A 72,089-nucleotide genomic window follows, 5' to 3' on the forward strand; every position below is an offset into this window, starting at 1 on the left:
AATGTCATGATAAGGTCTTCATTGACTGGATTAGTAACTTTTTTCTAGCTATCATCACTAGCAATTGTGTTCACCCTTAAGTTCTGGACCTGTGTAAACCTTCAATAGTTACTAGCAACTTGACTCCTCTACTACTCCAAGTGAAATACAACATACACAGACCTGTGCCAATGATGATGCAGCAACTTCTGAATGATGTTACATCATTTTCCCCATGATTGCAATAATTTTTATGACACCATAAGTTTGATCAACTGCAAACAATCAATGAAGGAAGTTGAGTAATATTTCAGAGAAGTATAGTACATTCAATAAGTAATAAGCAGTGTTTTTTTTTATTTTCTTCAGTCAAAACTTACAGATAACAAGTTACAGAATACTGTAACTATGCTCTCATTCTTTCTACATACAAAATGATAGGGAGATTATTATATTGCTGAGAGTCTAAATAATGTTTCGAGCATTTTTGCAAGTTTTCATGCCAATAAAAGGGAGTTTTTGGTATTACAACAAACACTGCAGTGAAAAAGGAGACATCACCACTACATTTTATTATATGGAGATATTAACACCAGTCTCATATATGATAATATACTTCCTACCATTGTCTATTAATAATGTGCTGTACAATAATCTTCAAACATAAAAGAAATGAAAGTAAATATTTTAACTATTTCATCTCCTGTAAATTTCATATTTTGGAGAAGCCCTCTTGTTACATATAACAATTGAATATCTGCAGGTAACAGTAAACAATCATTTTCCAACATCACTTCTCTGGTTTCTTATTGTTTATATCACAAGTTTCTTTCATTAGCTATGGAAAGGGAATAAACATGCAGTGAAAATAAAGTTATAAATTAATAATTATAAAAACACACTAAAAAATAGATGAGTTAAAAATAAAGTTTTTTAAACAGATGATAATGTGCATTTTCTCTTCTTTGAACATTTGTTTTAATAATTGTTAATATAAATGTATAAATCCACATAATTTAAAATTGTCTATACGTTTTACTTTATATAACAATTGTATTGATTTGAAAAAGTCACACTGTTACAAACCACATGGTCTTCAACAAAAGTTTCTGTAAAACTTACTAATTTCATTTTCTTAAACTTCAGAAGTATGCTTTATCTATTTGCCCAGTAAAGATTCATATTGCAGCTTATTTACATGTTGTTATTGAAATCCCTGAGCATATTTGTCAATTATTATTAATTATAATAATTTGACAAATATGATGATAATGCTAAATTTTTTTATTTCTATTATTAATATAATTAATGTTTAACTTTTTCATATTTAGCAAAATTTTTTTAATATACAGTCGACCCCCCTATAATTACGATTCCTATAAAACTACGAAAAAATATACGTATTTTGGAAATGTTGAGTCGGATTAGTGTAGAATCGATTAATTTTATGGAAGAAAACCTTTCAATCAGCCGTAGTCCGTAAACTTGACACATGTCGGGCTGTGATTGGAATGACTTGTAAGAAATTGGATTCCTAATAAATTGGAACGTATCTATATCTTATAGGGGGGTCGACTGTACAATATGGATTTGAGAATTGATCATCATAGTTTCTGTATGCTATAGGGAATAAACTTAGGATGAAAGTGAGTCAGTCACATCTGTACAGAAGTTTCTAAATAGTTCCCTGAAATATTATGTAGAGGAAAAATGTTCTTAAACTTAGTTTTCAAGGTGCAAGTTCAGCCACCTATATTTCAGCCAATAACAACTAATGAGGTAGAAAATAAAATTATTCTGATAGACACTCATCATAAAGAATAGATTGATTTCATAGATACATGGATAAATGGTTTTTAAGAAAAATTGCAATGGTAGATGAAATCTTTTCTGTGGTGCAGACATGTTTTCTAAAGCCTAAAAATACTATTTGAAAAGCCTTTGTCAATTTTTCAACTTGCAATTTATAAATCATACCACTGCATTTCAGCAACCCTACTTTCAAACAGGCACAAAATTATCTGTATTTTAAGATCAATGATCTCACAGATAATGTAATTGAGTGTTTCTTTAATTTTTTATCATCTATTCATATATTTCATCTGAACAAAATTATTACTCTAAATGGTAAAATTTGTAACTGAATAATTTGAATCAATTAATACACACATACTTTTTTCACAAGTTTTATTTCACTTTCATTGCCTTTAAACAAAATTCCTGTCAAAATGACTTTATAAGTTCCTCATTGAAGATTGCAAAAACATCTTGGCAACTTTATACATCTTAAAGTGGACAAAAATGCCAATAATAAAATCTTATTTTGAAATTCCCCTACACCAATTTAAATCCACAAGCTGAAATATCAGTGGATTGTATGTTATCCATATTGACAGCCACCGTCTAATCGGTTTAGTTATATCTTAGTTGTACGGTGCATCACTGTGTCGATAATGGCAGGATTCCACCAACTTAACAAAAAAATATACAAAAAAAGGTCAACTTAGCCCAAAAATTAAAAACTTTAACATGTCAGGTGCAACAATCTTTGGAAATTAAAAATTACAATAACAAACCAGAAAACAAAATCACAGACTTCCAGTCTATGAAGGTAATTGAGTGATCACACTTTACAAGTGGGGGGAAAAATTGGCTTAAACAAAACAAAAAAATGAAAAAAACGCGAGAACAAGAGGTATAAACTGGAGGCAACGGACGATCTTTAAATGCGGCACGAGGCCCTCTTTGGGACAATCAGTAAAACTCTTCTTTGATGCGGCCCCCATCGCCTTCTGAAATAAATCGCTTCCGTCCCCTGAAACAAATTTTATTAACAAAAATTAACATATTCATGATAGCAGATGTAAAATACTTTTATAAAGTTAAAAATTAAATTTTAATTCTAAGTAATTATGCTCAGAAAAGATTGGATTATCTAATTTAAAAGATTTTAAATACCATATTCCTTCAACTTTACAGTGCAACATCAATTTTTGAAATTTAATTTGATAAATGTAACAACACATTAATATAGAATAGATCTATCATGACATTTATTTTTGTGTTTTTTCTGCAAATATAATGATACAATATTAAAATAAATAATTATTGCATCATGAATGAATTTTAAATTACTGATTACATCAGTTACAGTGAACTTTGAGTACAGCTTAGCCAAAATCATTATCATTGATACATAATCCATCTATTGGGTTGTTCGGAAAGTAATTTCGTTTTTTTACCATTAGATGGATTAGTTGTATTTTTTCCGCCATTTTCATTCTAAACCATATTATCATTATATATTTTGACAGCTAGAATTTTAAGGCTTAATTGTAAAAAATTTTGTTTGATTTTGTGCAATTGTTTATTTTTTGTGTCCCATCAAATATGGAAGATCGAAAGCAGCATTTTCGGCATATTTTGCTCTTTTATTACCGAAAAGGTAAGAATGCTGTTCAAGCGAGAAAAAAATTGTGTGACGTGTATGGAGAAGATGTATTGACAGAACGACAGTGCCAAAACTGGTTTACAAAATTTCGTTCTGGCAATTTCAATATTGAAGATGCACCACGTTCTGGATGGCCAGTTGAAGCCAATGAAAACAAAATAAAGGTACTGATTGAAGCAAACTGCCGAATAACAACACGTGAAATCACTAAGAGATTAAATTTGTCAAATTGAACTGTTTATGATTACTTGAAACAAATTGGTTTTGTTTCAAAGCTTGATATATGGGTTCCACATGTTCTTAAAGAGAGATGCTCTCTTTGGTGGGATTTTAAGGAAATTTTTTTTTGGGAGCTTTTACCAGACAATTTAACAATTGATTCGAAAGTGTATTTGTTTACTCAATGACCATTGAGTAAACAAATTGTGTAATATCGTCAAACAGAAAAGGTGGCCAGAATTGATCAACAAAATAGGTGTAGTGTTTTACCACAATAATGTCAAATTTCACACAAGTTTGGTAACTCGTCAGAAACTATTATAATTTAGATGGGACATGCTATTACGCAAACCATATTCGCCAGATTGAGCACATTCAGATTATTACTTGTTCCGGTCTATACAAATTTTTTCTTAACTGTAAGACATTTATTTGAAATGACAATGTCAAAAATCACTTGGATCAGTTTTTTGTAAGCAACGATCAAAACTTTTATGAATGTGAAATCATGCTACTATCAGAAACGATGTCAACAGATATTTGACCAAAATGGTCGATATATAATTCAATAAAATATTTATTTATTATAAAAATATTATGCTTTTTTCCACAGGAAAAAAACGAAATTACTTTCCAAATAACCCAATATTATGTAGCTGTAGCATGATGGCTGTATGTCTATTTTTAATGCTGCTATAAAATACACTATCTGGCCAAAAGTATCCAGACACCCAGTAGTACGGACTTGGAGAGTCCTCAGGCATATATTAATATGATGTTGGTCCTCCTTTTGCATCGATGACAGCCTGTACATGTCTGGGGAGACTTTCCACTAGTTTTTGACAGGTGGCCATTGGAATTGACTTCCAGGCGTCCATTACGGCTGAAGTGAGTGCTGGCAGTGAGGATGGTCGATGTGGCTGACTACGTAATCTGCGTCCTAATTCGTCCCGAAGGTGTTCTATGGGATTTAGATCGGGGCTCTGAGAAGGCCAGTCCAGTTTTTGAACACCCATTTCATCAAACCATGCCTGCGCAAGTCTCGATGTGTGAATGGAGCAGTTATCCTGATTTACAATCAGTTATCCCTCGCTTTACAATCTGGCAGTCCATCGGACTGCCAGATTGTAAAGCAAGATTCATCACTCCAAAGAACACTTTTCCACAGGTCCACAGTCCAATGACGGTGAGCTTTGCACTATTGCAATCGACGCTTTGCATTCTGGGGAGTGATGTTCGGCTTGTGAGCGGCTGCACAACCATGGAATCCCAGGTTTTTTAACTCTCGACAAACAGTCCTGGTGCTAATACTAATGCCTGATGACCTTTGGAACTCCTGAATGATTTCAACCAACGAGGACATGCGACTTTGTTTCACTATCCTTTTCAGGGTTCTAAGGCTGCGTTCACTCATTTTCTTCGGCCTGCCACATCGTTTTTTCCACTTTCACTGCCTTGACGTTTCCACTTCACAATTACATCACTCACAGTAGATTTTGGCTTCTGTATAATGTCTGAAGTTTCACGAACTGATTTCCCACAAAGGTGGATCCCACTATAATGCCACAATCAAACTCACTAAGCTCTTTTGACTTACTCATTGTCTCATAAATGCATAAATATGACCTGACAAAACACTACCAACACGTTCGTATGCTTCAGTTACGCATCAATGACCATCACCTGCCAGACCCACTTCTTTAGGAGTGTCCGGATACTTTTGGACAGATAGTGTATGTTACATTTGCAAAGATGATGCAAATGTAACATATTTTATACTTTTCTAACTCATTTTCCTAATTCATTTTGGAAATTGAAAAATATAGTAAATATAGTAAATATACATCCACAACTGCTGTAAAAGATTGGGCTATAATTTGGATATAATGATTGTAATTAGAAATGAATTTGACACTAGAGGGAGGCATTAGGCACCATTTCATATTTAATTAAAAATTATAATTATTAATTTTAATAATTTAGATTAAACTGGAAGAAAAGAATCGGCCCGAAGCAGGACTTGAACCCACAACTCCTGCTTACTGTGCGGATGTGTTGCCCATTACGCTACCCGGACCTCCAGTCCTGGTAGCGTAACTGGCAATTCATTTCTAAATATAGTGATAAAAAATGTTGCTACTATAAAAGTTATTAAAACAAATCTTTTTAAGAAGCTGAAAAAAAATCATGCTAAATGTTAAAATTACTCACATATTCCGATAAATATATTGGTAATTATTATAATTTGAGTTTATAAATACATATAATCAATGAATGAATATCAGCAAGTTTTAAATATTCTGCAAATGACATTTGTCATAAGTACTGACACATTAAAGTTAAACAACCATTACCATTTCACCCACTACAGTGGGTTTAATTGTGTAGATGAATTGAGCATGATGACACATCCCTTGCAGATCTTAAATATATGCATATGCATGTTTTAATAAAAAATTAAAAGTAAAAATTTCATGAGATACCTGTGTTTTAATAAAAGTTCATTGTTCACATTCAATATCACATTCAGTAAAATATTCCATTTAATGTTAATCTTTTTTCTATTGAAAAAATAAGACCATTATGTGTATGTCAATTAAACCTATTTATGTATTTATGCCTATTTTAAAGCAATCAGAAAATTTAATATACCATCACAAATTCAAGTGCTAAATTTGTATTTTAACAAAATGCCTTCTATTCCAAAATTTATATTTACTTAGTGGATATTATTATTCATTAGCCCATGATTACATGTACATAAAAAAATTGTGAAAAACTAGTAGTAGAAGCAAACATTTTTCACCAAACTGACTTACTTAGCTGTGCTTCCATGCTACATGCTATCCATGTAAAAATTTTGGTCAAAAAATTTTTTTCTGCTTATCACAGGTCCACAAAAACCTGTTATGGAAAATTTCCAACTTATGCATGCAATTGTGTACAATTTTTCTTTGTTGTCACACAGTTGCATGCATAACATCCAATTTTCGTTTGATGTCATTTTTGATGTCACGTCACCAAAAATGACATCATGGAGATCTATCACAAGTACCACAAGAGATGATAATCATCCATGACATTATGCTTAACTAGATATGTATGATGTAATCAAATGCATGGTCTGAAAGTTGCCACAACTTTGAATGCTTGACTCCATAACATGTCCTGTGGGGCACTATGACTTTCAACAATTTAAATGTTTTCACAGCTTTATTTCATGCCAGAAAATCAGAGAAAAACATTTTCTTGTTTTTCTAAGAAACACCTCAGACTTCCTGTCATTTATTCCCAGTTGAACTTTGTTTAACCAATGTTATCATGAAATTTGAAGGTCTCCTTATGAGAGAGGGGTCAAGGATACTGGTTCTATAAACAAAACAGTATCTCAAACTGATCAATGTAAAACATTGAAATTTGACACTTGTAGAGAAGACATCACACAGTTTTGCAGAAATAACAAATTCAAGGAGTGGCAATTACATGCAGCATAATTAATGTAAATTGGCATAAAACCATCATCTTAAGTACGTGATCATGTGGAAAAAAAACTGCATATAATTATGGGTTCCTTAATTTTCTTGTAATGATTTAACAATATCTTAAACAATACTTTTCTTACAATACAATTTAGCTTCAAAATAACATCTTTTAAATATAATCTTATTACGATTTTTAAAGATTATTTAACTAACCTTGATGGTATATTCTTGACAAGTTCCTGAGGTAGAAAACCACAGTTATGGCACTTATTTACAAACTTTTCAAGTATTACATATGCTGGTGGAACATCAATGCAGATGTCAGCCATCTCATTATAGACCCGTTCAAAACCCTATTGTTAGAAATGCAAGTAATATGATAAAATAGAAAAAGCATTTAATATAGAGAAAAATCTGATTCTACAAAATATTTTTAAAACAAATCATAAAAAAAGAAAACTTGTATATCATTGAAATAATAATAAATTTCCATTCTAATATATTATTATCATTATTATCTTATTATTTATTTTTTGATACTTTTTGCTCTGTAGACACTAAAAACCTTTTTTGGTGAGGGACAAGACCCAACATATCTGAGACTATCACCCAAAAATTCCTGAAGTTTTTCAAATTGAATTTCAATCCCAAGTCCAGTCCCTCAGAGCCTAGATTGATGCATTAACTCCCCTGGCCATCCAGCCATTCACTAATATTGTATTATTGGGAACTTGAATAAGTTCTCGCTGGTTTTTCATGAAAATTAATGTTTATTTTAAAAAAGTCATAAAAAACATGTCACTGAAAATATTGTTCATTGCTAGCCACTACTTTCTCCCATCATTCTGGCAGCATTTGAATTCCACGTCGGAAAAATGACATATCTTTTGAGGCTATCCAAGAATTGACCCATTTTTTTGGCATCTTCATAAGAATGGAAGTGCTGCTCAGCCAGGCCATGTGCCATTGATTGGAATAAGTGATAATAGGAAGGGGCAATGTCTGGTGAATAAGGCGGGTGGGGGTAGGACTTCCCATTTAAGTGTTTCCAAGCAGGTTTTCACTGGTTGTGCAATGTATGGCCGAGCATTGTCATGTTGCAAAATCACTTTGTCATGTCTCTGTGCTCTTGTGTGAGAACCAAGCATTGAAGGAAAAACAGCCATTATAGCGGCTGTTTTTCCTTCAATGCTTGGCTCAAACGCATCAATTGTAGTCGATAGCAATCTCCTGTGATGGTTTCATTCAGTTTGAGCAGCTCATAAAAACTAAAACTACACCAGCTGATCCCACCAAATGCAGAGCAGAAGCTTCAAACCATGGATATTCGGCTTTGCCAATGATGTTGATGCATGACCCCATGATTTTCTTTGCTTATTGTAAGGTATCCACTATACAATAAGGGTTATTGTAGTGTATCCACTTTTCACCACCAGTCACGATACAATGCAAAAAACCTTTCCTTTTTTGCCGTTGAAACAGCTGTTCACACATGAAAAGATGCCGTTCAATGTCTCTTGGCTTCAACTCATACGGCACCCAATGTCCTTGCTTTTGAATCATTCTTAATACTTTCAAACATTTCAAAACTGATGAGTGATCAACTCCTAATGATTCTGCAAGTTCAGCTAGCATCTGACATGAGTCTTCATGAAGTAATGCCTCCAATTCTTTATCTTCAAACTTTTTCATTGTGCCAGAGCATTCTTTATCTTCAACATCAAAATCATTATTTTTGAAGCATCTAAACCAATCTATGCATGCTGTTTATGATAGAGCCTTAGGTCTCAACAAGAATTCTGTGTGCTTCAGCTGCAGATTTTTTTGAAAAAAATAGTGAAATAAAATTCCCTGCAAATACTCTTTTCTTGGTATGAAACTCAACATGCTTAATACAATGGAAAAAAAAGTTCTTTATACTTTGGTGAAATGACATATACCAAATTTCAAGGTTGCTTATCATACTTCCTTACAGATGCGTCACCATCAAAAACTACACACATGCAGTACTGGTAACACCATCTGTTGGAAAACAGCAAGAACTTATTCAAGATCCCAATACATATTATTTATTGATTCTACAGATAAAAAATATAGTTAATAATAATTTTATTAAATATATTATTGTGATTAGATCTATTTACAAATCAATACAAGTTAATGTATAATAAATCAGTGTTGTTAAATTATAGAAAACACTACCTGAAAAAACATTTTAAACTTACTGAACAAAATTTTTTCAATGTATATGGTGAATTCTGTGTGTACAACACTAGCTCATTAAAATTTAGTATAGCCTGAATTTTAATGAAGGCCATGATTCTCTCATGCACTGTACCATAAAGATGTTAATCCAAGCCTTTTCAGCTGAGCTCGCAATTGGGAATTAAGTACATGGTTAGGAAGTGATTTTGGTTGTCTTCTAATCATTCCATGTGTGATCAATAGGAGACAAGTCTGGGCAAGTCATGTAAGGATAACAGGAAAAGCCTGCCTTGTGGAATTGTGGAGCATGGGCATCATTTTGCTGAAAATGTGCAATGTTTATGTTTGCCAACAACTGAAGTAATTAGATTTATCATATTGTCTACATAATATATGAACTTTCACTGAATCCCTCATAACATAAGAGAAGATTGAAGAATTCTGGGCTACGACCTAAAAACTATAGACAGTGTTTCACAATATGTACCTTTCTACTTTCAATTTTTATTACTGAATAAAAAACTAAAATTAAATGATGAAATGACTTAATAGATTTAAAAACAAATAAATTAATGTAAAAAAATTTTTAAATGCTAATTGATACAACTAATGTATTATATCATAGTCACTTGACTATTTGTTTACCATAATAGAATAAATATTTCAATTATTAAAAAATGTTAAGAAATTTGTGAGGGGGGAGTGTGTATTATTCCCAATCAAGGCCACACTATTACCTATTTTCAAAAAAATATTTTTCTTCATTTAGTGTGTTATATTTTGGCTTCTTTATGGTCCGAGCACAACATAATATATCAGTCATCATAGGTGCTCTTCATCTGTTGATGTAAAAGCTAGTATTTATGTTTTTATGTTCCTATAACAACACTTAATACTTAATTTAAGCATTGACACACACAAACTTTTATAATGCAGTCTTTTAATTCAAAATTTACTAACATTTTTGGCCATTTTGATGAAGGCCTTTCAAAATGGCCGAAAATGTTAGTAAATTTTGAATTAAAAGGCTGCATTATAAAGGTTTTTGTGTGTTGGTGTTGGTTCCTATAACATTATGTAATTACAATTTAAACATAAAATTAATATTTTTAAATCTTAAGATGGCCATTATTATTGAAATATGACTGAAATACTATGACCATTTAAACTTTAATGAAATATATTCATTAATTATAATTTATAATTGCAAATTAAATTTCATTCAATTCTTTTAACTTTGTTCCAAAGTCAATTATATTAAAAAAGATTAAATGTAACCTACATTTTTCATTTGATCTGGAGAAATGATAATACTTGAAGACAAAAAAGTTAACAATTTGCACATTAAATCCATGGCACGTTCTCCCATATCTTCTATCACCATGACAACTGCCTGCCAGAACAAAGTAAATATTGATATCATAAGTTTCTATAGTTTTAGAGCTAAATTAAGAACTATTTGCCAGCATTTTCATTGAAAACTTTTATTCCTTTAAAATTTAAAAAAAAAAAAAAAATCTTGATTTAAATTATATTATTGAGACAATATTGAAAAATAACTATTATTAAAAATTTAATTTCAGTATTAAAAATGAAATTAATTTGATCACACATTCAATAACAAATATCACAATACAAAACAAAGAAAATACAGTAATTTGAAATACTGGTTAATAGGATTCTTTCAGACTTAAATATTAACATTTCCAAATGTTTAAGTCAAATTTGTGAGTTTCTTACAGATTTGATTATATTTAATCTGTAATGTCATAAAGGAAGGGATTTTTAGATTGAAGTAAATACATATATTTCTTTTAAACTTAATTGTTTCTTAATGAAATATTTACTTTTACCTTTAGTGCAGTGCACATTATATTCAGCTATTGCACATTGTGTGCATTGACATGCTTATACTGTAGATTATATTACACTTATTAATGCAGTCCAATGCATAACAATGGCTCATCATGAAACTATTATTCTTGAGAAATTATTGATAGAACTTGAAACAGAAGATCAATTAAATATTGATTACCCAAGGCCAGATGTACAGCTAAACAATGAAAATGAGGATATAGGAATGATTCAGCTGATGAAAAAGTGGAAAATTTTCATCAGATGCAGCTCCTAAAATATCTAACTTAACTCAACTTTGTGACAGAAAGCAATCTACCATAAGGATATTCTTTTTAAAATTAATTTGCAATAAATTAATCATTATAAAATACAAAAAATTATTCGATATTTTTTTAGAAAGAGTCTATAGCTGTTCCCTTTCTATACAAAAACAAAATGCTGAACAAATCTTTTGCATTCTACAAAATTTTAAAAATTTTATAGTGATAATATAGTTTAATTAATAATTTTGTAAATTGTATTTTAATTTATTCATTTTCACTTAAATAATAAAATTTATCTTCAATAGAATATACTTGAAAGAAATGAATATAATTCTTCAGAATATTTTATTGTTCATATATATTTGACCTAAAATTCAACTGTGTCACTAGATTTTTCCACAAATTTAATATCATAACATTGTGGATAAGAAAAATTATCTAAATAAAATTAACTTTAGAGATTTTACATACAAGAATGAGTTCTCTAATTTAATTAAAATTGAAATTATAAGCATTATATAGACTGAAAACAAGATTTATGGAAAACAAAACCTTTAGCAATAAAACTTATAACTGATCAGATATTACCTGTGATCAAAAAGTATCAGGAATGGTTCAATAAAACACAAGATTTGGATTTATTCATCGACATTTATTTCCTCTCTTCAAAGTAATCCCCTCTCACTACAATGTACTCTTATGCCAACATTTTTTCCAATCCTCAAAACATGCTTTAAAGTCATTTTTGTGAAACCTCTTCAGGACTTTCCATAAAACAAAATTTTCTGCATCAATCAATTCAAAATGGTGACCATAAAACTGAAATTTTAGTCAAAGAAACAGGAAAGTCATATGGTGCCATATCAGGTGAATATAGAGCTTGCAGAACTGTATTTGTTAAATTTGTGGCCAAAAATTCACAAGCAACAAGAGCACTGTGAGAAGATGCATTATCATGATGTAAAATGCAAGAGTTTTCTCACCAGAAATCAGATCATTTTCTACAAATTGCTTCAGGAAAATGACACAAAACACTCAAATAATATTCTTTGTTGACAGTTTGGCCAGTTGGAAGGAATTTGTGATGCACATCATCACGACAATCTAAGAAAACAGTCAACCTAACTTGGTTTTTGACTGACTGTGACATAGGTTTTTAGGTCTTTCAAGTACCATTCACTTGATTGTTGATCTGCTTTGGTGTTAAATGCTTACAATCACTTGTAATGATGAGTTTTAAGAACAATTCACCTTGAGAAAGAATTTTCTTGGCCACTCAAACATGTTATTTTTGGAAAAATTCAAGTATTGTGAAAAAAGTTTGGAAAAATCTCTGACAAGTATTGGTTTCAGTTGAAGTGGATGATCTACCAGAGCATGGTTTCATCTTTGATGCATTTTCTGCCTTCCTTGAACATCTTGTACCACTTAACTCTTGTTTTTGATAGATTGTTGTCACAAATTCTTTTGGCACCATTTTCAATGTTTTTGTAGCAGTAATTCTGTTGCAAAAACAAAATTAATGCATGTTGTTTGCTCAATTACACTCAATATTTTGAAAAATCACTGGTGCAAAAATTCTTTACAGACAAAACAAGTGTTTGTTTGCAAATGAAAACAGACTATGACAAACAGATTGCTGCCAGCTGTCAATGAAAGTCATACAAAATGATAAAGAGAACAACAATAATGCCTTTTGCACACAAAGTTTAAATGAACCATTCCCAATACTTTTTGATCACAGTAGTATATCATTTAAAAATTTCATTGATATTCAAAATGAGAATGTAAGATTAATTTAAAATACATATTTTAAAAATTTAAATTAATATTTATGAAAAAATACAGTAAACAAAAATCTCAAGAATTACCTCATATACAAGTTCATGATGAAAATGTGGAACCTCTAATTCCTGCAGACAACGTGTTGCTTCTGCTATATCTCCAGATGAGAGATATTCTTGAAGAAGCAGTTGTATCTAAAATTTATAGTTTGAAAAGTTAGATATGAAATTAACTAAATTAACAATTTCAAACTTCATTAATAAAACTGAATTTTGAATAGGTGCTTGCATAGTGTACATAAAAATTATGAATCATTAGTAGTAATAACTAACTTAACAACAACAACAAGTCAAAAATACTTCATTTGTCAATTTTATTTAAATACTTAAGCACATGAAGTAAATATTCTGAATCTCTTTAAAAAGAGGAATGAATATATTTAGTATAAGACATTTTAAGTTATCTATTTCTTTCTGCACAGAAATATAATGTGTTGTTGAAGTTGCTAACTGTAATTACTTATGAATATATCAATGATTGCAGCCAAGACAAGTTTATTATTATTTAGAAATAGTTATTTTTGTAACAAAGAATTTAAAGTAAGTATTAACTTTTTTTATTGCAATTTATAGTCTGTTTTTGATAAACATGATTTTTTAATCTTTTTCTTTGGCATTAGAAGAACTAAATATGAGTTTTTTTATTTTTATTATAAAAAAAAACAGTAATGCCTTTTTATTGTGCACCTCTTTTTTAAATTTTTAGTCATTAATGGTCAAACAGTTGTAATTCCCAATTAAGACAAAAAAACAAAAATCAAATACTATTATAGAAGATACTAGACATACTGCCCTCTACAATTTTTTGTTTTAATTTTAGATTATCCATTAAGAAGGGCATTAGTAGTTCCATGTTAGAGTCATTAAGAATTGCACATTTAAACAATTCATGAAACGGACTTTATTGTTAAACAAATATTCATAATTTATGCAGTCTTTTTTTGCTATGATAAATCATTAATGCTGTTGCTTTGTAATAAGTGTTAATTTTGACAATAGGCTTACTTTTAAACACTATATTGACAATATTATAAAGGTTTTTGTTGTATTCAGAGAGTTAACCCTCCTGATATTGCATTTTCTTATTTAGGTTCTTCAATATTTACAAGACAGGGTTCTGCATTTTGTAGAGTACTACTTATAAATTTTTTAATGGTCTTATTCCCCCATTATATATATATATATATATATAAAATTACTTGTTTTGACTGACTGACCATCGCACAGAGCAAACCGCTGAACCTAAAAAGGTAAAATTTGGTACACAGGGTATGTCATAAAAATGCACACTAAGAAGGAATTTTTCAAAATCCCCCCATGTGGGAGAGGGAAAGGATTAAGGCTTAACCTGAAGAATGGCTTCTACTCTGCTATTTAGATGTGATTTTTTTTTTTTGATAGTAATAACTTAATTTCCAAATGTACGATATTTACCAAATCATCCAAATAATTTGCCCGAGCAATGCTGGGCTCATTTGCTAGTTTTAACGTATGTGTAGTGTATCACTGTTTGACTATATATAATATTTTGATATTTCATTATTTTATATTTTTTTTAATAGATTTTTAGACTAAACATATTTTTTCCATTTATCATGATTTAATTCACATAATTATAGCATCATATACACCCATTTAACTAGATTAAGTATTACATGTCAATCAATTTTATACATTCAACTAAGACTGCTAGGTCCATTGAACATCATTTATTGCAAGGCATTCTTACTTTTAAGAAATATTGTAAGAAGTATTTTTTATATCATGGAACTATGCAATAACCAAGTTTGTATCTTAACTACTATTTTTATACATATACAAGTACATACTTTTTAGCTTTTGAATTACTTGTTTAATTTTTTGTATTTTTTTTATTCCTTTTAATGGGGATTTCACTATGGAGCAGTTATCAAAAATTCATACTGAACACTACTATAATTGAATTTTTATAGACTTACTATCCCAGAGAATCATCTTTGATTTATCAACTCTTGTTAAAAACAGAGGACCTATTATATCTTGACTACTGTAAATACAAACAATATTGTAATCAAGCTCCATGTGTATTATAATTTGTTTTTCTGTTACAGTTGTGTTGTTATATTTTGGGGTTTTTACTTCTGTTTTGTTTTGGGGCAATTTTATTGTTATTTTAGGAGGCTCATTTTGCCTAATCTACATCATCTTGCAAATAAATAAGTAAATAAACTTCTTACAAGATAGTACAAACATGTAGATTCCTCTATATTGTGATCAATAGGGATGGTTCCTCTATATTGTGATGCACTTTTTGAAACTAATAGGCAGTGCTAGTATTACGGATAGTGCTAGTATAGTCTTATGGATAGGAAGCTTCCTGTTTCATCTATTGTACTGTATATACTGTTTAAAAATTGCTTTTTTAGTTATTTAGGTTTTTTAAAATCCCAGTTAATTGTTGTTTGTCTCAGTGCAAATGATAAATAGTTTACAGTAATAATACTCTACAAATGTAAATATATTTTAATGAAAAATTGAATGGAAGGTTATTACATCACACCCAGTATTATAACAGCAAATCATTTTAAACTTTTGAAATCTTAACAGTTCAACAGTTTTGAGCACTAAGAACACAATGCTGAAAAATAATGAACTTTCATAGGCTGAAATTTGAAATATATATGAAGTACGAGAAATACTGGAAAATTTCAGAAAAATAGCTACAATAATTAATCATTCTAAAACTGCTGTGGCCAATATATAGGCAAAACAAGAAAAGTACGGAAAATGAAGAGAAGTGGATGGAAGAAAAAATTAAGTGACAGATATAAACAAAAGGTTTTTCCTCACTACACAACAAGTAAATTAGCAGCTATCTATTATGACAGGTAGCTGCTAATTTACCAAAATCTGTGTCCCTCAGATAATATGATGATGTATTCATGATTACAACAACAATGTATAAAATACAGCAAAATGAAAGTGATACCTAATTTGACACATGTTCACAAGCAACAAAGACTTCAATGGGATAAATCTGTCATGAGATGGACCAAGGAGTAGGAAACAGTTGTTTTCTGATTAAAAAAAAAGTAAAATTTAAATGGACCAGATAATTATGGATATTATTGGCATGATGTGAAAAAGTAAGCCAAAATTAGAATAAGTATCAGTTAGGAGGTGGTACTGTAATGGTTTGGTATGTTTTTGGATTCAATAGGAAAACTGATATTGCCATTTTTGATGAAAAAAATGGATTCTTCAAAATATCAAAATGTTAAAAAATAATTTAATTGCATTTGGACCTTTAATTGGTGAAAATAATTGAATATTTCAACAAGAATGCTCCACTCCAAGCATCAAAATCAACTAAGAACTGGTTTATTAATGAAAACATAAAAAGTGTATTAGACTGGCCTTCTAGATGTCCAGATCTTTTAGCCCAACAGAAAATTTATAGAGTAGAATAACAAAAATAGTTTATAGTCAAAACAAGCATTATTCTCAAGTAAACCAGTTAAAATTAGCAATTATGGATGCTTCAGAAAATACTGAAGTGAAACAATTGCAAAAATCAATTCAAACTATGCCCGATAGTGTGTTTGATGTTATTTAAATGAAAGGGGGTGCAACTAAATATTAAATGATGCAAACTTTTCCAAAAATATAATGTTCTTATAATTATGTTACATTTAAAAATGCAGTTAATTTCAAAAACAGTGTAAAAAGTCTTAATTAACATCAAACATTAATGATTTTAACATTATTTTGTGTTTATTATTATGTATCTAAAATCTCAAAAGAATATAACAAATTGAAGTTGAGTAATTAAAACTAAATTGTTGTCCTCATAATTCTGTTACAAGATTGGAAACAAAAGTCAACAACTGTAAAAGCATCAGTTTATACTTATGAGATATTATTTTAAGCTTGTGTATCTTTCTAAAAGTTCTGTCTAAAAGTACCTTTCTAAAAGTTCATTGAAATATGATATTGTATATTGAATTGATATTAGAATTCTCTCTTTATTACTCTAAGTATCTGTATTTTGTACCATAAGGTATATCTAGATCTCGTAATTAAGTAAATACATATAGTATTAACTATCTTTAATGAAAAAAATATATAAATACCAAACACATTTTAATCATTTAAAAAATTTAATTTTAAAATTTTTTAAAAGATGCTTTTTAACCTATATTCTGGTATTCTTGACATATCTGAGGTTGCAACCTAATGACCTTGACCGGTGGACCCGAGATATCTCATTTCAGCATTGGAACATTTTTGAAACTAGATGTCACTAGTCGTTATAATTTTTATATTAAAACTAACTTCCAAAATATAATTTGTTTTTACATTTATTAATATATCTATTTTGTTTGTGCAAAATAAAAAAAAATAATTTTGGATGATACAATAGCCATGATTATTTTTTCATAATTTTCGTTAAGCTTAACATTGACAAAAATTCAACATGGTGTGACATGCAATGGAGAAAAATTTTAACATGGGATAGGTTAAATGTCTAAAATATTCTTTTAAATCAAATATAAATTTTATCACTTTTCACATAATTATTATACATAAAACAACACTATGAAATTTTAAAATTACCTGTCGAATTAGATATTTCACTGGACGCATTCCACCACCTACACCCCAAACATTATCCAAACGAACCAATCCATGTTTCATGCTAAGTAAAGTATCTGCATGTTCTAAAGCAGCTCTGAAAACAAATTTATTTCAATGTATAAATGAGTTATGTCAATTTTTGGTAACTTTATATAAATTATCAAAATTTTATTATTATATAAATATCAACTAATTTAATTTTGTATATGTATATATATAAACAAATAATCTACCATTATACAATTAGTTATCATATTTTGTGGCATAAAAGAAGGAAAAAGTTTATTTTACTTAATCAAAGGATTGAAGCTTTTTATAGTATATTTTTCTCTTCTACCAATACAACTGCCAATTTGGCTATTAATGAGGACTTATCATATCACAAAGGTGACCAGATTAGAACTTTTTTATTCTTTAAAAATGTACATTTTTGAGTTAATTAATTAAATTAATTAATTAAAGAATAAAGAAGTTCTAATCTGATCAACTTTTTAACTGTCATATGATAAGTCCTCATTAATAGCCAAATTGGTAGCTATATTAATAGAAGAGAAAAATGGAAAAAAATTTCTTAAATACTGTCCTGTGTATATAGGTTAAGTTATGATATTCTGTAGACTATTAAATTCCCCAAATGATTTTCAGTGAGTTACAGTTAATCTCTACCTAGCCCAACTCTTGAATAAAAATAGCATGTTTAATTACACAACATTAGTATTATTATTATTTGCTATAGATAAGCAGATTTTGCATGTTAAATATTTTAATGGTAAACTTTAATTACAATGACTTCTTTTAAATGCCTCTTTTTTCTCTGACAAATAAAAATGTGCATTCTAATTTTACTTTCTTAAATCAGAGTACAGTAAAAAAAGAATTAGGGCAGGTTCCAAAAGGCAAAGTTTGGATTAAATTAAATACACTAAATATTATTTCCTAATATTCTAAGCTAAATGGGAGTGCGTCTTATATGCCATAAAATACAGTCACTTCCCTGAATAACAAACCATTTCGCATTTATATAAATATGGGAGAACTCAGGCTAGTATTTTTGTAATTTCGACAATCCTAATTATTTAATTTTTATTTAAAAAAAAAAAGAGAATATATTTAAGACCAAATTAATAAATTTAATGAAGGAAATTCACAAGATTTTCCCACTGATAACAATTCCTTCATGGGTGACACATTCTGATAAAAACTACTCATCGAAGGAAGTCTCACAAAAATTGGGAACTGGACTAACCACCAGTTCCTTCCATAACCTTATCAAATTTGGGCATCAAAATAACAGGGAAAATAATCCCAAATAATAATAGAGGGAAAAGAAAGTTGGAGCATTCACTGCCTATTTTTGAAGTGTGTGCTCATCCCTGCACTGACCTTCCTGATTTCCTGTCATCTCCACCAGACCTTAGCTACTCTGAGCTACAAACAATTGTTGTGGCTATTACATATTCCGGACTTTTGGATTCAAGACTCATTATAACCAAGCCTTTCCCTCTTCAGGATGTCCAAGCAATTGTCGAACATTACAGATCCAGATATTTAACAACCAGCATATGCAGTTGTAAACACACACTCATATAGGCGTGCAGAAAGTTTTAGACTCTCCCTCTCTCTATTTTTCTTTGTAATTTTTAGTTTCTTAAAAAATAAATATTTGTTGTTTTTATGGTTAAATGCACAGTGGAGTGCATTATTCCTGGCATGCTCTCTCTTGACTCCCTCCTCTGTCCCGGGCCCATTCATTCCCTCATACGCGACTGCTTACATGATAATTATTCAGAAGGTTCCTATGCACCTAGTCACAGGTGGTGTCAGTCCTGACTTGGGCATTGCCGACTTAGCTGTCACAGTGCCAATGTAATGATCACAAATATCTATATAAAAAAAAGTATTCACTTATTGCTTTGACTTTTTCAATTACCTGGCATGTTCACATTCAACTTTTCCTTTATAACCTTGAACGAATTTCGGTGGAAGACAATCATCAGCAACAGCACGTGCTATAAAATTTCCAAGAACCTAATAAAAATAGTTAGTTTAGTAAACAATTTGCTTTTTTAAAAATTAACTACATTTTAGAAATAGATTGGTAAATATTATATTATCTACTCATGAATTTCAGTATCTCAGCAATTCATGAGTAGATAATATATGCACTGTCTCAGCATCTCTCTTTCCCATGAATTGCCATGCTCAAAATCAATATATCACAGGAGATGAGAAAAAGTGTCTTTACACCAGTTTGAAGAAAAGGAAACAATAGATAAACCCTGAGAAGACAACACCTCAACCCAGGGTCAAACTGCACTTTCAACAGAATGCTCTCCATCTGTTAAAATTGTGATGACGTATATTTCAAACTTCTTCCAAGGAATAGGATAATCACAGCTAATCTCTATTGTCAGCAACTGTAATATCTAATAATGTCTAACTTAGGCCATTTGACAGAAATCACTATTAGGTAATCCTCCAATATGACAATACGTGCCCACACACAGTAAATCCTACAAAGTCCACATTTCAAGAGTTTGGATGGGAGATCTGTTCCACCAACATAATCTAATATGGCAAAGTCTGGAGACTATCAGTTCTGGGATCTCTCCAACAAACTACAAGGTGTTTCCTTTGGCAATAACAGAGCTTTAACTTCTTTCTCTCCAAAACACTTCAGTTCTACTACAAAGGAACTGAAAAACTGTCTGAACAATAAGAGGCTGAAAATAGTGAAGGAGACTATGCAATAGAATGATTAACTGAAAGTAAACTAGTGCAAATATGCTACAAACTTATGTTACAACCCAATACATATATACATATACAGTGGTACCTCAGGACACGAACGCCCCAGCATACAAAATTTTCAGGATATGACATGAAATTCGAACATATTTTTGCTCCACGATACGAACAAAAACTCACCATACGACGTTACATTAGTTCGCAGCACCATTTTTTATTCACTTCTGTTCATTGGTCTCAGTCCACGTGTTTGCTTCGTCGTGGGAGGATCTCGCTCGATAAAGGAAATCTTGAGCTATTATCAGAAAGTGACTGATTTTATTGAAAAGAAACACCGTGAAAAGGTTCACAATGGCCGCATTGCTGCTCGGAGTAATGACATTTGCCTAAGTCATTTTAGAAATATTTTAAAAAGTAGGCAAAGCCAAACCTCTTTGGATAGATATTTTACCAAGCAACCTATATCCAGTGAAAGTGCTAATAGAAGTGAAGGAAAGAAAGCAACAAGCAGTGGATAAAAATAAAAATAAAAAAATAAAATAAAACAACACTAATTTTTTAAAATCTTTTCTAAGTTATTTTTAAGTTATTGTTACATTATGTTATGTAAGTTAAGTTTTAGTATCATTTCACTTCTCCCTGTCTTCTGCCACCAATTTACATCTCCACCGTCCTCTATCCTCAAAGATAAAGTGCAAATAAACCTACATTTTTTTAAAAATCAATTATTATTCTATTACGATTATTTATACATTTACAACTACAAAACGCATTTTTCAGTGTTTTCCTTACTATAGTTTTTTTTTTTTTAATGTATTACTTATCTTTAATTTGAGTGTGTTTTTCGTGTTGGAACGAATTATTTGGTTTTACATGTAATCGTATGGGGAAAAATGATTCACCTTACGACATTTTCATGATATGATCTCAGTGTCAAAATGGATTAATTTCGTATCCTGAGGTACCACTGTATATGGGTCGTCTGGATAAGAAAATACAAAGTAGAAAATATTAAAAATAATTTCAATAGGATATATAAATTTTCAATTTCAACACAGATTCATAATTAAGCCTGAAAAAATAAAGACAGATTTGCAAAAACATCTGTTTCTGCTGTAAAAATGCACTTAACCTTAAAAAATATTTGTACAAGAAATATAAGTGTTACTAATTGTTTTATATAAATTATTAATCTCACATTTTATTGTTTTTATTCATTTCTTCTAGAATTTTCTAAAATAAACTTCAATATTTTTCAGAATCCAAAAATTTAGATAAAACATTATAATCCTCATAATGAAATTTTACTGTAAAAAAGTGTGAATTACTCAATTCAGGTCTAATTTTTATAATTTGTATACTTTATTGTACGGAGTTTCTTTTTTATGTAAGTATAAAATGTTCTGTTTTGTAATAATTACAACTTAGTAAAATAGATTCATATCACAATAAGTTGTTAATAAAAATGTGTTATGACCTGTTTACATAAAAAAAATTTGACTGAATTCTCTCCATAAAATTAATGTCAATCAGTCATCAAATCTAAAATCATATAAACTGACACCAAGTACTAATTCTTTAAATATAAACTAAATAAAATGCAACATATAAAATAACAAGACAGCCTATATGTTATCTATGAATAAAATACATATTTAACAATCATGGCAATTTAATAAATTATTCATTAAATTATTATATATATTAATACATGTGTTTAACTTACTGTTGGAGCATCTGGAGTATCTAATACTAAATCAGAAAGACTCTTTAATAATGTGTCAAATCCTTTTGCTATATTTTCTTGAGACAGAATCTGGCCATATAAATCAGAGAGAAGAATTGATGTCATTTCACAATGAGAAGGTTTCCGATCCATAGCAAGTTGAATTACTGTCACAACCAATTTTGGCTTTTGACGACCAAGATTTAATTCATTCAAAGATATCTAAATATAATAAGTTAAATTTATTTTTATAGTGCATATGTTACAAACACACAAATTATATTTTTTAAATAATTTTTTCAAATTAGCAAAGAGATATTAAAAATGTAGATTTTAAATTACTATAGTTACATTATAAATATTAAAGCAATAGATTAAATTAAAGATAATACAAGTAGTGTTAGAAATTAAATATATTTCTGACAAATAAGAAAAAACACTAAATAAATTTTTTATTTTTAAATTAATAAATATGGTGTTATTTTATTCACTTATTCTTTTATCAAAATGTTTTAAACTCTGCTTTAACTCTAGAATTAAACAGAATTTTAGACTTATATACTTAAAGCATACTGAAAACTTGTGCTAAGCCTTGCAATAGAACATTTATAACAGTTTTACATCTTTTTGTGTATTTCTTATGTAATTATTTATATTTAAATCTAATTCAGAATGTTTTTAGTAAATCTTTTAATGTATTTATTAAACTTGTACTTTATCATCTACAGTATTGTGAATTAGGAGTGTAGTGCAAGTAAGTGTATTTTAAGTGAGTTTCTTTTTATACGATATTATTTTATTTTAATTAACGATATTTTTAATGTTCAGGAAGATGTCAAAGAGGGATAATATAAACTTCAATCCAAAATGCATTTGTTATGTTTTTCTGTATGTGAGAAAGAATAATTTGATCAGTTTTAACTTGATATTAGAGTAACTGGTGACCAAGTATGCTAGCTTGACTTATAGAGGATACAACAAAATATACAACAGTTCCCCACAAGTGTTTAAACAAATACTTTTGTGAAATTTTTTATTTTTGATATATCTTTTATTCATTTTTTTCTATTTCAGTTATTTTAAAAGTAAGATTACCATTACTTCCTGGGTATCACCATTTTCAAAGTATTCTTGCAAAATTGGATCAATATTTCTTTCAAATTCTTCTTCAGTTAATTCAGGAACAATGGACTCAAATTCACAGCTTCCCTAGAAATTAAATAACTAGGTCTTAAACATGAATATAAAAATATTAAAAATGTAAATATTGAAAAACAAGATGTAAAGAATAATAAATAAAATTATAATTACAGTACAGTAGACCCCCCTATAACGCTTAGATACGTTCCACGCTAACCGAAAATTACGTTGTAGGAACGATTAAATACATGAGCCAATCGCAGCCCGATAGGTGGGAACTTTACGGACTAAGGCTGTTCGAAAGGTTTTCTTCTATAAAATTAACCNGTGTTTAACTTACTGTTGGAGCATCTGGAGTATCTAATACTAAATCAGAAAGACTCTTTAATAATGTGTCAAATCCTTTTGCTATATTTTCTTGAGACAGAATCTGGCCATATAAATCAGAGAGAAGAATTGATGTCATTTCACAATGAGAAGGTTTCCGATCCATAGCAAGTTGAATTACTGTCACAACCAATTTTGGCTTTTGACGACCAAGATTTAATTCATTCAAAGATATCTAAATATAATAAGTTAAATTTATTTTTATAGTGCATATGTTACAAACACACAAATTATATTTTTTAAATAATTTTTTCAAATTAGCAAAGAGATATTAAAAATGTAGATTTTAAATTACTATAGTTACATTATAAATATTAAAGCAATAGATTAAATTAAAGATAATACAAGTAGTGTTAGAAATTAAATATATTTCTGACAAATAAGAAAAAACACTAAATAAATTTTTTATTTTTAAATTAATAAATATGGTGTTATTTTATTCACTTATTCTTTTATCAAAATGTTTTAAACTCTGCTTTAACTCTAGAATTAAACAGAATTTTAGACTTATATACTTAAAGCATACTGAAAACTTGTGCTAAGCCTTGCAATAGATACACCCATTTAACTAGATTAAGTATTACATGTCAATCAATTTTATACATTCAACTAAGACTGCTAGGTCCATTGAACATCATTTATTGCAAGGCATTCTTACTTTTAAGAAATATTGTAAGAAGTATTTTTTATATCATGGAACTATGCAATAACCAAGTTTGTATCTTAACTACTATTTTTATACATATACAAGTACATACTTTTTAGCTTTTGAATTACTTGTTTAATTTTTTGTATTTTTTTTATTCCTTTTAATGGGGATTTCACTATGGAGCAGTTATCAAAAATTCATACTGAACACTACTATAATTGAATTTTTATAGACTTACTATCCCAGAGAATCATCTTTGATTTATCAACTCTTGTTAAAAACAGAGGACCTATTATATCTTGACTACTGTAAATACAAACAATATTGTAATCAAGCTCCATGTGTATTATAATTTGTTTTTCTGTTACAGTTGTGTTGTTATATTTTGGGGTTTTTACTTCTGTTTTGTTTTGGGGCAATTTTATTGTTATTTTAGGAGGCTCATTTTGCCTAATCTACATCATCTTGCAAATAAATAAGTAAATAAACTTCTTACAAGATAGTACAAACATGTAGATTCCTCTATATTGTGATCAATAGGGATGGTTCCTCTATATTGTGATGCACTTTTTGAAACTAATAGGCAGTGCTAGTATTACGGATAGTGCTAGTATAGTCTTATGGATAGGAAGCTTCCTGTTTCATCTATTGTACTGTATATACTGTTTAAAAATTGCTTTTTTAGTTATTTAGGTTTTTTAAAATCCCAGTTAATTGTTGTTTGTCTCAGTGCAAATGATAAATAGTTTACAGTAATAATACTCTACAAATGTAAATATATTTTAATGAAAAATTGAATGGAAGGTTATTACATCACACCCAGTATTATAACAGCAAATCATTTTAAACTTTTGAAATCTTAACAGTTCAACAGTTTTGAGCACTAAGAACACAATGCTGAAAAATAATGAACTTTCATAGGCTGAAATTTGAAATATATATGAAGTACGAGAAATACTGGAAAGTTTCAGAAAAATAGCTACAATAATTAATCATTCTAAAACTGCTGTGGCCAATATATAGGCAAAACAAGAAAAGTACGGAAAATGAAGAGAAGTGGATGGAAGAAAAAATTAAGTGACAGATATAAACAAAAGGTTTTTCCTCACTACACAACAAGTAAATTAGCAGCTATCTATTATGACAGGTAGCTGCTAATTTACCAAAATCTGTGTCCCTCAGATAATATGATGATGTATTCATGATTACAACAACAATGTATAAAATACAGCAAAATGAAAGTGATACCTAATTTGACACATGTTCACAAGCAACAAAGACTTCAATGGGATAAATCTGTCATGAGATGGACCAAGGAGTAGGAAACAGTTGTTTTCTGATTAAAAAAAAAGTAAAATTTAAATGGACCAGATAATTATGGATATTATTGGCATGATGTGAAAAAGTAAGCCAAAATTAGAATAAGTATCAGTTAGGAGGTGGTACTGTAATGGTTTGGTATGTTTTTGGATTCAATAGGAAAACTGATATTGCCATTTTTGATGAAAAAAATGGATTCTTCAAAATATCAAAATGTTAAAAAATAATTTAATTGCATTTGGACCTTTAATTGGTGAAAATAATTGAATATTTCAACAAGAATGCTCCACTCCAAGCATCAAAATCAACTAAGAACTGGTTTATTAATGAAAACATAAAAAGTGTATTAGACTGGCCTTCTAGATGTCCAGATCTTTTAGCCCAACAGAAAATTTATAGAGTAGAATAACAAAAATAGTTTATAGTCAAAACAAGCATTATTCTCAAGTAAACCAGTTAAAATTAGCAATTATGGATGCTTCAGAAAATACTGAAGTGAAACAATTGCAAAAATCAATTCAAACTATGCCCGATAGTGTGTTTGATGTTATTTAAATGAAAGGGGGTGCAACTAAATATTAAATGATGCAAACTTTTCCAAAAATATAATGTTCTTATAATTATGTTACATTTAAAAATGCAGTTAATTTCAAAAACAGTGTAAAAAGTCTTAATTAACATCAAACATTAATGATTTTAACATTATTTTGTGTTTATTATTATGTATCTAAAATCTCAAAAGAATATAACAAATTGAAGTTGAGTAATTAAAACTAAATTGTTGTCCTCATAATTCTGTTACAAGATTGGAAACAAAAGTCAACAACTGTAAAAGCATCAGTTTATACTTATGAGATATTATTTTAAGCTTGTGTATCTTTCTAAAAGTTCTGTCTAAAAGTACCTTTCTAAAAGTTCATTGAAATATGATATTGTATATTGAATTGATATTAGAATTCTCTCTTTATTACTCTAAGTATCTGTATTTTGTACCATAAGGTATATCTAGATCTCGTAATTAAGTAAATACATATAGTATTAACTATCTTTAATGAAAAAAATATATAAATACCAAACACATTTTAATCATTTAAAAAATTTATATTTTAAAATTTTTTAAAAGATGCTTTTTAACCTATATTCTGGTATTCTTGACATATCTGAGGTTGCAACCTAATGACCTTGACCGGTGGACCCGAGATATCTCATTTCAGCATTGGAACATTTTTGAAACTAGATGTCACTAGTCGTTATAATTTTTATATTAAAACTAACTTCCAAAATATAATTTGTTTTTACATTTATTAATATATCTATTTTGTTTGTGCAAAATAAAAAAAAATAATTTTGGATGATACAATAGCCATGATTATTTTTTCATAATTTTCGTTAAGCTTAACATTGACAAAAATTCAACATGGTGTGACATGCAATGGAGAAAAATTTTAACATGGGATAGGTTAAATGTCTAAAATATTCTTTTAAATCAAATATAAATTTTATCACTTTTCACATAATTATTATACATAAAACAACACTATGAAATTTTAAAATTACCTGTCGAATTAGATATTTCACTGGACGCATTCCACCACCTACACCCCAAACATTATCCAAACGAACCAATCCATGTTTCATGCTAAGTAAAGTATCTGCATGTTCTAAAGCAGCTCTGAAAACAAATTTATTTCAATGTATAAATGAGTTATGTCAATTTTTGGTAACTTTATATAAATTATCAAAATTTTATTATTATATAAATATCAACTAATTTAATTTTGTATATGTATATATATAAACAAATAATCTACCATTATACAATTAGTTATCATATTTTGTGGCATAAAAGAAGGAAAAAAGTTTATTTTACTTAATCAAAGGATTGAAGCTTTTTATAGTATATTTTTCTCTTCTACCAATACAACTGCCAATTTGGCTATTAATGAGGACTTATCATATCACAAAGGTGACCAGATTAGAACTTTTTTATTCTTTAAAAATGTACATTTTTGAGTTAATTAATTAAATTAATTAATTAAAGAATAAAGAAGTTCTAATCTGATCAACTTTTTAACTGTCATATGATAAGTCCTCATTAATAGCCAAATTGGTAGCTATATTAATAGAAGAGAAAAATGGAAAAAAATTTCTTAAATACTGTCCTGTGTATATAGGTTAAGTTATGATATTCTGTAGACTATTAAATTCCCCAAATGATTTTCAGTGAGTTACAGTTAATCTCTACCTAGCCCAACTCTTGAATAAAAATAGCATGTTTAATTACACAACATTAGTATTATTATTATTTGCTATAGATAAGCAGATTTTGCATGTTAAATATTTTAATGGTAAACTTTAATTACAATGACTTCTTTTAAATGCCTCTTTTTTCTCTGACAAATAAAAATGTGCATTCTAATTTTACTTTCTTAAATCAGAGTACAGTAAAAAAAGAATTAGGGCAGGTTCCAAAAGGCAAAGTTTGGATTAAATTAAATACACTAAATATTATTTCCTAATATTCTAAGCTAAATGGGAGTGCGTCTTATATGCCATAAAATACAGTCACTTCCCTGAATAACAAACCATTTCGCATTTATATAAATATGGGAGAACTCAGGCTAGTATTTTTGTAATTTCGACAATCCTAATTATTTAATTTTTATTTAAAAAAAAAAAAAGAGAATATATTTAAGACCAAATTAATAAATTTAATGAAGGAAATTCACAAGATTTTCCCACTGATAACAATTCCTTCATGGGTGACACATTCTGATAAAAACTACTCATCGAAGGAAGTCTCACAAAAATTGGGAACTGGACTAACCACCAGTTCCTTCCATAACCTTATCAAATTTGGGCATCAAAATAACAGGGAAAATAATCCCAAATAATAATAGAGGGAAAAGAAAGTTGGAGCATTCACTGCCTATTTTTGAAGTGTGTGCTCATCCCTGCACTGACCTTCCTGATTTCCTGTCATCTCCACCAGACCTTAGCTACTCTGAGCTACAAACAATTGTTGTGGCTATTACATATTCCGGACTTTTGGATTCAAGACTCATTATAACCAAGCCTTTCCCTCTTCAGGATGTCCAAGCAATTGTCGAACATTACAGATCCAGATATTTAACAACCAGCATATGCAGTTGTAAACACACACTCATATAGGCGTGCAGAAAGTTTTAGACTCTCCCTCTCTCTATTTTTCTTTGTAATTTTTAGTTTCTTAAAAAATAAATATTTGTTGTTTTTATGGTTAAATGCACAGTGGAGTGCATTATTCCTGGCATGCTCTCTCTTGACTCCCTCCTCTGTCCCGGGCCCATTCATTCCCTCATACGCGACTGCTTACATGATAATTATTCAGAAGGTTCCTATGCACCTAGTCACAGGTGGTGTCAGTCCTGACTTGGGCATTGCCGACTTAGCTGTCACAGTGCCAATGTAATGATCACAAATATCTATATAAAAAAAAGTATTCACTTATTGCTTTGACTTTTTCAATTACCTGGCATGTTCACATTCAACTTTTCCTTTATAACCTTGAACGAATTTCGGTGGAAGACAATCATCAGCAACAGCACGTGCTATAAAATTTCCAAGAACCTAATAAAAATAGTTAGTTTAGTAAACAATTTGCTTTTTTAAAAATTAACTACATTTTAGAAATAGATTGGTAAATATTATATTATCTACTCATGAATTTCAGTATCTCAGCAATTCATGAGTAGATAATATATGCACTGTCTCAGCATCTCTCTTTCCCATGAATTGCCATGCTCAAAATCAATATATCACAGGAGATGAGAAAAAGTGTCTTTACACCAGTTTGAAGAAAAGGAAACAATAGATAAACCCTGAGAAGACAACACCTCAACCCAGGGTCAAACTGCACTTTCAACAGAATGCTCTCCATCTGTTAAAATTGTGATGACGTATATTTCAAACTTCTTCCAAGGAATAGGATAATCACAGCTAATCTCTATTGTCAGCAACTGTAATATCTAATAATGTCTAACTTAGGCCATTTGACAGAAATCACTATTAGGTAATCCTCCAATATGACAATACGTGCCCACACACAGTAAATCCTACAAAGTCCACATTTCAAGAGTTTGGATGGGAGATCTGTTCCACCAACATAATCTAATATGGCAAAGTCTGGAGACTATCAGTTCTGGGATCTCTCCAACAAACTACAAGGTGTTTCCTTTGGCAATANAACTCAATTTAGCCGCTCCGTAGCGTGGCGCAGGGTCGGAGGTAAGTAGTTCGGCTGCTCATCCACTATTGGTCCAGACTCTATCAATCTTCTCGCGAAACGACGTTATAGGAGGTACGTTATACGAAAGTTTCTACAATTTTTTCGCTACGTTATAGGAATTGTCGTTATAGGAACGTACGTTATAGGGGGGTCGACTGTATGTATTAATAGAAAATACATAATGCTATCCTCTTTCTTCAAAAATATTTTATAATTTATTATTTAACCCTTTGTTATCTGATAATAGTAACTAATAAATTAACTAATTAAAGTCTTAATGTGTGATTGTCTTTCTACAGAAATATTTGACAGCATTATTACATTTTTGTTTGTCATATAAATAATAAAATGAACTGATAAATAATAATATAAAAATGCAATGAATTAATACAATTCATAAGTTCAACTATTTTGAATAAATTTCACATGATTTAAAAATATTTTCAAAATTTATGCAGATTTCTTTAGATAAAAGTTTAATGCTATTTAAAAAATAGAAAAAAAAAGGTCTTCACTACAAAAATTTTTGTTTTTAGAAAATTAAACAAAAGTACAAAAGTTCTTTTTAAAAAAGATATAATAGATTTTCTACATACAAAAATCTTTATTCAAGTAACCTGAAGAAGGCTTTGAAAATAGCTAAAACATTAATTTATAGTAAGTTAGTAAGATGTTTTCATATTCTAATTCTTTGCTCCAATCTTTAGTAAGTGTTTTATGTAATTTGTAAGTAATTTGTAAGTAATTCTGATTTTTCTAAATTGTTAAGTTGGCTGGAAATTTATGCTATTTTTTGTATAGCAAAATAAAATACAAAATGTTCACATTCTAAACTATTTCAATTATAACTTACTATTAGAAAAGTGTTAAATAGAAAAAAAAATTGTATCTTCAAAAATTTTGGTAATTTTGATTTGAAATATGCTTTTGAATTGTTTCCAATTTCAACTTTATTCTCATTTAAAAATTTTTGTGGAAATTAATAGCAAAATAAAAATTAAAAGGAACAATACAATATTAGAAAATGTAAAAGGAATTTACTAATTGATTCATTAAGTGAATTCATGCTGTGTTCAATAATGCAAAATGTAAATAGTTATTCTAATGAAAAAAAATGATAACTTATAATATATAAATTGCTTTTCTGTAACTATGTAATTCCATCTAATTTCTATTTATCTTAATAATAATTTAGCTATCTGAATAAGAGATTTGTATAATGTCAACTATTATCATTTTTTCTCTATATTATTTTTATGTTTTATTGAATAATATAATATATACAAACTCTCTAGACAACATCATATGATAAAATAACAAATACAAAATAATGAAAATGATAAAAGTTTAAAAAGCTATTCAATGATTGGAAATTACTTTAATTTAAAAACATAAAAAATACAAGAAAAACTTTCAGCCTTTTCCAATTTCAATGATGGTTAAACCATTCAAACAATACTTAAATCAAGAAAAGATTATTTTAATTCTTACACTTTATCTTATAATTATAAGTCATCTATCAAATGCATTTTGCCAAAGCAACATGCTGTGATAGCAAAATGCTTCAGCCTACTCAGTGATAAAATAATTCACTCTACATATAGTGTATTTATAGTTTACTCGTTATAGGAACGTACGTTATAGGGGGGTCGACTGTATGTATTAATAGAAAATACATAATGCTATCCTCTTTCTTCAAAAATATTTTATAATTTATTATTTAACCCTTTGTTATCTGATAATAGTAACTAATAAATTAACTAATTAAAGTCTTAATGTGTGATTGTCTTTCTACAGAAATATTTGACAGCATTATTACATTTTTGTTTGTCATATAAATAATAAAATGAACTGATAAATAATAATATAAAAATGCAATGAATTAATACAATTCATAAGTTCAACTATTTTGAATAAATTTCACATGATTTAAAAATATTTTCAAAATTTATGCAGATTTCTTTAGATAAAAGTTTAATGCTATTTAAAAAATAGAAAAAAAAAGGTCTTCACTACAAAAATTTTTGTTTTTAGAAAATTAAACAAAAGTACAAAAGTTCTTTTTAAAAAAGATATAATAGATTTTCTACATACAAAAATCTTTATTCAAGTAACCTGAAGAAGGCTTTGAAAATAGCTAAAACATTAATTTATAGTAAGTTAGTAAGATGTTTTCATATTCTAATTCTTTGCTCCAATCTTTAGTAAGTGTTTTATGTAATTTGTAAGTAATTTGTAAGTAATTCTGATTTTTCTAAATTGTTAAGTTGGCTGGAAATTTATGCTATTTTTTGTATAGCAAAATAAAATACAAAATGTTCACATTCTAAACTATTTCAATTATAACTTACTATTAGAAAAGTGTTAAATAGAAAAAAAAATTGTATCTTCAAAAATTTTGGTAATTTTGATTTGAAATATGCTTTTGAATTGTTTCCAATTTCAACTTTATTCTCATTTAAAAATTTTTGTGGAAATTAATAGCAAAATAAAAATTAAAAGGAACAATACAATATTAGAAAATGTAAAAGGAATTTACTAATTGATTCATTAAGTGAATTCATGCTGTGTTCAATAATGCAAAATGTAAATAGTTATTCTAATGAAAAAAAATGATAACTTATAATATATAAATTGCTTTTCTGTAACTATGTAATTTAACTTACTGTTGGAGCATCTGGAGTATCTAATACTAAATCAGAAAGACTCTTTAATAATGTGTCAAATCCTTTTGCTATATTTTCTTGAGACAGAATCTGGCCATATAAATCAGAGAGAAGAATTGATGTCATTTCACAATGAGAAGGTTTCCGATCCATAGCAAGTTGAATTACTGTCACAACCAATTTTGGCTTTTGACGACCAAGATTTAATTCATTCAAAGATATCTAAATATAATAAGTTAAATTTATTTTTATAGTGCATATGTTACAAACACACAAATTATATTTTTTAAATAATTTTTTCAAATTAGCAAAGAGATATTAAAAATGTAGATTTTAAATTACTATAGTTACATTATAAATATTAAAGCAATAGATTAAATTAAAGATAATACAAGTAGTGTTAGAAATTAAATATATTTCTGACAAATAAGAAAAAACACTAAATAAATTTTTTATTTTTAAATTAATAAATATGGTGTTATTTTATTCACTTATTCTTTTATCAAAATGTTTTAAACTCTGCTTTAACTCTAGAATTAAACAGAATTTTAGACTTATATACTTAAAGCATACTGAAAACTTGTGCTAAGCCTTGCAATAGAACATTTATAACAGTTTTACATCTTTTTGTGTATTTCTTATGTAATTATTTATATTTAAATCTAATTCAGAATGTTTTTAGTAAATCTTTTAATGTATTTATTAAACTTGTACTTTATCATCTACAGTATTGTGAATTAGGNAAATCATATTTTTAATTTATTTCATTTAATATATATGCTCTTCACCTCAAATTAATAGTGTCTTGCCCCTGTACATCATACTTTTTCTGTTAGCAATGAAGTCCTGCCAGTCATCTATGTAAATGTTCTGGAGGAAAGTTTTTGAACTGAAATAACATGACTTCCAGCATGTAATTATAAATTATATAATGTTTGTTTTTCTAATAGATAAAAACATCATATTGAATTGATGTGATAATAAGGTGTGTTGCAAAAGTGTAAGGCCACTCCAACATTTTGGAATAATAAATTTTTATCACATTTTTTGTTTAAAAGAATTACTTATTCTGTTTACAATCAAAAATAATGTGTTGCAAAAATAAACAGCCAGTTGCATTTTTGAACAATTTATCAAAAAAATTTACTATTACCTATAATTTAATAATTATAAAGAGATGGATGGCAACACACCAAAATTGCAAATAGAGGCATAACTGAATTTATATCATCATTAACTGTTGTGATATTTCTATCTATTGTTAATTGCTTAATTTTAACTTAAAGTGCCTTGAGTGTAGCTGAATCAGGCATTACATTAGGCTGGAAGCTTTGCTACAGCTATTGCAAAGTAACTGAAGTGATCTCATTGCATTGTAGCCAATTATAATAACCTTAATGTGCAATATAGAAAGAGAAAACAAATAAGATGACCTTCTAAGTTGACAGAAAGCAAAAATCAGCAATTATTTGGGAAATATCAACAATAGGAACATCATTGGATGAAATAGCACAAAGGCCTGATGCTAATGTTCCCAAATGGTAATTCTGTGGATATCAACAAAACATCAAGTGTATAAAAACAGAAAAGTAGCATCATATCTAAAACAACAACACCAACAAAAAGACTGATAGAGGCTAAAGATAAGATGTCATGGCCTTCAAAATGGTGTAAAGTTATTTGAACTGATAAAAAAAAAAAGTTCAATTTGGATGGTCCCAATGGTTGGCAATTTTATTGGCACAATCATAGGAGAGAGGCATTTTTGTTCACCAAGTGTCAGCAAGGAGGGGGACTCATGATCAGGGCAAGTTTTGGATGGTCTGGAAAAATCAATTTAAGTCATAAATGGCTGAATAACAACAATAGGGTATCAAAATCTCTTGAATGTACTGTACACCTTCTGTCATTTGGAGTAAAAAATGTTTGTCCATTCTAGCAACAATTACAACTAGATAATACACCAATCTATATTGCAAACTTCACTTATCAATGATTACTGAATAATGGCATTCAGGTCATGAATTGTCCTCCCTATTCCCATGATTTGAATCCCATAGAATATCTATAGATTCTAATAGCTAAGAATATGTATGCAGTACAAAATAATACCACAATATTGAACAATTCAAATCTGCAATTGTAATTGCATAGGAAAAAAATCTTGTTAACTCAATGAAAGATAGAGTTTACAGGGTTATTTTGAAAAATGGTGGTATCACTTTCTATTAAATGTTACTGGCCTTATATTTTTGCAACACCATTATTTTTTTAATAAAAAATTTATGTTTTCATTTTTATTTGTGAAAGAATTACGTATTCTATTTGCATCTACATTTATTCTTGTCACTAATTTTTTGTTTAAGTGTAATAAAAATTTATTATTCCAAAAAATTGAGGTGGCCTTATATTTTTGTAACACACATTACCTTATGATGCATAGTGCTGTATTTTTTCTTTTTTTAATTTAATATTATGTTATGATATAAAATTGTTTCAATATTTTTCTAAATTATCAGTATAATTTTATTATCAATTGTTTTTAAAATTACTGATAAAAATCCTCTATCAAACAAACTGAGAAATTAAACACATGATTTCACTAAAAATAAAAACTTTATATATGATAATAATTTTAAGTAAAAATTCTAATTAAGATAATTTTGTCAAATTTTATGAAATATTTTATTTTACAAGACAAAATTTTAATAAATTGGAAAGAAGCATAAATAATTATCAAAGTAACACAGTTATCTCAATAACTAGAAATAAATACAGTGGTGCCTCGTATAACATACGCCTCGAATAACAAACACTGCGAACAACGGATTTTCTGTTTGGCCGTTACGTGACTCGAGCAATGGACTGGCTGCGAACAATGGACTTTCTATTCAGCAGTTACATGAGGTGAATGATGGTCTTTCTGCGAACAAGTGCGAATGATGTTTCCACACTTTTGCTGTTGCCAATGACAATCTGCTATTTTTATAATATATTAGTATTATTAGAATATATTATTAGTATATCTGAAGTACAGAGCTCCCGTTGGGATTCGGCTTGCTCCCTTGTTTATTACGTACATCACCTCAGTGCAGGGTATTTACATTTATTCAAGTGTTGTGCAAATCATGGCTTCTAAAAAAACAGAAAGGTGATTTCAATTGAAACAAAGCAAGAAATCATCAGAAGGAGTGAAAGTTGACAAAAACTTCCTTGTCGAATGGGGAGAGGTTCAGGAGTTTACCAACACTCATTATCCAAACAGAGCTGAGGCCAACAGGATCAATGATCTCTACAATGACACCCTTGCCCGTCATTTCCGACAGGTGTTGAAGAAGAGAGAGAAACAGACCACCTTGGACATGTTTTTCAAGAAGCCAGCTGCCAAAAAACAAAGGATGGAACAAGAGGAGTTGACCCTGCAAGCTCTGGTAGCCTCTCCTGAATCTGACTCCGATTAAAAAACAATAAAAAGGGACCTGCTGCAATGTGTAAAAAATCTGTATCTGTATGAATGTGTGAAGAAAGTGTTCCTCCACCTCCTCCTCACAACATCTGACTACCTGGCATAATTGGTGACTGCTCCATTTTCATTTTTTTCATGGTACAGTACAGTTATTTTATGCTGCGAAATGAATTATATGTTTTAACATGTATTTCTATGGGAAAATGCGTTTTGTATAACGGACTTTTCACTTAACAGACGTGCACCTGGAACAGATTAAGTATGTTCTACGAGGCACACTATATATCAAAACTAATAATTTCTTCAGCAGTTAACAACTAAAAAGAAATATTTATCATGAAAGTTTTTTAAACTGCAATATAATTCAATTTTATTTGAAAATAATAAATTTCTTACAAATTAGAAAAATCTCCTAATAATAAACAAGCAATTATTTATTGTGACATCGTCATAATGCCAGGGTACAATTTTTAAATCATATTTTTAATTTATTTCATTTAATATATATGCTCTTCACCTCAAATTAATAGTGTCTTGCCCCTGTACATCATACTTTTTCTGTTAGCAATGAAGTCCTGCCAGTCATCTATGTAAATGTTCTGGAGGAAAGTTTTTGAACTGAAATAACATGACTTCCAGCCCAGAGCAGAAGTTTGTAAATAGTTAATCGGGGTCGCCTGCCCCTAATCTTTCCATATTTGGTCCTGACTTTCATCTATCTTACTCTGTTCTCTAGGTTTAGGAAAGATAGACAGACAAATGGAACAACAGTGGGAATTTATAGGGCTACAATTTTTTTCAAATTGCAGTCCAAAAAGTAACAACACAGAATAGTTTTATCAAAAATACTGTTAAAAGTATCTCAGCATAATATTACATACCCTGGAGTATGAATTTATGATTATTATTATTTAACCATTATTATACATAATTTAACTTACTTTTAATTATTATAAATTTAAATATTGAATTAAGTTAAAATTCAGCCTAAATTTAACAAATTTAAAGTTTATAAAATAAACTTTTTATCTTTTTTTACTTTTTCAGATTGTAATATCCTAGGGCAGTGATTCCCAAACTGTGATTAATCATTATTTTAATTATTAGTAATGCACAGTAACTGACAGCATTGATGAAATGCATTTTTGTATTCTTGCCTAAATTGTTTTATCTTGAGAGCCATCTCACTAGAACTTTTTAAATAAATAAAGCCTTTTTCTGTTTTTGCCCTAAAATTAAGTTATCTTCTATTACTGTTAATAGAAAAAAGACAAAGAAAAGGTTTTTTTTTATAAGACTGTTTCATTAGTTAAAATGTATGCATGTGTGGCATATGAACATAATTATACTATACACATTTTACATAATATAAATATACTATTTATTGTTTGCCTAATGATCATTATTTCTTTGTATTATAATTAAATAATATAAACAAATAAATGTACTCTTAAATAGAAGTTCTACCTAGACAGAGTTTACCTGCCCCAAAAAAAATATATATATATATAATATTATATAGTACTGGAGAACTGTTGCCAGATGACAGCAGGTTAATTAAAGGAGTCACAAGTCACATAAGTTTGGGAACAACTGTCTTAGAGAAATGATTCCTTAAATAAATCTTGATAGAAAATGAAACTATAGAAAATTTTCATTTCTAACATGTAAAAAAATATGTTCAAAATTTTATACTGGATCTATTAAACAAATATTGAGTCAGCTTTAACAGAAGCAATTAACCATTAAATATGTCCACATAAATTTAGTTACAATGCATACAACTTTTGACAAAAAAGAGACTTAAAACCAACATAAAAATATTTGCAGTAAAATAATTGGAAATATCTCATTTTTCTAATATTTTATTTCAGGTTAAACACATAATGAGAAATGAATTTTCTTTCCAGTAGTAGAAAAGTTATCAATCAATTTTAAATTAAGGAAAACAATTTTAATACTATTAATATCATTACAAATTTAACAGGATATTCTAAATTCATCTAAATAACATATTAGCAGACTGTAGTTAGTTGTAAATAATTGTGAAGAAAATATATAAACAATACAAATTAAATCATGTTACTTTAAATATTATATATATACATATGTGTGTGCATTGTGCATTTAAGAATGTCCCAATTGTTCCAGAATTCCATAACACAAGAAATGATTTACATTGAAAATATCTTTTACAAGGTTAAAAAGTATTAAGAATCTGAAAATGACTACAGTAATTTCAGATACTTCTTTGTTATTTTAGTGTAAACTAAAAATATATTACAAATACATTTCTCAATGAATCCTCTACTTGTCTAAGAAAAAATTACTTAGACAAGTTGCTCTAAATTTGAAAAAAATATTTAAAAAAAATAATATTATGATCTCATTTTTTAAATAAATATTCTTGAAATTTAATTCTTAGTTTAGTTCTAAATTTAGTTTTTTGAAGATTTAGTTTTTTTTTGGTCAATTAATGTAATGTCTGGTGTCTTGTAGATTGCTTTGACTTTCATTATAACACTAAATATGATACTAAATATATTAAGATCTATGTTTTGTGTGTGTTGTTTTCTTTGACCATCTGCATAACTGTAGTGTAATACATTAGCACCCCAATTATCCAAGAAAATGTAGACCAATGCTACCTCAAACAACTGAAAACTTGGATAAAATGGACAGCCACAGTCACTTTGAATTAAAAATTACAAATATTAAAGATTTATACAGTAACACTTTTAAGCCTTTTTTTAAACCTTAAATCAGTGGTTTCCAAACTTTTTTGATTACCCTTGCTAAATTCAGATTTTTCCTAAGGCTTCCTATGTCAAATTCTAACAAGTACAATTTGCAAAATAGTGAAATTGCCAAATCTTTTTAATTAAAGAGTTAGGATGCTAATTAAAAAATAAATAAAACAGGTATTTAAGGTAACAAAAATGTAGTTGAACAATGAAATTCAATGAATTATAATTAGTGGAATGCTGATCACTGCACATTTTCTCAAACCTTAGAATCAAACTGAACACAGCCACCCTCATTTCCTTCTCCACATTAGATTTTCATGCAACGCTTAGTTTTTATCACAGGGACAAACTCAGACTCACACAAATAAGAAGTCACAAATGGAATTAAAACTTTCTGAGCTTTACCACTCAGAAGGGGATATTCATCTTTTACTGATATCCAAAATTCATTTAATTCCATACTGCTAAATTTTGTTTTCAATGTATTGTCACAAGACAACTTCAATAAGATTTTCTTCTTCTGCAGCAGTAAATTCAGATGGAGCACTGACAATAAATGGATTTTTGAAAATATTTCTCAAACCAGGTGATAAGCTGTGATAAAATGTTTTTCAAAAATAGAATTCATACCTCAAGAGAAATCAATTCCATTGGAAGTCAAACAAGGGGAAACACTTTCCTCCATCTTCATTTATTTTTCTTTTCCATAGTTTTAATTTTTTTTATAAAAGCTGAAATTTTCTCAATCTACTTTAAAAGGTGCATGTTGCTTCCCTGCAGGGAGAGATTCAGAGTATTGAGCTTTTCAAAAATATCACATAAGTATGCTAGTTTTACCAAAACATTTTCAATCACAAAATTTTCAGCATACTTGTGGTCTTCCTCTTTAAGAAAAATATAAATTTCCTGTTGCAGTTCAAATGTATGAGACAAAACATTATCTCAAGAGAGCGATAGCTCTCTAGAAATAATGTTTTGTGTTTTCTTAAAGTGCTGTAGTACAAGATGTATGCTCGGATCCTACATCCTCACATAGTTTTTTGAAAAATCTTGCCTTCAATGGCCATTTTTATAAAGTTTACTACATGTACTACATATTTTGGTTCAATGCAGGACTCAGATATTTTGATGTGAGTGCTTTCCTGTGAATAATGCAATGGGGCCACAACAGGGTCTTTGCTTCAAAAAAGTGCTTGCAATCCTCCATAACATCCAGACATAGAACGAGCACTATCAGTAAAGATGTCAATGCATTTGGTCCACTCCAAATTATTTTCGGAAATAAAACTATCAAAGATATCAAACAAGTCGTGAGCCTTAGCACCAGCAGTGATACTTTTACAAAAGAGAAAGTCTTCTACAATGTTATTATTGCTATGTACAGTTTATAGATAAATTAAGTGAGCATCAATATTATTATCTGTGTCCTCATCCACTGCAACCCAAATTCCTTCCCTTTTTTTCAATAATTGAGCATTGGAGATCCTTCACTATGTGCTGTATTCTATGACTGATAGTGTTATTGGACAAAGGCACTTTTGAAAGCTGCTACCCAGCAGACCCACTGGTCATAATGTACACCATATCTACAACAGCCAGTAGAATAAGTTTTTCTGCATGGTAAGAGGCTTTTTACATTTTGCGATTCTATGTGCCACCTTTATTACTGAGTTAATGATTTGCATCAGGCAGGTCTGCTAGATATCGCATCTTATCACAGTGAATTGAAAGTGGAAGTAAAATTATGAAAATTTTATAATATTTCGCGGCTTCCTCACAGCGATGCCACGGCGCATACTTTGGAAACCGCTGCCTTAAATGAATTTAATCACAACACTTTTTACATCATTTATTACACAGTTAATACATAAAGTAGTTTTAATAATAAAAATGTGTATTATAGTTATATTTTAAATCTAAACAACTGCCAGATTGCATTGGGCTATATTAATCCAGCAATCATTTGGTTTTAATCTAAAATTAGGCTTGTAGATTTTTATATATATGGTTACATTTTAATATGAATAATTTGTTTCACATTGAAGTTAAACAATAGAAAGATAACACGTATTGCAAAATGATTTGTTTGTTATCATTTAAACTTTATTTTATGGATTATAGCATAAATACTTTATTAACTTACAGGTTCACCTCAGATATTGCAGAAGCTTGATTAATTGGGGCTCAGATAATAGTAGTTGGTGTTCGCATACAAGCATTTGACATATATTTTTAATCAGATTATGTATTATTTGCTATTAGATTACATTAGGTTAAATAATCTGTTTGTGCTAAAAACTTGCAACTCAATATGATGTGCTGTATAGTTTCATGTATGAGGTCTGTGTGGAATGTTTCCAAACTTTTTAAATCATGCACAAACCAATAATTGAATCTAAATGCAGCCTGTGCAGCTCTTTAGTGGCATGTTTTGTGTACTATCTGCTGAAAGCTGTTTGTTCTATCTTCATTTGTGTAAACACATGTTTGTATTTTGCAATTTTCTTTCAGTGAATGCAAGTGAATGAAGAGCTTCTGGGATGGTTAGATCTGATGAAATCATCATCACTGAGTCATGGGTCTATGGATACAAAACATCAGTCATTACAGTGGTTGGGAAAATCTTCACCATGACCCAAAAGGTGTGACAAGTTCAATCAAATGAGGTCTTGCTCACTTTTTTGTTCTGTCTGGAGGTGAAGAAATGTCTTCATAAAGCAGTGAGAAAAAAAAAGGCCAACTGCTTGGAGAGAACAGCATCATGACAATGCATCTACCCACACATTACTGCTGATAACAGTTTTTAGCCAAGAACTTCATGCCACTCGTTCCCCAATCTTCATATCCTCAGGACTAAGCGCCAGCTGACTTCTTTTTGTTTCCCAAAATAAAATCTGTTCTTAAAAGATCTGTGAGTCATTCTAAAGAAGCATCACTGCTTCTTTAGAATGATCACCACTTCCTGAAGCAGTGATGCTTCAGGAAGTGGTGCTTTCGTGGCAATTTCTGTCATGAAAGCACCACTTCCTGAATGCTGGATTTGTGGAATGAAATGCTTGATTCTATGCATAGGTAGTCTATGCACTGAAGGCAACAAAACAGACTAGCTTCTACAGTAGTTAAATACAAACAAGTAATATTTACAAAGTTTCAAACTTTCTGGACAGTGTTTGTATTAGGATGTGAAATTTCCTACTTCCTGAGTTTCTGGAACTCTACTATATAAACCAAAAGTGTTGTCTTAAACACAACACTTTTGGCTTACACAGTAGTGTCCCACTCAATAACTTGATGTTCCATAAAACTCATTGTGTCATTAAAAAAATTAATCTAACTTTTACTTCTTTAACTTAACACTAGTATCAAATAAGTATTGTTTTTCACTAGTAACACTTAATACAGAGGTTGCGGCTGATGTTTACATCACAAAAACATGTATGTTGGGTGTTCAGCACCACCTTCCTGAAAGCCTAGAAGTTTGACAATGACGTTTGGAATGTCAGTGGAATCATGCTCGACATTCCAAATGCCATTCTAGGGTTACAGGAAGGTGGCGCTGAATGTATGATGTACACATTTTCACAATAAAAATGTTGGCTGCAACCTCTCTAATAACAGCATCAATTTCATGTGTTAACAAAAAATATAATCCTTTTTCTAAGGTGCCAGTGCAAAATGCCATAATGCAAGATCATTAAAAGCTTAAAAGTAAGCAATGAATAGCCAATATTTTAAAATTAAAATTTAACTACAAATAGAAAGAGTCATTATTGGTGCATAATTAATACATATATGAATTTGCATATATACTTTTATGAAAATTCTGCTATTTAGAATTTCTTCATTGCTATGCTGTAAAACTCGTCTCCTTCTCAGTCATATTAAGTCAATTTTATTCTTAATCTATATCAATTAGACATATATACAGTACATGAGGGCTTATCACACCAGTGAACGAGAATTAAATTACAAAATATATAATGATTATCTACAATAAGGTATAGCTCTTTTTTTTTTTGTGATTTATAAGAACACTTTATGAACACTAACTGAATTTTTATGAACACTAACTGAAGAGGGACGTATTTAGTCCAAAATGCATTTTAAGTGTTCTGTATAATATTTTGTCAAAAAAAAGCTGTACCTTATTGTAGATAATCATTAAAGATTTTGTAATTTAATTCTCGTTCACTGGTGTGATAAGCCCTCGTGTATATATGTGTGTAATTGATATATACTAAGAATAAAACAACATTATGGGCTAAAAGAAATAGATTATTCAATTAAAATATTAAGTCAAGTTTTCAGAACTCTACTGTAATATTATTTTATATAGCAAATTATTCTGTTCTGAGATTTGCTTTCTCTTTAGATAGAATGGACCTCCTATAAAACTAAAACCTAAGTAGGTTTTACTGTATATGTTTTACTAAGTAGGTCTTACTACCATAACACTACTTATTTTAATTAGCAGAAATATTTGTTCAAATTTTCATTATTCTTTATTTATATTATTAACATTATAGATGTTAAAATTATAATTTTCAATTATTATTTTGTACCAAATAATGTTAGTATTCATATAAATAGTAGCTAAATAAATATTTCCATAAATGATTTGATAAAATTATAGAACTTTTCACATAATTATATAATTTTATCCAAAAAAAAAAAAAAAAAAAAAAAAAANATTTAACTACAGTCGACTCCCTTATAATGCGGTAGATGTTCCCCTTTATAAGAATTTTACGTTGTAGGAATCCTTAAATACACGAGCCAATCACAGCCTGACACTTGTGCAGTTTACGGACTATGGCTATTTGAAAGGTTTTCTTCCATAAAATTAATCAATTCTAGACTAATTTGACTCAACATTTCCAAAACACGTATAATTTTTTGGGAATAATCTGTATAAACTATGCTATAAACAAAAAATTGTAGGATTATTTACCGAGTGTGTACCGTTTGACGATGCCATTGCTTAATTAAGCTTGTTTTCATTGCAGAACAACACATCACACAGCAGGTGCATTTTCTGATAACTTATTTTTCTGCAAAAAATTTGCTGAACTTTGGAGACATCATTAATAGAAATAATTTTCATGGCCGTTGAATAAGAAATGTTTTTTTTTTCCACAAGAAATGTATAAAATTACAGTACTGTATTAGACTTACAGTACCTAATTTATATACTGTACAGACGATAGTAAACTCAACTTACCCGCCTAAACTCTCTGTAGCGTGTAAGTAGTTCGGCTGCTCGTCCACTATTGGTCCAGATTCGACCAATCCTATCACGACACGAGTCGGCGATGATGTTTTACCACATTTTATGAGTCTTTTTTAGCGTCTTTATACGAATACGGTCGCAATTTTTTTGCCGCGATATACGAATCTGTATTATATAAACTCGCGTTATGGGGGGGTCGACTGTATTTCATTTTATTCAGTGATGATAATTAAAAACTGATATAAAAAAAAGACTTACTTGACTGTCAGAATCATAGTTAGGATCATGAACATCATTGGCAACCATATCATCCATTGTCATTTCAATACCAATTTTTCCCCAAGTTCCTTTTCCTCCAGCACCACCTGATTAAAAAATAAATACAAAATTACAAATTTTTATAAAATTTTTCATTTAAGTTTATTTTATATAGTATGGATGCTGTATAATACAGATGTATGTAAAATCACTTTAAACTGTGTCGGTTGATTTTTCCACAGCAACACCAAGCTAGTATTCAAAACTTTATTGCAGCATAATTTTAAATGGATACATCAATATTTCATACATATACATCAATACATTATGTATAATCTGTATTGTTTAATCAGAATGTTTTTAAATATAAATGTCTTCATCTTCATATTCTATTTTGACTATAGTTCTTGGTATTCTCATGAGAAGACAGCAAAAATATCTAAATACTTTTTAAAATACAAATACTCTTAACATTTTTGCTATTTTATCATGAAAATGAAAATATTAAGAACAATATTCAAAGTAAATGCAAAGATGAAGATATTTAGATTTTTTAAAAATTTGATTAATAGCATTTGATAAACTATATATTCTGTTTTGGAAAATTTAAGTTGAAGATTTTCTTAGAAAAAAACGAAAACACTTCTGAATAAAAATAATATGGTTTTCCAAACTTAGTAGTAAAATTATTGTTATTAAAATAGTATCAAGTTCATTCAACATTTGTATTATTATTTCAAAGAAAATATATTTTAATCAATACTCTTAACTCTAAATTATAATAATTTAGAGTTATGTTTATGAAAAAAAAAAAAAAACACTATTTGTATTATTATTTTACTTGAAATATTACTACAAGTACTTTCGATAAATTTCAGATTCCATTTTTCTATACCTAAAGAAGACAATCTGAAATTTGTTGAAAGTACTTGTAGTAAAATTTCAAGTAAAATAATAACAATAATAGACAGTGTTAATATTTTTTCTTGAACTATTTGGCATCACACAAAGCAATTTCGAGCACTTTATTACCATTTCAGCTTTTATTATGAATATTTCTATAATTTTGAATAAAAGTAGCATAATGGAATTATTAAAACATATTTAAAAATACTTTGAGCAGGACTATTTTTAAATATTACAAAACAAAAGTCATTTTTAAACCATAAAAGTTAACAAATGCTTCTTTCATTTTGAAAACAAAACAGTATCATGAATGATTTCCTAAATAACAAAAGTAAATTCAATCATGATTTACTATTTGAAAAAGATCCTTTCCACAAGAATAAAAAAAATTCTTTATTTAAGAAATAGAATAGAAATGTAATTTTATGTAATTACAAACTGAAAAATGTGAAAAATTACCCTACTCAATACTTAATAGTCAAATTAATTAATATTACTTTAGAAAGCTCTCTCTCAGACTAATAAATATATCAATTTGCATTTATCTCTAAAGAAATTTACTCAGTATCATTAATAAAAGAAATAAAAAAAAAATGCTAAAGCTAGCATACAATTTACCTTAATATAACTACCATAATTTTATGTGGATAATCTGTGGTTTATGCATATTTAAAAAACAATTTGAAGTTAGATGTAGGTTATGCAATGAAACAGATTAAATGCCTATTTAAAATTGAAATTACAAATTCATATGATCAATACAAAACCTTCCTCACTTATTTCTAGCCATTTATACACGAGTACAAACGTTTTCAGCCTTCTTAATAGGCCTTCTTCGGGTACACTGTGATCTGTTAGAGCGTCGTTTGGTAGAAGTTTAAACGCTGCCAATGTTTACCTAGGCATAGTCTTACCAGTGACGTCATTGCTGATGATAGGTATAGATGATACCGAGGGCGAAAAATTCTTTCTTTTGGTAAAAAAGGGAGGTGTGCAGATAGTTCATGATGGGATACTCGCTAAAGTTAGGGAATAAATTGCAAAGTAAACGCTCTGTGTAAAGAAGATGCACTATCACGATAGGGGGTTAATGATCATCTTTACACAGCGCACTTACTTTGCAATTTATTCCCCAACTTTAGTGAGTATCCCATCATGAACTATCTGCACACCTCCCTTTTTTACCAAAAGAAAGAATTTTTCGCCCTCGGTATCGTCTATACCTATCATCAGCGATGACGTCACTGGTAAGACTATGCCTAGGTAAACATTGGCAGCGTTTAAACTTCTACCAAACGACGCTCTAACAGATCACAGTGTACCTGAAGAAGGCCTATTAAGAAGGCTGAAAACGTTCGTACTCGTGTATAAACGGCTAGAAATAAGTGAGGAAGGTTTTGTATTGATCATCTTAAAATAGTTCTAGCTACAAATGCATAGAAGTACAAATTCATAAAAACAACTTTTCCTTATCATCACATTCTAAATATACAATAAAAAAAATATTTCCTTGATCAGTAAAAATGAAATGAAAAATATTTATTTTAAATTATCTTGCAACATGCTTATGTTTGCCATAAATATATTTTAATTTATTAATCTGTAAGTTGTAGCAACTTTTTAATGGAAACTGTATTTGATTTTCGTTTATGCTATGATCAGTAATATAAAGGATATTAAGAAATAATTTAAAACAATTATAATTATGAAGCAAATTTTTGTCTCAACAATGTTACAACTCTATAAATTTAAAGACATCTAACAGATTTATTAGATTAATGTTTATAAGATATTTTTGGCTTCATTTTCAAATCTTCTTTGGAACATTAATTGGGCCCAGTTATGCAGAAAGCTATCAACTTTCAAATGTATAAAAACGAGTTGAAGTCGCACAAATTCAGTATTATGCAATCTTCAATTTACAGAAATACCAGATAGCTACTATTAACGTATTTAAAAAGCTCAGTAACTAATCTACAATCTATTTTTTATTTTGAAAATGAAAGCTTTAAATGGAATTTACTCAGTTTAAGTACATTAAGACTTGGTAGTATTTTTGCATAACTGGATTCAATTAGTGTTCCAGAAGAACAAAACAAACCTATCTAAACTAAATTTTATGTCTTTGATTATTTGATTACATATACAAAACAATGATTAAAAATATATATAAAAAAACTAATATAATTTTTATAAGTCAATAGAATTGTTTGGCTACTTTCTAAGATTAACAATATATAGTGATGTCAAATAACAGGAAGACAGATAAGAGTTTCCTTTAAGATAAAATAAAACTATCAAAATAAAATTATTTTTATTTCTCTTAATATCTTTCTTGATATTAAACAGATTTTTTTTAATGAATATCCTTGATGTATATTAATATAAAATAGAATATTAATAAATCTAGAAAATGGCATCAATTAAGTCAATGCCAAATAAACTGTGGAATTTTAAAGTGGGCTATAACAAAGCTAATTTAATGATTAAATATAAAGCAATAGATATAGATTGCAACCTAATAGCCTACTTACAGCAAAACTGCTTTATATCTAATCATTAAATTAGTCTTGTTATAGCTTGATTTATAATCCAGCAGTTCATTTGAACCTATTGCACTGATTTAATATCCAGCAGTTCATTGAAACCTATTGAATCAGGTTCATGTCTATGTATCAATAAGTTTATAATATAAAACAATCATGTTTACTCTAATATCTGCACTTAATATTGCTAATATTTATAATCAATTTTATGAGAAAACTTTAAATCTTACTAACAACATTAGAGAATAAAAGTTTCACTATTGAAAAAACAAAGTAAATTCAAATATTCTGCGTAATGAATAAAAATCTGTATTAAATACAAGCAGTCTTCAACTTCCATACATAATGTATTATTTCTAAAAATATATATAAAAGTCAAATGTGTGAAAGTTGAGCAATAAAGCTGCATATCAAAAAGTATTCAATAGTTCTGTTTCCAGAGAGCAAAACAAAAAAAAATTTTAAGAAAGCTTTTATTAAGGTAAAAAGTAAACATTTTTATTTTTTACAGCAAATATGTTAAAATAAATTATTTGAAATGTTAAAACCATAAATTAAAAAAAAAATCAATTTTAACAAATGATTTTGCTATTACTGAAACTAAAACTGGCAGAAAGCACCACTGCATCATAACTCAAAATGTTTATTTTGTCAAATGAAAATATAGATCCAAATTTGGCACATGACAAAAGTGATTCAGATGTATAAAAAGATCAGTTATCCAAAAGTTGGGCAGTTGTAGTTCAGTTACAGATTCTTACCATCCTAGTTTCCTACCAAAGGAAAAAATACAGTGAGAGAAATGTTCACTTTAACATTTATCCAGATGGAAAAAAAAAAAATTCTTTGCAGCATTGCATGAATAGCCTAAGTGCATAGTCTATGATGCATTAGTTCCATCACAAGGTTTATGATAAATAAATTAATTCAGTCAGAAAAGGGACCTGTTTACATTGCACAGTAGTTCCAACGCAGTACTTAATTTCTCCATCTCTCTCAAGCAGAAGGAAATTATTTTAAGATTTATCATAATGTGTAAAGAATCTTTAACTTAAAGAAGAAAACCAACTTTGTATAAAATAATATGAAAACTAATTGTTTTCATATTATTTTATACAAAGTTGGTTTTCTTCTTTTAAGTTGTTAAAAATGTCTTCATCCTGGTGCAGTTAGAAAGCACTTGTGGAATCTACATGTTGTTTCTTGTACATTTTCTCTTGTTTCTTCATAACATATAATCATTCCCATTAGTGTTTGTGAGTATAAGATATTGCCACAATGTCTACTAATTAGTAAACTGTGTGATGTTTGCTCTTTTTATAAGCATCATGGGTCACCACAAGATTTGTGAATATCACATTTTTAATTTTCATTTTGTTCTTATGCTTTAAAAATTTACATTTTGTTTCACAACTTCTTTGCAATTTACACATTTCTTTTTGAATGAATGAATTTATTTTAGTGTAAATATTGCAGAGAAATTAAGATCTTCTCTTTTCTATTGGTTTCATTTGAAATAGGATTTGAAAAATAGCAGAGCCATAAAGTATATCCTTTTTCTCTTCCACAGCATTTTTAACAGGTTTATCATCATCTTGCAGGCAAGATAAATGTCAGTTTAAAAATGGCATCTGTTATCATCCAATATAGAGGAATAGAGAGCTGTACTGCAACTGTTTTGAACAAACGGAGAAAAACTATCACAAATCCATGCCAAAATGATGAAAATTATTTCAAAGATTACAGGAATTATTCCAACATTCAGCAAAGATGAATAAGCTGAAACATTCAGCAAAGATGAAATATGCAATAAGCAGCAATCTGATAACAAATTCAGAAGATTGCAGAAAATATTTCTGCCTATGATTGAGATTTTTGCCACGTCCATTCTACAGATCTGACCTAGTGACTATCATCTAAGTTGGCCCAAAGAATAAAGTTTCTCAGGAGGAAGAAGTTTCAAACTGATAAAGAACTGATATCTGAGGCTCAATTCTCAAAAAACAGTCTTTTGGGAAACTGTAAAGCACTAAGACAAGTGAACAAATGTCTATGGTTCTTACATAGAAAAAATATCTATATTCATATTTTGTTTTGTGTATTCTATTTGAATAAAATGCATTATCTGAAAAAAACAAGAAAAAATATTACTTTTCAAAACACTCTTGTATATAATGTATTATATTGGTAAGGATAAGTAAGGGTGTTTTGAAAAATAACACCTTTACTTTTATCAACAACTGTTAAAAATCTTTAAATTTTTAAATATTTTTAACAGTTGTTTAAAATATATTTTCTGTTTTACAATGATATATTCAGTTAATATATTAATATTTACATTAAATTTCCATACAAATGAGATGCATTATAATTATTTGAAAGTCACCATGTTTATTAATATTTAACATAGACGACTTACTTTGGACTTGAAACCAAAACAGTGCTTATTTCAAAATACCTTCACTAACGTTTTCGAACTTAGTTCTTTTATTCATCTGAAGAAGAACTAAGTTCGAAAACATTAGTGAAGGTATTTTGAAATAAGCACTGTTTTGGTTTCGAGTCCGAAGTAAGTTGTATATTTTACAGTGTGTATTGATGAGATTATTTAACATAGATTTGTTGGCATAAGAAATGTTTACATGTTATCAATTAATATAATAATAAAAATTCTTTCTTAATTTAAATAATTAATGGTTAAGTTTTTGTACACAATAAATTAAACTGTTAAGAAATTTTAATTTTTAATTACTAAAAACTGAAAAACCAAAACCATTTAACTGACAAGTATGACAATAACATTTGTATTGATATTAATATGTTTCATCATTACATTATCATCCTTAATTAATTAAATATGACAAGAGTATATGAGTTTTACTTCAGGTGTAAAATTTAACCATGCTACTGAATAAAATAGAGCAAGGTCATCCAGTTTACAAACCTAGCATCAAAACAAAAACACTGTCAAGGTAATGCATTTTTATAACTCATTGTATTGTTTGCATTGATAAAACACAAATGATAGAAATTATTTATCAATAATTTGCTTATTTATAAATCATTTTGATATAAATGCTGACAAAAATTTTTCAGAACAAACAAAATGCACATGGATTTATGTTTTGAAAATAATCTAGATCTTGGATACATGTTTGGCTATAAAGTTAGTCTTTGGTATTATATACTAGCTGATGTATTCAATAATGTTCAGGTTATATTAAGAAAACATCAAATAGGTTCAAAAACAAATGATTTTGTTTGTTAGTGACTATTACAATGTCAACAAACTTTGTTGTTTTTTTTTCTTTCATTCCTGCTAATAAAATCAATTTTTTTATTTTTATTTTTGTCTTTGTGTAGCCTTGTTCCATCACATTTTATATAAATGAAGAAAGTAACTCTTAGTACAGCAATCTGTAACAAAATAATTTAAAGTAATATATTTCAAGACGTAAATTTATATTTCAAACAAATACTAAAAGTAAATAGGAAATAATATTAAGACTTTTTTTTAAAAATACTTTCAAAATATTCATGCATCATTGGGTTTTGTGTCAGATGCAATAAAGTAAATTACCAGTATTCATATGAAGGAATACTGATTAAACAGCATCATAATCACTTAACCATTTGAACTTTTGATCATGTATTGTTAATTATTAAATTGTTTATTAATTTACCATTTTCTAAAATGAAAATAACTAAATATGAAGTTAAACATATTGTGATGTTTTTGTTAGTGGATTGCTCTGTAGGCAGTGATATCAGAAATTCATTTCCTAAAATAAACTTTTATAGTTATTTGAAAGAAATTTGTAGTCTTTGTAAAATTTTTCCTATAAAATATGATTGAACAGGTTCATAGAAAAGTATATAAACAGCAAATATAAAATCCTTTTCATTTTGGATCGACTTCTCCCAACCTTCCTTGCCTTTGTTTCTTCCTAGGTTTCTGTGCAGAATAGGAAGGAGTAAAAAAAGATGATCAAGAGGAGAGAGAGAAGAAGTCAAAGGAGATCTCATAAAAGGGATGGTTGCAGTAGATAGAAAATAGGGCATCAAGAGAATGGTAATCTTGCAGAAAGGATTGTTTGTTTGTTTAGTTATGGCAATACAACACTTGTCGATCTGCCTAGAGGAGATGCCTTTCAGGAGGTCTTTTTAAGGAAAACTGGCCCCTTTTTAGGCATTATAGATGTGGAGAAAATCCGGAAAACTCCATGTGGCCAGCCTGTCCGAGGGAGGTGCGAACCCATGACCAAACTCCCAGTGTTCAGGGTACTGCTTGGTCACTGGTGGCTGCAGAAAGGATAAATTTCCAAAAAAAAATTGAGAGAAAAGAAGATAAAATTTAGCCACATTGCAAATCCAAATACATCTACAAAGGTCTCACACAACTATGCCACACTCAAAAACAAAATTTTGCTTTCATAATTTATAAGATTTATAAATCCACATTTATCTTTACTTTTTAAAAAATATTTACACAATCATTCAATATAACTGACAATAGTTTCTATTAATAAAAAGCTGATTATAACAACACATAATTCTGTAAATAGCTTCATTAACATTTACATAATTAAACTTAAAAAATTATTTCTATAGTTATGTTTCAATAAAGTAACTTGTTTTATTGGGAAAATAAAACACAGTATATTATTTTAACATTAAAATGATTTTACCATCATAAATTTAAAAAAAATATGAACCATCTAATTTATCAAATTATTTTTCTACTAATAATTAGCATGTTGATTAGAAAATATCATAAAAATCAAGGTCAGAATTACATAATAGAACAAAAATATAAACAGGTTCAAGAAAACTCATAATAATAATAATAATATGAAAATTTATCAAAGACTGGATACACTTCACTTACTAATGTTCAGGTCATTAATACACGAGAAAAGCTGATAAAGATAGGACAATTGTCAAGTTAGTCAATTAAAGATGAACAATTAGTTGGTCAATTTAAAAAAAAAATTTCATTTTTTTTTTAAATTGAGTTTTTATAGAGCTTTTTTAATCATTTAAACTTAATTTAACCTTAAGAAAGGTTTAAACAGCTACACACACCAAATATTAATATAAAATGAAACAGATATATCACAGTCTGTTGGCATTACAAAAGTATAACAAGTGTAAAACAAAGTTATCTTAAAAAGCAATAGAAAGTAACTTTGAATCAATTTTGTTGCAAGTATCCCTTCTAAAATGCTGTGGAAATTGAAAAACATATTTTATTTGGGAATCACTTTACATCTCATTACACTTTACATTGTCATCGTGCAACTCTCCAATGCTGGATATACCAAAGTTGTGGACAGCATTGTTTAGCCTTCTAAGGTTCTAAATCACATTGTTCCTGATAAAATACTTCATAGTGACCACTATATGTTTATGTGTTTATTTATTGACTATTTAATTCATTATTATTTATGTATTTTAATTTAATCCATTTATTCCTGATGTTTTATTTTACATTTCATTGTATTTTATATTAATGTATAATTTTTGTAAACTGTACATGTATAATTTAAATTTCCAAGCATATGGGGGGGACAATTTTGAAAAAAACATTAGTTGATGTTCAAATTCTTTTTCTTGAATTCAAATGTCTTGTTCTCTGGAAGCTTTAATAACAATTCTGTCTGAATAGAACAGTTTTAGACTGTTGAAAGTACTTGCAAATAAATTTCATTTTTTCATAATGCCAACAGACAGTGATATACGTGTTTCATTTTATAATTTAACCTATACCCTTTTTAATGTGAATTATACACTTTCTTAATAGTTTATACTAATGCAATTCTGAACAAATAGGCACAATGACTAATATTTTTCTGATGGCCATATTTTTCCAACATTAATTGATAAATTAATTGACTTATATCACAATTAATTCTACACATCAAATATACTTTCAAGTGCAATATGGTCAGCAAAACAATATTAAATAATTGGTAGTGTGATAACAATTACTTGTTTAAATGAATAATTTCTTTCAAAAACAAAGGCAGCAGATGATGCTGAAAATAAATCAACCAGATATGTGTATGAATGAGACAAACTTATTTATTAAAAAATACCTATTTCTAAAAATTTATTATTACCAAACTTGAACATTTTCAGCAATAGCAATTAATGTGATTAGTATGATTAATGATTGGCAAATGATTAATTAGTACATCTCTAAAAGCAATATTCAAAATATTCTAAAAATGGCTTCAATGTTTTCACTTTTGCTAAAAGCCTAATGACAGTATTCATAACAAAGGATCAAGAGTTAGAATTAGAAGTTAATCAATTACCATTTAAGATGAGCAGTAGTTAATTACTCTCAATACAGTTAACTACTAGTAACAATTACTGTCCCAATTTGGTAATTAAAATACTAGTTAACTACATGTTTAGTTTCTACTCTAACCACTTTTCCTTTTGATTAAGTATAACATTGCCTTGGTATAATCTATTGTATTAAACAGAGAAAACAGGTCTTGATTTTTATGAAGATTAGTTCAACTCTTTTACTTATTTTTTGAGCAATGAATGAAATTTTTATATTGCCAGTTGATAAATGTCAAATTCAAACAAAAAAATCACTATATTTTGCCTTGCATATGGGTATGAAACTACATGGCTTATTATGTAAGTATATTTTTATTCTGTTTTGTACTTGCATTAATTACTTACACTCTACTCCTTAAATGTACTTACACTCTACTCCTTACACTCCTGTACTTACTGTACTTACACTCTACTCCTTAAGTGTACTTACACTCTACTCCTTAAATGGTTGGTGGGAATTTTCATGAAAAATCAGAAATTTAGAAAACAACAATGTCAGTCTGCGTGTAACCCATTAGTGGCTGAAACCACTGAACACTGGTAGCTGGTTGTAGGTTTTCGCTTCACCAATGAATTGGTCACATGGAGTTTAAGTTTTCTTTAATGTCTAATATCTAAATAGGAGCCAATTTTTTAAAATACAACACTACTTTTACTAGTAGTGATACAGTATAACATGTTTTTCTTGTTGGGAAAAATTTTAATGCCTAGATGTTGCAGAATTTCAAATGAAAAATTTATATTTTAAGCAAAGAAATAAAAGTATTAATAAGAATAAAATGAAAATAGTACCTATCATTAATTACTATTCACTTTACTTCTAGTATCTGAACATTTATTTAATTAGAGTTAGAAATTAATCAATAAGGATGTAAATGTTGTAACATAAAAAACAAAACATTTTTAATATTTATTCTCCTCACTGATAACTTAAGATCTTCAATCAACCCAATATTTTATGCAAAATCAATGTAGAATTCAGTTTATAAACAGGTTCAAGAAAACTCATAATAATAATAATAATATGAAAATTTATCAAAGACTGGATACACTTCACTTACTAATGTTCAGGTCATTAATACACGAGAAAAGCTGATAAAGATAGGACAATTGTCAAGTTAGTCAATTAAAGATGAACAATTAGTTGGTCAATTTAAAAAAAAAATTTCATTTTTTTTTTAAATTGAGTTTTTATAGAGCTTTTTTAATCATTTAAACTTAATTTAACCTTAAGAAAGGTTTAAACAGCTACACACACCAAATATTAATATAAAATGAAACAGATATATCACAGTCTGTTGGCATTACAAAAGTATAACAAGTGTAAAANCTTGGCCTTCCTCTTTAACCTGTCGTCGGCGGTAATATTGCTTCCGGTCAGCGAGTCTAGAGTACCGTTGCCGTCCAGCTCGCTGCCATCAACCATGCAAAATCAATGTAGAATTCAGTTTATAATTAATAAAGTGTGAATTCTACATTTATAAATAATTAATTTCTGGGAAATAAAATAAGAAATGAAGTACTGAGTTTTTTCTATTTAAATCTAATATTTATTAATCATTAGAAGAGTCAATAGTTTTTTCAGTAGAAATTATTTGACTGATAGAACAAATTGTAACATTTCACTATTAATATTAAATCATATTCTAAACAACCAACGATAAAAATGGTATGACAAAAAACATTAATTTTTATATTTTTGTTGGTACTTATGGGTTAAGAGGACACCAGTCGGAAATAGCGATCAAACTTGCGATTTTGAATGAAAATATCAAAATAACAATAGACTAGTAAATTTAAATCTAAAAAGAAAAAAAATTTACTGATGAGGTTGTAAAAATGGAAAAAAAATCAATTAAGATGATTATAGATATCACCTATTTGCCATATTTGCTGTATACACTACAAAACAATTTGCATATTCAAGTAGTTTATTACTAGAATTTGTGAGATTTTGTTATATCTTTATAAATGGTAATTTATTGTTTAATTTAACAATTGTATTAAATCTGACAAATAAAAAATTGCATTATTCGGAAAAAATGCTATTTCTGACTGGCATCCTCTTAACCCATAAGTACCTTTTTGTCAAATTTAATATTGTCAGTATCAGTATATGAATTCAATATTTCCAAATGATAAGGTGAGAGCAATGTAACAAAAATTCACACCAAAATATTTTATGCAAAATCAGTAAGAGAGTATTTTATTTTGATGATCATTTTCTAGACATTTTGCAACATTTACTATTTTACTTAATCCTTTGAGTACTTTTGGTTTTTACCATTAAGAAATAAAAAAAATCAAGTATTTTAAGAATAAATTAATTCTGAAAATATCAAAAAGTATTTAAAGATTTTGTTTTAAACTTTAAATGAGAACATATAGTTGCAAAAATATTTAACTCCCAATGGTTTCAATAAACAAAAAGGCATATCATAAGATTATTATTAAAAGACTTTTTATGATTCACAATATTTCCATAAAATTTTTCTAAAAAGCCATATAACATTTAAGAGAAGAAATATGATAAGTTTCTGATTTCATTTCTCATTATATGTATATAGATACTATACAAAAAATTAATATAAAAGACAATAAAATTCAATCAAATTTTGAATTTAACTGTTAGCTTACAAATAAATCAAGTAATTTAAAATATGAAAAAATATAAAATCACATTTGGTTAACATTAAATTTTCAAATGGACAAACAAAAACATTGCAGGCCAGTCTTAAACTGTCATTTTTTGAAATCAAACTATGTAATACACATGAATAATTTCTGAAAATTTGGAATAATTGTGTGATGACACTTTATTGATAGAATTAAACTTTATTCTATCAATAGCATTTTTAATGCAAAAATATACCAAATTGAAATTTTTCCAAAATTATCAATTCAAGAGAACTGCATGAACATTCATAGCTTAAAAAAAATCCTTTATATAGATTCCAATTTATGCTTGTCATCATTAATAAGTTACAAGAACAAAATTAAAATTTGCACCGCGGTCTTCAAATACTTTTAAAACATATTGGAAAACATAAAATTCAACTTTCTTATCTGAAGAACTACGCTATTATTGATGATTAAAATGTATTTTTATGAAAAGTATTAAATTAGAATAATTTCTTTGACACACATCAATTTCCCAAGCCTCAATTAGCACACTAAAAAGAGTGAAATAAAAAAAAGCTGGAAATAATTTTAAAAAATTAACATATTTGGAGCATTTTTTTTTTTGTTTACACCTAATTAGTATTCAACATTACTTAATCAGAAGAGAGTTACATAATCAGTCCTAATTCACTCATACTACTGGAAGTAATACAAGTGAAAAAATTTGCATTAAAAATTATAATACAATATGTTTTCTGGTCGAAAAGCATTTTTCACCATCATGACACAGGAAGATATCAGTAATTGCTAAATAATAGAGTAAAGGGTACTCTACTATTAGCAAGAATTACATAGAAAAGAAGGAATTACGAATGGAAACTGGAAAATTAGATAACATATGCGGTAGAATGGAGCGACATCCATATTGATAATGATAATAACAAAGATGTTATATTGACGGGAAAAGAAAGGGAGATAAACAGAAACTCACCCTTCTTGGGCAAGCCTCTTCCGTGGCCGTTTCGAGGCCTCCTGCTGTTCTTGGCGAATCTAAGTACGGTGCCGTTCGAGCCACAGACCGAACCAGCCGAAGCCTCTTTACAGGCCAGTAACTTGGAAGGCCTCTTGGCCTTCCTCTTTAACCTGTCGTCGGCGGTAATATTGCTTCCGGTCAGCGAGTCTAGAGTACCGTTGCCGTCCAGCTCGCTGCCATCAACCAGGTTAGAGTCGGCCACTTCGACCGTACCGTTGGTTAGGCCTAGCGACGTCATACTTTTTGCTGCCAGCCGGATCGACAGAGATCGTTGGTCCGAATATCACGGTCGGTCGACAATGACAACGATGAATATCTCTTCCGCAGATTACGAATCGGTCGGGTGCCAACGTACAGATACACAAACACGAGTAAAGCCTGTCGCGATGCTTCTTCCTGTTCCAACTCTTCTCTAATAGTCTTTGGGCGACGGTAAAACCCGGGACGGCAGCGACGAAGAACGAAAGTCGGTGAAATAGATTATAATTTTTAACGAAAGAACGAAAATTTCGTCGTCTTCGCTCGAAAAACGCTAACTTCTGATAGTCCGAATAGTTTCTTCCGGAGTAGCGTTGGAGTAAATCTACCAGATAAGAAAGCTCGGTCGGCCGCCCTCTTCTATTGGTGGAGAAACTGGTAAACAACTTCCCTACGCCAATTGGGGTGCTCGTACTTTCCGGTTTGATACAGAGTTACGTAATATAGATTAGAAAGTGACGTTTCCGGCGGACGTAGCGAGTGGACCGAGTAGGCTCGTGCTCGTCGTCCCGTAAAGTCGAATAAATTCCGTCGTAAGGTGAAATGGGACAGATACACATTAAGGAAAAATTTCTCCTCTTTTTTTGCAAATATTTTACCAGTTAAATTACCGAAATACAACGTGGCGAAAATAACGTGAAAGTAGATTTTTATATAAAGTTGAAAAGGAAAATGTGATAGGAAAAGACATTTTTTTCGACTTCACATTTCTTTAAAATTAATGGGAAAAAAATTATTTACAAGTTATCCTTTGACCTTAGAAATACTCGTTGACTTGGTAGTTCGGTTTGACCTTGAAAAATTCGCCGTTGGTCATTTTGCATCGATAAATCGGATAATTAATTCCGATAATGTGACCGAAATCAAATATTCTGCTGCATTGTAAGGTGAAAATTAAAATTTGCATTAATTTATCCATTAATATAACCAGATTTGGGTGAAATCATCGTTAATAAAAATATCTCGTTTATCATTTCTTCTCCTCTGATTCGTTTCTGTAATACTTCGATGCCATTTTACACACTGTTACCTTTATGTTCCATATATTTACTTATGGAAGCGAAATTCAGCGAATTATTCTCAATATTTAATTGTAGGAATAAAATCTTTATATGAATTTTTCTTCAGAAATAATATAAAATATTGCTAAAATTTTCGATTATTGTATCTTGCAGATTAATAGAGTCCGGAATCTTTTGAATAAAAAAACGTACATTCATATACAGTACACTCGTTGAAAGTTACGAAACAAACGCGCACACGTGCATTTAAACGTATCAAAGTATCCATTATATTTGTTTGTAAAATATTCAGTGTCTGTGACAGATTATTTTGTATGGTTATATAAAAACGACACATTAAATTGCGGCCTTTTAGAACTAAATTATAAATACGCAAGTAATTGGACATCGAGGATTTAATCAATATATATTAATTTTTTAAATAAAAATTCTGAAAGTATTTGTAATACATTTAGTTATGTTGAAAAATATTCAAATGCCTACGATAAAATCAATTTGAGTAAGAAATCAGATTAATATAAACCCTATTTTAAAAAAATGTAATTATATATAGCGTATTATAAAATATTTTAAATAACTTAATCCGTTTTAGCTTTTCATTTACAGCAGATCCTGCAAATTATGTAAAATGAATAGGAAATCTAATTTATAATGTTGTTTAATTATTTTCCGGTAATATTGTTGCCATTGTTGTAATAATTAACACTACTGGAATTTTGCAGGATAGTGACTGTAACATCCGTAATAATATTTTCATGGCAAATAAAATTTTTTAAAATTCAATTTAAGATATATGATATTAAATTGTATTTAATCATTCTACATTAACAAACATATAACTAGTAATAAATATATTAACACTACATTAAACATTCGTGGGTGTACGAGTCGGAAGCAGGGGGACAACTACCCTCCCAAATTCGGAAAAATTGTGGAGAAAAATTTTGATAAAGCAAGAAAAAGAAAAAAGATTAACAAGGGATCAGTGCTGAAAAAATAAAAAAAATTAGTAATTGTGTTTTTATTTGTAAAATTTCGGTCCCTCTGCTACCCTTAAGCAAAGTGTCCCCAAATTCTCATAGTCTTAATTATAGTACAAAAGCTGACAAAAAAAGAAAAAAATTGTTAGAAGTTAATCATGATGAAAATTTGCTGATGAAAAATGTTCTATGCAATTTGATATGATTATTATTATATATAATTTATTTTAAAGCAGAATGGAAATTATTTTTGTTTTGTTTTTTCCGGGAAACTTGATGAGTAATGAACTAATTCCGATAAAATATTGCATATGATAAATGAAATGGTTCTTTATTAATCAATAAACTAAGAGATATTATAAATAAGTAGTTTTTTTTATAATATTTTAAGTAGATAATCAATAAACTAGAGATATAAATAAGCAGTTTATTTACAATATCTCTTTGTTAATTAAACTGTATAAAATGATATAATATGTAAAACTTTAAGGATTGAACATATATTCTAATTATTCCATTGTAAATGAATAACTATTGTTGCTACAGTTATTAAATATAATTTCGTTTGTGTCTGCGGATATTGGACAAGTTTTCTTAACGCAGTGGGTAACATTCAAATTATAAATGGATAACGTGAAATGGAAAAACTTATTTCCGTTTATTCTAAAATTATATTTTTTCCTTATATCTAGACTTTTTCAATTAGAGATGAGTTAGTAGAAAATACTGTATTAGATTTTGAAAGTGCATTTGTATATAAATAATCAAAAATATTATCATCCGTTGGCATGAGATTAGCGAATGAACTGAATAATACCGTTATCATTAAATGCAAACTAAGTTTATCATAAAATAAGATTAATTGTATAAGATATTGAAATTTATTAATATTAAAATATTATTAAACATTTTAAAAAGTATTACACATTAAAAATTTCTGAACTTCATATTTTTTAAAGTCTAATTTCTCTAACTTAAATTGTTAATATTCAAAACCGTTATAAAGATTAAAAAATTCAGTTATAAATATTATAAAAATTGAATATACTAAATTTCAAAATTTAGTTTTAAAATTTATGAATTCAAATTATTATAAAATATGATGTTTTATTTATAACTATTAGAATTTGTACATCTTTGAAACTAAATTTTATATTTGAATATCTACAGTAGAGCCTCGATTATCCGACCCAATTGGGGACTGGGGTTGGTCGGATAATTGAAAAGTCGGATAATCGAAAAGTATGAAAAAATCCATTATTAGTGTAGTATATTATTATATCCCATGTAATTAGTAGATGAAAATGATTTATTTAAATCTTAAAAATCAGTACAAAAAGGGGTTTTAGAGGGTAAATGTGAACATATAGAGAGATATATACAAGTAGAGGTAGTGGTGATCGCGACCATGGGCTCATAGCCTGCCGTGATGATAAACAAAACCAAAGTTTAGGTGTGTAACATAGAGTATGGTGATCGCGGCCAAGGGCACATAGCCAGCCAAGATATATGATACAATAGAAATAGGAACAGAGCGTAATCATGGCTAGGGGCACATAGCCAGCCATGATGCGACAACGCGACAAAAGTATGTACATAGACTATACAGAGCAATTAGTGGTTGCGGCGGCCGTATCTTAGGTGGTTACAGTATATTTCGCGACTCCACCTTATGCAGTCACTGACCATTAATTTGGTCATCATTTTGGCATACTTACGGCTTATGCCGAGACGCTGAATGACAGAGATGTTGGCCGGGTCGAATCCACCAAGGGAGCCCATGATGAAAGCATCGCAATAAGTATCGTAACCCTGTTGACGTAGATGTTGAGTAAGGGCAGAATACTTGCTTATTTTCATGTCCCTGGCTACGTTGAACGCGTTCTGTCCGTTTTCGAAGGGGACGGCCACATCGATGATTGTGGCAGTCTTAGTCCTCTCGCAGATGGTGACTAGGTCGGGACGGCAGCGGTCGTCGAACCCTGGGATCTTCTGATTACAGTAGATTTTTAAGTCCTGGTTGTTGANTAAAACACGTAAAAATAATATTAAAGTAGCCAAGACATAGCCAAATATTGTAGCGCCACATCACTAGCGGACATTTGAAATTTGCCGACTAGGACGGTCGGTTAATCGGAGGTCGGATAATCGAGGCTCTACTGTATTAAATTTATAACTGTATAAATTTTTAAATTTCAAATTTGAAATTCTTATTACAAAACAAGTAAATCACATTTCCGAGAAATGAAAGAGTTTAACCTATTAAAATGTTTTCATAACAAATGCTCTTTTTTCAATTTTTCTTTTACTATAGCCGGTAGGTTCCTTTGTGTCCTTTCGTACATTTTAAACTTTAGATAGCCTTTATGGAAGAAAGGTAGGAAGAAACATTTGCTTAGAATATTTTGCTTAAGTTTTATAAATTATATTTAACTTTATGTAACAAATTTTACTGGGCACACTTTGTAAAAATTAGGCAAAACAAAAGTATCCAAATATGTTCATAATGCTTACAGGCAGTGGCGTACCGTAGTGGAAGCGGCAGGGGCGGCACTTTTTAGGGAGCGGCAAAATTTTACAATAAATAATAATAACATCTTGTAAAATATTGAAACATCCTAAATTATACTTGCATCGCGCCTACGATGGTGCTATCGTCCGGACAGTCCGGGAATCGGCTCGCCGTCCGGGTGAAGTAGTAATTTTTTTATCGAAGGAAATCCTGCGAAACCTGTTGACCTTTTTTTTTACTTATACAATGCAATAGCGTTTATATACACCATTAATATCCAATAGAACTATTTTAAAACAGGTCGCTGCACTACCACCGAATTTTTCATTGCTTGTTCTGTGACAAAACTGAATTTTGGTCTTTTAAATTGAAATACCTAAATAAGTGGGGGGCCGAAACTTTCCTCCGCCCGGGCGGCTGACATCCACGGTACGTCACTGCCCACAGGTCTGATAGAACCTAAAAAAGTCACAGGTAATAAATATATATTATACTTGCTCCTCGGAGTCGGCTCGTTCACACACTTACCCTTTTTTTTATCAGATGATTTTTTAGTTAAAAAATATATTGTTTGTATTACATTTCATATATGTTTTTTTGCTTATGTTTAAATTTTCACTTTTCATTCATCGATTCATTGAAATGAAAATTCTTATAATAAACTACCATATATTGTTGATTGGAACAAAGGAACAGAAGATAGTGGAGACTACGATATTGAACATATCCATATAAAAATGCATGTTTAAACATTATATTTGCAATAACTTTTTTAAGATACGCAACAGATGGTAATGTAAAAAGGTAAGTTAAAAAATATGGGGCACTAGATTTTTTAAAAAATCTCAAAGTGGGCGGTAGTCGAAACAAGTTTGAGAACCTGTGGTTTAGAGGAATACTATCCGATCAGTATATGCCGGGTTGAGCATGGATGTCGACGTCTCCCGCGCTCCGAAAAGTTTCGAATTGTTGCCCGAAGACAAGTGAAGACAAATCGGTATTCATTGTTTTACCTAGCTTCTTCTTGTGTTTTTTCTGTGAGGTGTTCGTTATCCGAACATAAAAATCTTTCGCGAAAGTGTTCGTTATCCGATTTGTTCGTTAACCGATCACCCACTGTATTTAATTTTCCACATTTAACTTTGCTCTCTAGTATTCTTGATTTGTCTCCCTCGTCTGCTTTAATAGCGGCATCAAGCTTATAGCCCGATAATTGGGCAATTCGTTTGGCTTTAATAATCAGCTTTATGAAGAGAAACTTCATACTTGTACACTTCGTACTCGTTTGTATCCTTGCCCAATTTGCACAACCTGGCGTTACGCAGTTATTGAAGCTACTGAGCATGGTTAAAAATTAAGACAGCATAAGCACATTTATTCCAGATATTACAGGTTCCCACAAGTAAAGAATTTTCAGAGTCCTGCCACAAATAATTTACGCACTGGTTATTGACCGTTTGTGACATGCCATAACGAGGAAAAATTAAAAACAAACTAATAAGTAGGTTTAAAATTAATAAATACAAATGTATTCTAACAGTTTATGTGTTAATTATACTTTCTATTTGCAAAATTTCCTCAATCTTAACACAAAATAAGAAAAAAGTGAACTTTTAAAAAATTTGCGGGATTTCCCGGGATGAGAAGAATTTCCCGAGTTAAAAAAACAACCGAGATCACGGGATCCCGGTTGTTTTTTTAAGCTTTAGTATGTTTTTTTAACGTTTATTGGTAGGCTAAATTTTTCAATTCCTCCAGAATGACAATCTTAGAAAATCATTTAGCTTATACAGTAGAGGAGAAGGAGGTATGAAACCCCTCCATTTCAGACTGATAATAGATGCGAACTCTAGCAAATTATGGCTGAACTGCACTATACAGACATCCATAGCAAGGAGAGGATGCCTCCCACTTCAATTATGCAGTTGCGCTCAATGAAAAAGGGCGTTTGTGTTTTTCGCAATTCCAAACTTTTGAATGGTAAGTGAATTTAATTACCGTACTTCTAAAATATAAAGCATGTAGATGTAGGTTCCCTATTGCATGTGTTCCGTTCTAGAGGCCTAGGAGTAGCGTTGCCATCTTTTCAAAATCGCTGATCCAGACGGCAGGTCAGGGCCATGTTCAGTAACGCAGAATTCTTGCTAAGTCTAGTTATGCTGCGATGTTGAACTCGTTTCTAACTACTGCTCGACTCCTCACACCACTAGAATTCTAGTTTTTGTCCCGTCGTGTGATTTGCAAGATTGTTGGACTAAACGTATTTTATTATAAGATTCACAAAGTTATTCTCTTATTCTAAATCATTAACTCATTCTAAAATGACTTTGAAATATAAAATTATCATACGCCAATATAACAGGTTCCGAATACATTTTAATGGAAGATAGCGGTCCATTTCGTTAATTACAGTTAATAATTGCTTTATTAATTTCATCACATTCTGGCGCAGCTTCCATTTTGAATAATTTATTAGCTTCATCCTTTTCGACCAGTTCGTTTGCGACAATTGTTGCGATCATAATTTTAACTTCGTCCACCATTTTGCCTAGTTATCTAAGAATAATCGTTCAAAGATGCTCAGAGCATTCTTAGCTCCGCCCACTAAGCCACTCAGAATTCTAACTTAGGTGTTCTGCGTTACTGAACACGGCCCAGGTTTGTTCGAACAGAAGTTCCTGATGCATGCGCAATGCCATTTTACAATGCAAAGAATAACGTGCATGCAGTTACAGTTAGGGACTAGGGACTTGCGTAGGAGTAACGTAAGTAACCTTAAATTAAGAAAGAACATGTACAAATGACTTAGCTATATTGGATATTGTGTGAGGACCCAAACGGGGTCCGAAAGCAGGCCATTAACGACTTTTTAAATGAGTCAAGTTTCGTAGTGCGAAAGAGCGAACTTAAAGATCGGATTTAAACAATGAACCTTTTGTCTTGTTAAAAGATTTTAAACAATAGATAGAGTAAAGTCGAGGAAAACGAGGTTGGAGAGGAGTCGTGTTCCGACGCGACGTTGACCTCTCCCGCGCCCTTCCTGGAGTTTCGAATTGTCACCATGTGACGAGGAGAGACCAATGGAGAGGCGACCGCGGTGGAAAAATTGATAAAACCGCGTTTTCGGGAACTTTATGGAGTCTTTGGTTTTGGTGTATAGAGCTCACCTGTCGGGATTTGGTGCTCCCGACCGAGACGCGAGACGCAACGAAGGCTCTTCCGACGACCTAGGAACTGGTTTCGCCAACCCGTCCACTCTAGGATCGCCGAGGTCACGTCCAGAATCGTCGAGGTTCGACTTGTCAACCGAGGACATCGCTACAAGTGTTGGTGCGTGCCCCGGAGCCATCGTTCTCTGCGTCCACAGTGCCGAAAGCTTCCCAGGGACCAATCGAACATTCGAACTATCCGATTAGTAGGAACTGTGACAGAAACCCATCGGGGGATAAGCTCTTGCCCGCATTAGATCGTTGTAAGAACGATTTATGTATATTATTAAACGGTTTTATATGGTAAACCTGTCTCGGTGAGTCATTCCGCGCCCACACGACAGAAATGATCGCTCGGCTGTCGAAAACACATCACCCCTAATCGGCTGACCTCACAATTGGAGACGTGTACGATCGTACATGCAAAATAAAAAAAAAGGTCGACAGGTTGCACGCCACACGTCGGCGTAAACAGACTAACACAGCAGAATTGCAGATGAGTTTCAGTGAGAGTGAGTTTTTTTGCTGTTAAAACAGTGTAAATTTGTAAAAATATTTGCAAGAACTTTGTTTCATCGTAATTTCACAATTTATACGAAATTCCCGGACAAAATTAATAGTTCACCCGGATAGTGAGTCAATTCCCGGACTGTCCGGGTGAAAACCGGACAAGTGGTGACACTACCTAGGAGTACATGTTATTAGTCTGTCTAATCAGCGGCGGCCTTATCCATTGCGAGGCCCTGGGCGGCAGATCTTTGCGAGGCCCTTGTCCTTTGTGCAAAGTATGTGAATTGAAATAGTAGGCACTTATTAATATTAATATATACTGTACTATAAATTAAATTTATTTTATTGTTATAACTAATAGCCAAGGATAAAATAAAATGTTTTAAATATCAACTTTTTCTACTTGGTTGTTGCGCGAGGCCCCTCCAAGAGCGAGGCCCCGGGCGATTGCCCTGCTCGCCACCCCCTAAGGCCACCACTGTGTCTAATGTTCACGTTTTTAAAGTTTGGTGTCGACAAAAATTAATTAAGTTAATCCAAGATGGGGATGCGTGAAATACGGACCCCATTGGTGCTTTTAATGCTCTGGGGATCCGTATTACCCACAAATTCAAACCATGGAATAATTTTTGTAAACGAATATGGTGGATGAATGAAAAAATTAAAAATAGATACTAAAACTATAAATAAGTAGATCTAGTTAAATTCTGAAGTTATTTTGGTTAAAAAATCTGTTCTGGATAGATAAGTGTTCATTTAAACTGATTTTTACGAATTCATTTTTTTTCAGATGCTTAGAGCTAACTGAACAAGCCAAAGAAAAACCCGAAGAGACAAACATAGAGCCAGGAAAAAATGGCAAAGGCAGTATGGAAAGGGACAAGAAAATGGAGCTGGAGAAAGCTGCAAAGTTTTATGAGGTGCCAAAAACTACTTTGCACTCTCTTTTCAAGCAGACATCCGTCTGGAGCAATTTGTGAAAACGACACTAGTTAGAAAGCCAATTCTTTCTAAGAATATCGAAAAAAGAGCTGGTGGAATATATATTGTTGATGGAGATCATATATTTTTATTATTAAAGCATTTTTTGATAAAATATATAGGAGTAAATGATTCTGTAGTTAATTTTTTTGTACTTTTTTATTTACATACATTGAATACATTAAAGCATTTTTTTGAAAACATACAATGGAGTTCCATATTACCATCCGGCTTCCCAAAAACTACTTTTTGACTTTTTCTACAGAAGCCTTCAAAAACCATACTTACAGTTATGCTAGCGAAAAATCTAATTAGTAACATTTAGTTTAATAGTTACCAGTACTTTTCGCACAAAAAAAATGTGGGCGTAATTATGATACGTTGTTTACAACTCACTATAATGTAAATGGGGTTCCATAAGTATGACGGAAACCGATAGATTTCTCATCAGCTAACCATAGAACGTCTAATTTCCAAAGTCTAATTTCAAATTTTATCCTGTCTCTCAATGTCGTCAAACGTTTAATTAGATTTATATATCTATAAACTGTACTTTACAGTACATCAAGGGGTCGCACTGCATAACGCCAAAATCGCCACTTGGCGATAATTTAATTAAAGCGGCGATAAAAACCCTAGTCCGCTTGTTTCGACATCCATTATGAAACTGAATCACAAAGCACGCTTCAAGAAAAACAGCAGAATGTCGAGCTCTCATGCGATTGGACCATCATGCACTACACACCTAGCGATGTCATGACGTCATGGCCCACCAGTGGCCAAGTAGCTCCGTTCCCCGAACACTAGCAGCCGATTGCAGAGACAACGTTTAGAGGCCGACGGCGGTTTACAGATCGGGTAGACCGCTGTTCAGAAAAATTTCATTGCAGAGACGGCGTTTCTCGCCTGCCACAATGTAGACAGCGATTAGAAACAAGTTATTTGACCTACTTTCTAGACTCTCTCGAAAGCAGGTTTAGAGGGCTTTTCGATTCGAGTGGTAGCTTTGTTCGTGGAAAAGTTTAGATAAAAACAGATATCGTTCCTTTGATAAATGTTGTAAACGGTACGAATCGACAAAATTATTCATTAATTAATTACTTAGAGCAAAAACAGCAAAATTAAATACTTTAAATTTGTTTTAAATGTTCCAATTTCGATATTCAAATGGGTGAAGACTTAAAACTTCGATTAATTTAAATCAAATGCATTTATTTACAATTCGAGTATCGTATCGGTTATAAAACGTTAATGCATTTCGGAATCATCGTTCTGTTAAACAACCAAATTAAAACAATTTTAATAATTACAGATATCTTTTTATAGATATAAAAAATGTAATATTAATAATAAAATATTTAAAATTATTCATTTCGACAGTAATGAGATGTCGAAATAATTCCTTAAAAATCTATTCCGAAGACGAATTTCGAATTCGGTATAAATTTTCTAAATATGGATTTCTTCGTATTTTAAACCGTATTGGCGGCGAAATTAAATATCGGAATGGAAAAGGATTGTCATTAATTGCCTAGCAATGGTTTTGACGGCCTTAAGATTTTATTTCTGGAAGCTTTTGGAATATAGCTGGCCACCATTTCTGACGTCACAAACGAATAACCCGATTGGCCGAACGACTCCTAAAACNACGGTTTTATAGGGGGATCTACTGTATTTGCATTAATTTCTATGGGAAAAATTGCTTCAGTTAACGAACGAACTCGTGGAATGGATTACATCTGTTAACTGGGGTTCCACTGTATAGTGAAAAATATAGTGAAAGTTCCAATGATGATACAGTTGAAAAAATGCAATGGAAAAAACCACAAGTCCTAAAACTGAAGGTATAAAATTAAGTAACATTAAAATTAGAAAATATGATCGTGATTATATCAAATATGGGTTCGTAAGCATAGAATTTCAAAAATTTCATATGCGGTGTAGTTCTCTCCAATGAAACCAAATAAATTATTAAAAAATGGGGTCACAAAAAAATTATGAAATATTTGGTGGGCCGCGAGTATAAAAAGGTTAAGAATCACTGCTGTAGACAACATGCATGCCAGTGGGTGCAGCGATAAGTGATATCTCAAGTAACCATTAATCGCTTCATTGATAATATGTCTTATTATATAATGGCTTGTATAACTGTCCATGGGGGCCATATTTGTTATTGAATAAACAGGTGTCTGCTACATATCTTTGTTATTTTAATCATTTGCACATCTCTGCCACCTCTAACAAACTATGGTGTTATGATTTCACTTTTGAGGAATGTATATTGTACTGTATATAACTTATAATTATTTTTTACCGTTTAAGTTTCTTCTCAGCCAACTGTATTGTGTTACTCTATATACAGTACCTATATTGTAAAAATTAACAAACTACATTACATTAAGAAAACAATAGTTTTTAAAACACCACTCTACAAAATCTTTGTCATGGCTTGTCAGAGATGTAACAGTTGACGGTTTTTTTAAACAGTTTTTCCTCTAAAATTCTGACCCTAATTTATTTTACAAGCAATAATTATTTAACGTTAGTCCCGAGTTAACTCGGGCATGTTACATAGCGTTACAGAAAATGCGGTCCTTTCGGCCCCCAATTTTTTGATTCTTGGAATGTTTTTTTGTCTCCAAATTTTTTTACCCGCGCAAAAAAATTTTATCGCGATTTTAATTAGCCTTTGATAAGACTCGATTAAGGCTTGGTTTTTAATGGGATTTTTTTAAAATCAAAATTAATTAATCGTTCTAAAGTTGTAGTGCACGGATTTGACTTCGGTAGTTATTTAAAGCTACTTTCTGATGTCAAAAACGACCTCCAATAGTTTTTTAATTAATAGATTTTATTATATATAAATTTAATTAATTGGGGGGATCGGAAATCGCAATAAAAATTTTAATTTTTTAAAAATATTTAAAAATATAGGTCTAGCTGTATTCACCCTACTTTAAACCCTTCTCCTCCCGAGACGTCTGAGAATGTCCCGGGAAATACGACACCAGCTGTTCTCAAGGTCATCCAGCTGTGTAAACAATGACTCATCGGTGTGAAATTTCGCAGAAAGGCGAGACAATGGAAAATAAAGTTTGAAGCTTTTTCTTCAAAATTAACGCATTTCTTTAGTTTTTTTTTTTCAGTTTTAAGTATTTTTTATGTTTAATTAAAAATTCCTTTAAAAACACTCGTGAGGCAAGTGGTTAATTAAGTCTCTGCTGAGTGTAGTGTTGTGGTTAACTTTATTGTGACATCATCACAATGCCAGACTGCAATTTTTAATCATTTTTAATTTATTTCATTTAAAATACATGCTCTCTACCTCAAATTAGTACTGTAGTGTTTTTCCCCTGTACATTATACTTTTCTGTTAGATAGATGACTAGCACAACTCCTTTCAAGAAAAGTTTTGAATTAAAATAACGTGAATTCCAGTTTGCACTATAAGTTCGTATATAGTTAATTAGGGCCTTCTGTCCCTAAGCTTTCTATATCTGGTCTTGTATCTAACTCCGTTCTTGAGATTAAGGAAGGACAGACAGATGGACAGTGGGAATTTATAGGTCTACAATTTTTTCAAATTGCAGCCCAATTAATTTTATTATATAACTGATTCAACATAAGAAATAAATCTTCTTAGGATAAAATTAAAATTTAGTTATGTTTTTTACAAAATTACTGAGAACAAATATCAAAAATCTGTTTACAATATTCAGATTTGACAAAAAGAATGATTTAATGTACATTTTCATTTTAAATATGTTGTTTAAAATATCAAATCAATAATGTTTCATTATTAATTTGCAATAGCGTTCATATACACCACTAATATCCAATAAAACTATTTTAAACAGGTCGCTGCACTACCATCGAATTTTTCATTGCTTGTTTGTTCTGTGACAAAACTGAATTTTGGTCTTTTAAATTGAAATACCTAAATAAGGGAGGGGCGAAATTTTCCTCCGCCCCGGGCGGCTGACACCCACGCTACGCCACTGCGTAGATGTAAGCGCATAGAATACATTTCTTAGCGTCAGTCCTGTAAAATACTGGATGAGGTATTTGGCATGCAATCTTATCTATATATATGTTACCGGCCAAACCCGATTTTAGGCCAAACTAGTTTATCCTAGGCCAAACTAGTTTGTCCTACGCGTGTCAGGATAAACTAGTTTAGCCTAGGACAATCTAGTTTGGCCTAAATACTTTAGGCTAAACTAGTTTGTCCTAGGCCGAACTGATTTATTCGTTGCAAGTGATAAAATAAACACTTAACGCGGGGATTCCCCTCTCGCGCCCCTTTCTATCGAGCTTTCGTTGTCTACGCTGCATTTTTACAAAATGGCTACTTTATCTGGGTCGTTGGTAACTAGTAATGTAAAATTAATCATATATTTCTGTCCGATATAATGATATATATCATAAAAACAGCACATCTCTGAACCTTAAAAGTACAATTCCAGAAGATTTTAATGCAAACACAAACGTTTTCGATCTACACAGGAGATTTTCCTCAGGTTACAGCGTTCTCAAATGGAATGCGGTAATGAAACATTCTTAAGATTATTTGAAAAACGTATAAACGAGAATTTAAAAAAAAATTTAAATATGAACTATGTGATATATGCT

At 29.8% G+C, this 72,089-nt stretch overlaps 1 protein-coding gene across 1 annotated transcript; it reads right to left on the reverse strand.

Annotated features, from left to right (window-relative positions):
* Positions 1-2,151: 2,151 nt before the first annotated feature.
* On the reverse strand, positions 2,152-58,684 carry LOC111625882 (programmed cell death protein 4-like). The gene is made up of 10 exons (XM_023369131.1): positions 57,944-58,684; positions 44,522-44,628; positions 23,487-23,600; positions 22,392-22,613; positions 19,848-19,945; positions 17,897-18,011; positions 13,328-13,435; positions 10,619-10,729; positions 7,345-7,484; positions 2,152-2,794 (listed from the first exon to the last, which is right to left on the reverse strand). Exons 1-10 carry the CDS (start codon positions 58,221-58,223, stop codon positions 2,734-2,736), a joined length of 1,356 nt encoding a protein of 451 aa, XP_023224899.1. The 5' UTR covers positions 58,224-58,684; the 3' UTR covers positions 2,152-2,733.
* Between the last annotated feature and the right edge of the window lie 13,405 nt (positions 58,685-72,089).

This window comes from Centruroides sculpturatus, unplaced genomic scaffold, assembly GCF_000671375.1.
Source record: "Centruroides sculpturatus isolate CEXI.00-Female unplaced genomic scaffold, Cexi_2.0 scaffold333, whole genome shotgun sequence".
Taxonomy (NCBI): domain Eukaryota; kingdom Metazoa; phylum Arthropoda; class Arachnida; order Scorpiones; family Buthidae; genus Centruroides; species Centruroides sculpturatus.

Bases quoted from the DNA above. Each gene is read 5' to 3' on its own strand.
- LOC111625882 (XM_023369131.1), bottom strand. From the start codon at position 58,223: ATGACGTCGCTAGGCCTAACCAACGGTACGGTCGAAGTGGCCGACTCT. The intron at 10,730-13,327 runs GTAATTCTTGAG...TTGTTCTGGCAG, and splicing joins ATCATGAACTTGTATATGAG to GCAGTTGTCATGGTGATAGA. The intron at 7,485-10,618 runs GTAGGTTACATT...TTCTAACAATAG, and splicing joins CTCCAGATCAAATGAAAAAT to GGTTTTGAACGGGTCTATAA.